Source organism: Patiria miniata, unplaced genomic scaffold (assembly GCF_015706575.1).
Source record: "Patiria miniata isolate m_02_andy unplaced genomic scaffold, ASM1570657v1 HiC_scaffold_17, whole genome shotgun sequence".
Taxonomy (NCBI): Eukaryota; Metazoa; Echinodermata; class Asteroidea; order Valvatida; family Asterinidae; genus Patiria; species Patiria miniata.
The window spans coordinates 7255173-7324682 of NW_024037055.1; the positions used below are offsets into that span (position 1 = coordinate 7255173).

Consider the following 69510-nt stretch of genomic DNA (forward strand, 5'->3'; position numbering starts at 1 on the left):
CTTGATATACTTGAAATCCTCCGCACTGCACCAGGATGTCACTGCCTCTGCCTCAGCCTATTGACAGTCATAGCCGGAGGATTTTGCAGGATTCAGGCAGTGGTCACCTCTCCATGGACCATATTCAAGAAATTATGGAGGAATTTGCAGGATTGTGGCTATATGCTATTTTCCCATGAGGCCAATTGGAGAATTTTGTAGGATTGACGCTACATCCCAGCAAAAAGGCCTAGGGAGTTAGGGTTAAAGTAGAGTTAAACCTTCACAACACACAAAATGGACCACATTGAACGGGATGGCTAGGGGATAAGGGAGAGAGAGTCAGAGACCGGGGAGAGGGAAGTAAGATCTGGGATACATACCAAGGAGAAAGAGAAAAAGGACTTGCACACACACACACAAACAAAGAGAGTGGGGAAATAAATAAAAACATTGTTTTTTACAGAATCGTAAGCCGTTGACTGTTGAGCAGATGTACGAGGACATTAGCCAGGACCACGTGAAGAAGACGGTGACAGTGGAGTCCCATCCCAACCTCCCACAGACCATGTGCTCAGTTCACCCATGCAGGTAGGTTGTGAAACTCACTGGCCACCCGAATGTGGCCGGTAATGTGGCCTGCAGAATTGTGGCCTGCAGAATTGTTGGCTAGCCAGTTGTGGCTCAAAGATATGGGCTTGCTAATGCCCATGCAGGTAACTTGTGAACCAGAGAGATACACTCCCTGGCCACCAGAATGTGGCCGGTAATGTGGCCGGTAATGTGGCCTACTGATTGCGGCCCACAGAAAATGTTGGCTTGCCAGTTGTGTCTCAAAGATGTGGGCTTGCTAATGCCCATGCAGTTAACTTGTGAACCAGAGAGATACACTCCCTGGCCACCAGAATGTGGCCGGTAATGTGGCCGGTAATGTGGCCTACTGATTGCGGCCCACAGAAAATGTTGGCTTGCCAGTTGTGTCTCAAAGATGTGGGCTTGCTAATGCCCATGCAGTTAACTTGTGAACCAGAGAGATACACTCCCTGGCCACCAGAATGTGGCCGGTAATGTGACCTGCAGATTGTGGCATGCAGAAAATTGTGGCCTGCCAGATGTGTGCTTGACAAAGGGGTGCAAGCATACCTTTGTTTGTCAGCTGTGATAACTACTGCGGCAATTTTGACTAGAAGCCAATAATTAAAACGTTTCCCTCAATTGTTCTCTCCGACAGACACGCTGACGTTATGAAGAAAATCATCCACACTGTTGCTGATGGAGGTGGTGAATTAGGCGTCCATTTGTATCCTTTGAAACTCAAATATGTCACTTTGAATATAAGATTTAACGATGGGGCTATTATTGTAATGTACACGCTCATCGTTTGTAAAATATTTCTCATAAGCTTAAGTACTGTCAACCTATTTAAGTCCATTCCAAGTGACATAGGCAGCCATATTGATAATAATAATGTGGTGCGAATGTAGCGCTTTATACCTTTCAAAGTGCTTTACAATTATTATCCCTGTTCATCAGGAATGAGACTATTTTTCTGCAGCAGCTCGAAATCAGCGCATTCTGGTCTCTACCTTCACAGGTACCCATTCATACTCCTGGGTGGAGAGAGGCAATCGTAGTAAAGTGTCTTGCCCGAGAATGCCAGCATCATGTTCCCCATTGACGTACCGTGGCATAAAAGTCGAACACTGTAACCATTGAACCACAGCGCCACATAAAGTCTTCAGTGATTAAATCGGTCGTGGCATGCAACAGACACATCACCTGAGAAAACTGTTAGTTTTGTTTTCATTTGTATGAAAAATCACCACGGTGATGTTTCCTTAACCTGAAATTCACAGATACCTTCTTATCTTTCTCAAGTTTGTCCAAGCTGTCATTCCAACTATAGAATATGACTACACTCGTCAGTTTACCATGTGATGTGCGCAGAGAGAAACCAACAAAGCAACCAAACACAAAAAATTGGCCTGTCTGTATACGGTATGCAATTATTAAAAAGAAAAGGAAACAAAGCATGAATGTCGTGTATCAAGTTCTAATCTGCTTGTAAAACTTTTAAGGAGTCATTGCAAAACTTGCACAGCTTGGAAGCACACAACGAAATTGTGCACAATTGAAGCAAAAATCCAGGGAAAATATTAAGAAGTTATCAGCAAGCAACGAAACCTCCGAAGATGAACTGTCAATATAATGTATGCAATTCAAAAACAAACAATCATAAAGCCTGAATGTTTTGTATCAAGTTACGTCCGCTCGTAAGCTTTTAATGGATCCAGTTGTTGTAGTAACTTGCATAACTTGAAGGCTCACACCAAAATTGTGCACAATTGAAGCAAAAATCCGGGGGGGAGGAATATTAAGCTAGTGCATTAATATTTGTGTCAGTTGACCTCTGCTCCTTTAAATTGTAGTCGTATTTGATGTAAAAAGAGTCAAATGAAACACTGCATTTTGAAAATCAGTCATAATAGGGCTGTCCCGAAAATGCCGACTATACCAAATATTCATAGGGCTGTTTGCTGATTTGAAATTTGAAGGGGAAAAAACAGCAAAACCCCAAAAAGTTCTCATGTACACACACATGACTGATGTTATTTTTATCATAAATGAAGCCACTTTTTGTTGTTGATGCAACTTGTTTGGCGAGGGTGGATCATTGTTCTCATTCTTTCAGCAAAGTTTAACCGGCGCGCTTTGCGTGCAACGCGGAACCTGTCGCATGTAAAACTTGATTGGTGAGATTCGTGTATTCCATTTTGAATAATTGAATAGTAATTTTTACGAAATTGGACAGCCCTAATTCATCAAAATAATATCCTGGTCAGAATTATTGACTTTGAACAACATGTAGTCATTATTATTATTATTATTATTTATCATTTCTGGTAATGAAACCAAGGATTCCTCAAAAGCGCCCTAGGCACTGTAGCTCGCTAGCCTGAAGAAACCTGTGGAGAGAAGACAATGAGAAGAAGTTACAGTTTTAGAGGCGGGAGGAAAAGTCCAGAAGAATATTCTGGGGAAAACCCACGGAATCAGGTAGGGACTGAAAACCCAATCTATATATTGGCCCAGGCAGGATTCGAACCCGGGTCACAGCGGTGGAAGGCGAGGAAAGTACCGCTACGCCAACCTGACTCGAACAACAATTGTCATTTCTTAAGACTCACAAAAATGTTTCTTTTTGACTAGGTTTAATACAAAGAACTTTGCATGTTTACAGCATTCAGGGGGCGATGGGTCTAGCTTAATGCATAATTCATTAAAAAAAATAAAGCATTGGAAAAGGTGTTTCAAATTTCTGATAGCAATTGGGTTGGTGAATCTGAGTGCAGGTAATGAAACATTTTGCCAAAGTTTTTCATATGTAAACGTGTATTGCAGAAATTTGCTCCATGTTGATAAAAATACGGCCAAAAAAAAGTCTCCCCTTAATACTTTTTTGTCTAACTCAAAAACTACTGGGCACATCTTGCTCAAATTACGACTGATCAGTGCAGAAATTCCTTAGCAATCTAGCCATACTCTTTGTTTGGCCCAAGTGGTACCGAAAAAAAGTTGCATTTTGTACACTTTAACCCTAAAAGGGCCGGAGGGGGGGGGGGTGGATTCCCCTCAACTGTTTCCGCGATAGCTGTAATGACTTTTTAGCCTCAAGCCTTGCGCATCTTTTGATACCAAAAACATAAAAATCGGACCACGGGTTGCTGCGCGGCGAAAATTTTCCGGCGCTACGCGCCATGGAAAGTGAATTTTCCCATATACGTCGTGTACACAGAGCAGAATTGCCATTCGTACATATGATTAGTTAATTAGCCACAATTCCAAAACCCTTTGGCCTATAGTCATGAAATTTCTTGGGTATGTTAATGAAGAGTTGCTCTATGTATGTACAGAGTTTTAAAATTTTTCGTCACTCGATGGCCGAGATCTTGGGGGGGGGGGGTGGAATCCGACCCCCCCGGCTGAGTGATGGTCAAAATAACCCGGCCCTTTAAGTGAGTGTGAACCACAACTTGCACGTATACAAAAGTGCAACTGTTTTCGGTATCATTTGTCCTAAATTGCATAAATTCGTACATGTTATCACTGTTTTGGACCAAGTAAAGAGTATGGCTGGATTGCTAAGGAATTTCTGTACTGGTTAGGCCTTATTTGAGCGAGAGGTGCCCATTAGTTTTTGAGTTAGACAAAAAAGTTATGGAAAGGGAGGACTTTCTTTTTTAGTTGAGTGTATGTGCACTGTATGTGCGAATTGGAAATTGTTACACAGGATGCCGTTCGCGCAATTTAGTATTCGTCATATTGTATAGGTGTGGCTTAATTATATGTGATTATAAACCATTATATGTTTATTATGTTTTTTTCCTGGCAAATACAAAACAGAAAAATACTGAATCATTCAAAACTTAACTGTCAAAATTAACTCCTTGGATAAAACTCTTTACTTTTGATATTTATTAGGAAATAATTGCAATGATATCATAAATCTCATTTATTTTATGGAATTTGAATTTACTGGTTCGCAAAGTTAAATCTTATCCTTGGTAAAAAATAACATTCTGAAATACTCTCCCCTTATTGAGTGGTTGTTTCATTATTAACCTTTGACCCTAAGCCTTTATCACCACATTTTAAACCATACAGAAAGTTACACTGAAGCTGTGAAAAAAATGTGGTTGTTCTCCCAAAATCTGTGCCGAGTGCATACTTTATGGCATTTGGCAACACTTTGGAATAACTAATTCATTCATTCATTCATATTATTTCCACTTAATCATTTTAAAGGGAAAAGGTTTAGACAATAATTTAAATAAACGGATAAGATTAAGCGGTGGGCTTCTCCAAAAAGCAAGCTTGTCAAGTGGAGAAGTCCATTATGTGTAGAAAAAAAATATATATTAATTACATTAGTTCCTTTAACTTAACTACACAATGAAATAAACTTTAAGTTGCACATACAGAGACAAGGGACCAACACAAACAGGACAAGACAAAACAAATCAAATCAAATCAAAATCTTATTAATCCTTCATTGGCTGGGTGGTTCAACATACAAAAAGTGGTGGCTGCAAAGATGTAAAATTTATGTACATTAATTTAGGTGGAATGCTTTTATGAAAATTAACAACGATAGCGTACCTGCTTATAGTGTTAACATAGATTAAAGAGAGTTATGATTTCACAGTTTTATCGCCAATTATTTGTACATATTTAAGAAGGACGGCTTCTTTTTAAAGTTCAAGTTGACGCTGGTTTTGTTTCTTTCTGTGAAGAAGCAACGAAGAATTGTGTCAATAAAATGCCACACGTAAAAAGCAATTAATCCAGAAAAAAAAATTGAGTTTGTTTTCGTGTTTTGTTTTGTTTCCGGAGTGATCAGTTATTAAAAGTACATATTTTTTTCTGTGGAGCCGAAACCTTGCTAGTCAAAGCAAACTTAGTTTCCCACTTGGCCCATGTCATAAAATATGGAGAATGATTAAAATTTGTACTTCAGATATTTAGATGATAAACATTTATGTAAATAAAATAATTATTAATTATTGCATCTGTTTCTGGTCTGATACGGTCTTCATAAATATAAGGCCCTTTATTTTGTAGAATGCATAATCTATCGATGTTGAAAAGATGGTCATTCGTTAAAACCCTAACTTTTATGTCCATTATTATGCCTGGCAAATTACGACATTATGGGAAACTGCACAATATTTCTGACTTATTTCTGGAGGTGTGCCAACCCCATGTAAAAGACTGTCAGTTTAGGGGTACTGTACCCATCCTGACAGACTCCAACTAAACATGCCGTTGGATTTGATAGGTTGAGTTCTGTTGGGGATCTAAAATTCCATTATGCATTAGGCCTATCGAATAACCTCCCACAAATCTGTCGAGGACTGGCTCCGCCCACCAACGTTATTCCAAAAGTTTGTTGACCTGAACGCGCAGTTAACGTGACCACGCACGCGCACGTAGGCTACGTCCGTACACAACCAGACCCGGGGTCGACAAACTTTACGAATGATAATAATAGTGCCGTTGCGGTTTCACTGTTTCGCGGGCACGTCATTTTCACCGAGAGCTTCAAATAGGTAACAGCGAATTATTCATTTCTGTAGTGGAATGCTAGATCATGGCTAGACTACTGTAATTTTGCAGATCTTTTTTAGAACTGGAGCTGTGAGTTTATACACGGTCACACGATAAATGATTTTTCGACGAACGTCGTTCATAGTGGACGTAGCTTTTCGTGTAAGGTGAGTGACTTAGTTATTTTGTTAATTTGGAGGAAGAAACCACGTGATTTAACTAAGGAGCTATAAACATGATAAAAATATCATTTAACCATGAAGGTCTACCTCCATGATTGGCCTATCCGTAACAAAAATGTCTCTCTATCATTGCATTTTTTTTTCGAACTTCGCCGGGCAGCACACACAGTTATTCTTCAAATAATGTGTATAGTTGTAACTTGTAATTAATTGTATGTTGCAGGATTGTACTTGTGTTATTATCAAAATATCAGCTATATTCTGCATGCATGTCACCATGGTCACATCCTCTGAAGTCTGAGATGAAATTTTCAGTTTTATTAAAATATTGATACATTGTTCAAACTTAAATTGATGTAACTTAATTAGACATTTTAGAATTATTTCAAATTCGAAAAGGCCTACATTCCATTCGCCTGATTTCGTATGAAATAATTAGATTCACTTTTATAGATTTAATTTATAGTTTGACCAATTTAAACCGTATCCTCAATTTTTATCATGATTTGTATTTTTTTGTATGTGGTGATATAGGCCTTTACATACATGTGCGTATAATTCATTTACCCTGTTTACATACATGTCACCTCGCGTGCGCCATGCAACAGAAATATATAATTACGAAAACACATATAGTCAATATATTTTCATTATGTTTTTTGGGGGGGATTTTTTGGCACTTTGTGAAAGCCGGATTTCGTTTCAAACTGGACGTATGCGCCGTAAATCCTTTGTATTTCCCATTGATGGGGCAAACAACCTGAGCCTGGCCCTTCTTCTTTTCAGCTTCACTACAAAACGTAAAAGTTTGTTCACCTTAATCCGGTTTCCTATCGTTGGGAGACGTACATTGCACCAATCTACATATTCATGAAGTGACGCGTTTCTGCCGTCTAGTTCATTCATAAATGTACCGCGCGCGGTACTGTGTGTCCGTAATTATGCTAATAAGGTCACAGTCAGGGCAACAAACTTTTACAGTGCGCCGGGGGTGGGCCGCGCCGATCTAGCTGCACTCAATCAATCATGATCGCGGCCTGTACCAGACTGCAGGAAATCGGGTGAACGAACTTCCTTATTATGGGCGTGGCGATGCTAAGAAAGGGGACGCCCGGGTCATAATTTAGGAGGCAACTCTGGGTTTTTTTTACGACTCCTTGAAGAAGTATCAGTCGCTTATCTATCAGAATTTCGCTCTTTTTTGATTGGCTAAAAATAGCGAACAGTACCGTATTTTTTCGTGCCCTTTGTTTTCTTTGAGGCCTTAATAATTTCCTTTTTTCTGAAATATCAATTAATATTATGGAAACAAATTTGATACTTTCCGTACAGTCCATCTTAAGGTGAAATGTACACGATTAAAAAAATGGGAAATCGATATCATCTACGTAGTTTTTTCTTTGACTTCCATAATTATGAACCATGTCTTTATTAATTCCCAAAAACTGTCTTGGGCCTTAACTGTACGGCCAGTCGGCCACTCCAAAATCTTGGGGAAACCCACGGAATCAGGTTGGCGTAGCGGTACTTTCCTCGCCTTCCACCGCTCTGATCCGGGCTGGAATCACGCCTGGGCCAATATCCGGGTTTTCAGTCCCTACCTGATTCCGTGGGTTTTCCCCAAAATATTCTTCTGGGCTTTTCCTCCTACCTCTAAAACTGTAATATCTTCTCATTGTCTACTCTCTACAGGTTTCCTCGGGCTTTCGGGCTACAGTGCCTATAGGGCACTTTTGAGGAATCCTTGGTTTCATTAAAGAAATAAAGAAATAAAAAAAATACCGTTTCCTTTGCGGTGTTATCCCTTTCCACGACACCGTTTATATATCCGCCCATATATACTAGTAGCCCCGGAGGGCCGAGGGCCGGCCACCGGGTCCGGGCGGTGAAAAGTTTAAACTAGTTCGACAAAACGGTGTCAGGAAAAGTTCGTATAGCCCTGTCATAGTCATGCCGTTCAAACAAGACAACCATAAAACGTTCACAATATGACGCAATACGAAACTGCACAATAGGTACAAACAAAGATATTATTTGCATTGAAAGATTAGCGATTTTGTTGTATGGTATTGCTACGCTTTTGTTACCGGGATATGGATGGTCCGTCGCTATCACCAAGTTCGTTGCGCAATAGGCTTGCGATGGCTTACGGTACTCGGCAAGTCTGTTAACCTCAAAAGGTCGTATCGATTGTATTTCATTTCCCGTATTCTAATCGATTGTGCAGCAGTTCATTAGTAGTACAGTTTAAAAGTTGATTCAAACGTTAATATTGATCACGGCTCATTATAATATGATCCGGATTCGCGCATAGTTCGTGAGGAAACCGTCATACTGTGAATTAAACTATTTTTGTGACGTCACACTATTGTGGAAATTTTCGATTGTTTTCAAGAATCTACAATTTACTGTAGATTTGTAACGAATTTACAGCAAACTGTAGGTAATTCTTCTAGACACTAGAAGATTTTAAGATTTTTTGTGTCAAGGAAAATCCAGAACTGTCGCTATATCAGACATGACATAAGTTGACTTATAATTGCTCTTGGCAGTGAACCTTACTATGCTGACGCCTTCCATTCGATGTACATTGACTTATTATGTACGCATGAGTCCTGTTTCGAATCTACACTAAAAACACAGAGAGTGGGGTGATGCATAGATCATGTGAATAAACCTTTGTTTTGTTGGGAAAAAATAGTTTTAAGTCAGAGAATAGACTCGGAACTGTAGATTCGTGCAAGAATGGGCTTGGCGACTCAGTTCCTCGGCCATTCTCCTTAACAGAATCTGTCACTGGTCAAGGAATCCTATATGACAACTAGAACCACACAGTTTAATCCCTGTAATAGTTCAGCGACCCTTTAAAGTTCAGTAACCTTGCGATAGTTGGACACAAGAGGGCGCAATTTAAAGTAAACCACAAGAGTCTCGGCACTAGAACCCCTTTAAAGCGTATATATATACAGGGACTTCGATGGGACGTTAGTTTACTCTTTGTAAAAGCATACCCAACTGTAATCACAGATATTAATTATGTCAACAAAAACAAGCTTAAGGTTAGGTGATCGGCAGTTTATATTTTACTTTTTTTAAATTAAAAAACTCGGTGTTACTGACAATTATACTAAATAGTTGTGTTTTCAATCTGTATTTTACCTCATGCAGAAACCTTTCCCGTTGTACATCGAGGGTGGTCCGAGTGATGACGAAATCGAACACCATGGACGGCGAGGGCGCTGTTGTTATTCCCAGAATGCCGACAGAAACGATCACGTGCAAAAGCTGCTCACGAATGCAGTCGGTATGTTCATTATAAATTGTATGGCAGTAATAAATAAGGTCGCTATCGGCCACCGTACGTTTATGAAATGAACATTTTATAAACTACAATCTTACCAGAACCATGCCTGCTTTAAATTGTTCTTATAACTAATGGTTCATAAAAAAGGGGGAAAACAATACATTAATTTGAATTCATTTCCAATTTCAGATTGAGTCACACAAAGCCAATTTCCGGAAAGCTATCAAGAATACGATCGTAAAATGTTGGAGCAATAAATGTAACCCTTTCAGAACACTTTTCTTTATCAGACAAATGCTATTACAAAGAGAAGCAACAAGTGCCAAGATTTGCGCCTCCATGAAAAGGTCAACATCTCCTTCGCTGGGTGTGGCTTCCTTGCCATCTACCATCTGGGCGTGGCCAAGGGTCTACTCAGGGACGGGCACCATGTGGTGTCAAAGGTCAACCGATGGGGCGGGGCCTCAGCGGGCGCCATAGCTGCCGCTGCTATGGTGTGTCTACCAAACAAACTAGGAGTGAGTAGTCCAGTATTTTAAACTGTTTGCTTCCATTGAGGTCCCGGAACCATTTTTGTTTTCCAACCCCGGGGCGCGCTCAAGAAAGAAAAGCACGTGTACCTGTAGTTTGACCAAAACATAAATAAATAAATAAATAACTACATGGAAGAAGCCGAGGACATCCAATGCAACGTATGACCTTATTAACACACATTGACCTTCTAGTATCGATTTGAATTACTAAACAGTAAATATCAAACACTGATATTCATGGTAGAATATCAGTAATCCCGAAAATATAATATTCTCAACCTAATAATTGTTTATTTTCGTTGATAAGGATTACTTATCAGTTATGTTTTTCACATTTCGGATCACTTTGATGTAGTTTCCATGGTCGCTGTATAATGTATAGGATTTGAACGTTTTCTTAAAATGGAGTTAAATTTGACCAGTTTTTAACTCAATGGTTGGAGTGATTTAATTTGGTGGATTTTTTTTTTCTGATGGGGGATCGCATAAAGATTTCGTAACGCCAAGAATTAAGATTTGATAAAATCAATGTATCTATATGCAAAAGCTGAAAAAGCTCAAGAACTAAATGTATACTATTTTTCTTTATTCTCCAGTGGCTTACGACTTTGAGTATTTATACTTTACTTTTCCTCCCAACAGGATGCGGTTCAGATGTTGCGAGACTTCGTAGACGTGATTCAGAAGAAGCCGTTAGGGGCGCTGACGCCGGGTTTCGACATGATGGGCCATCTACGCTCGGAGCTGCAGCACTATGTACCGGCTGGTTCGTACAGACTAGCCAGCCAGAAACTCTACGTGTCGGTGACCAGGGTTTCTGACGGCAAGAATGTCCTGCTGACGGATTTCAAGTCGGATGAGGAGCTCATTGATGTAAGTTTCAAAATGTACAATATTTGATATTAACGGTTCGTCTAACATTAATCTAGGCGCGACACAGGATTTTAAAACACAAAGCCCGAGAATCTTGATAGGAATTCAAGGCGAAGTCTACAATTATTTTGTCCACGTTATTTTGTTTACAACATCGGCCATACTTTTTGAGCGATTAAGGATCCGACGTTAAGAAACAATGCCATTGGTTACAACAGTGACAGTGTTAGGTTTATTGAAGCGTGGACGCTCCCAAACACACCACACTTGCCAAACAATATTTGGGAAAATTGTGCCTTTGATAATACACTCATAATATTTGTCACGCAGTCAGTGTATGTCATAAGAACGATATTTTACTTGGGCAATCGCAGACTTGTCCTTTGATACAATGAGTAGAATTGGAAAACTTCAGACATAACAATTAGATACCACTGCTTGTTATTTCACCTACATTTTTTGTTCGAAGGACGAATCTGCGATAGCCCTTTAATACAGCCAAATATCTTTTTCATAACATACTCTGTGTGCCAAATGCCATGGTTGATGTATCATCAAAGGCACAATTCCATCACCTATCTGTCGTACTAGATTTATACACTGCCCCATTTGAGATTGTGCCCATGCCACACGGGAAGGAAATAGGCCGTCTTAAAGACCAGAATTGGGAGTAAAAAGTGTATTTTTTTTTCAGTTTTGCGGTGTTTTTTTTTTGGGCAGGCTCTGCTGTGCAGTTGTTACATTCCAGTTTACTGCGGGTTCAGAATACCGACATTCCGAGGACAGGTGCGTACATAAATAATTTTTATTCATGTTTTCTTTTCATTCGTATTTAATGAAACAATTTCTGGCGATTTGAATTTAGCCTGCGGCTCACAGTCGCGACAGAACCGTACCAGGATTTATGAACGTTCCTTTTGTCTAAAAGTAAACCCTCAAAGGGAAACTATGTTGGAAATTTAAGAGATGACGACCTGAAGTCACAAATTCTGACGAGAACCTTGAAATTAAATTATTGAAACCTTGTTTTTGTTTTTTAGCTCTAGCATCATTTTTTTCAGCAACCCATTTCGTTCACTTTCGCTTTATCCCCCCCAAAAACGGAAAATTGCCGTAAATGTTTTCGACCCGTTATGGCGCATATTTAAAGATTTGGCGACATTTTGAATAGAGATTTGAAAAAAATGGTGTTAAAGCATTCCTTTGGCCGTCGTTGTGAAATGTTTTCTGTTTTCCTTTTTTTTTTTGGGGGGGGGGGGGGATAAGTGATAAACTGGCCCAAAACAGGAACATGTCCTTCTCAGTAGACTTGACGTCTAGCCTTATTACAATTGACCGATAGCGAGATATCAATGGAAGGTCAGTTACATTTCGATAAGTCCATTGCGATAACAATCATAAGACCTTCCTCGGCTATCTGGATATCTGAACCCGCCAAAAGTGATATGTTTACGAAGCCTTGTAATCCGAGTAATGCAAATAAAATGCTGGACAAGTACGGGATCAGTTGCCAGTTGTTGCGCAGGCTGGTTTTAACGAACTTTTCAAGTCAATATAGCCACTGAACTGGAGTGTAGGTTTATAATAATGTAAATATACCGCCAATCATCAGGCTTTATGGATTGACGAAGAATGTCAAGAATGCCCTTTAGGTGATAATCTGAAAGGGAAAGAAGTTTTGCTAGATCAGGTTCCCGAGACAAATCTCTGACACTCGATGTACGTCTTGAGACGTGGCTCTGTGAAGATTGTGCGCGGTAACTGCAATGGAGCCACGCCTCTAAAAAGGCTTGGGCATGTGAAAGCTACGTCTTAATGATAAAACACTAAAAGTTGGGCTGTGTCAAGAAACTGGCATGTTTGTCTTACGGCTATGGATACTTACTTCATCGTCTACGAAGGTCAAAACTAAAGTCGTAGCCGAAAGCCAATGCGAACACGGCCAACCAAAGACTAGAAATGGCGCCATAAAGTTTAAAATGGCGCCGTATGAGTCAAAGCTTAATTGGACATTAAAGGCTTCTTAATGATCCTAAAGCTAAAAATGAGGCCACGGCCAGCAGAGACGAAGCCGAGATTTGGTACATGCATGGCTTATCTTCCTATATTTTCTTTTCGATCCCAAAAGAAATACATCGACGGCGGTATGACGGTCAACATGCCCATCTACCCCGAGGGCCGGACGCTCTGCGTCTCGCCCTTCAGCGGTCACCTCCAGGACATCTGCCCGGCCGACAAGTCCTGGCTCAGCCTGAGCTACGTGGTGGCCGGACACAGCTTCCGTGTCTGCTCACAGAACGTCTGGCGGGCCATGGTGGCGCTCTTCGCTCCGAGTCACCTGACCCTGACCGAGTACCTCGAGCGCGGCTCGGAGGACGCGCTAACTTTCTTGCAAGAGAACGGACTTTTGGAAGAAGGAACCGCGAAAAGCTGAGGAGCTACTATTTATTGTAAATGGCAGCATGCCGACAGTTCCTACCAAAATTTTTGTGGCAAAAAGGAAAGTGACTGAAGTAACACCTTGAACAATAATCTCTTTGTATAACTCAGCGCAAAATGATACATGCGCTTCACGGCCAATATCCGGTCTGGCGGCTAGCCCTAACCGTAAAAGGGTCCCATCCCGGCCCTTGGGAACTTGAATCAATACAAAAGTCGTGGATGTTCAAAAGCCATGATTCTATCCCCCGGTACACATCAGCTCATGTACCGACATCCAGCATGTATAAACGCTCCGGGCCAGCAGGTGTATAGGGACCCGATACCGCACACTATGTGTAGTGTTACCCAAGTATAATGTTCAGTTTTCTAGGTTCGAAATGGAAAAGGGTACAGAGGGAATGTGACCTGTCAACAATCGAATCCTCTCAAGTATCACATCCAGCTTCTCCGGAATCAAAACTGAAACCACGATTCCTGTTGTTACAGAGTAGCATGGACCGCACGTACGTTAGATTATCAATTGGACTCGGATCATGACTCTTGGGGTTTGGATGTGTATTCATCTCGCTTCCATTCTGAACAGGAAATTTCAAAGTCAGCATTATCTAGAGTTTTAAGGGTGTCGATGTGAATTATTGTACAAAACATTTTTTGCACGTGTCTCGTTGTTTTCTTTGACCAAAAACTTAATAGACTGCACGTTTAAACGTATATTTTTGTATATATGGGATTTATTGCTTCATAAAGTTACCATTTATTTTGCAGATCCTTTAAAGATACTTTAACTATTTGGATATTGTGTTTCTTGTGCCTGCATGGGTAACAAATCATGGACCAATTAATGGTATTATATGAGTATCCATGTATGACTATATGTAATGTGATACCTCCCATTTATAGTATTATATCATTTCACTTGATAAAACTGTGCACTTGATCATTGAAAATGTCACATTAATTAAAAGGTCACAACACCTATAAGTACTTGTGTCTTCTTTCTCATTAATTGAACGTATATGTGTCTAATTGGTATCACCATACGTTTAGGGCCTATACTACTTCGGGTTAGGGTTGGAGATCCTGTGTGCACCAAACCACCCTTGCAAGCAAACTAGCAATATCGAGGTTATCTGCACTCAGTTGTGAGCGAATGACCAATCAAAGGTCAGTGAGTGAAGAAACGTCATGACACACGGCAGCCAATCAAATCACTCCGTTTACATCAAATGAGGTCAATGGGTCTCGAGTCTATAGAGAACCGTGCCAACAAAGTCTCGATGGCAAGGAAAATCCCAATCATAACTAGAGCTTATTTACGGAATGTTAAAGCCACGCGAGACTTGGCTTCAAGTAGATAGGGTGGATTTACCTCAAGTAGGCCATGTGGTATCCCAAAGGCAAGGTCGAGAAATAAACAGAAATGCGCGCACTGTTTACGTATGCCCACTTTCACGTTGATCCATGAAAAGAGAAAGAGACTTTTTCACCTAAGATTACTGTTTTCAAAATAAGAATAATCAGTAAAATCAAGTTTGCTAACTTAAGTAAGAAACTCTGAATCTTCAGTGAATGTATAATTTCTTTTCTATATCGATCCGATCGACTAGTTTGTAAATTCCACATGGGAACAAACTGAGCACCTGAACTGGACTAAACACAGTTACCATACGTCGGTTAGTCACGTGACGTATGACAGACAGCCCCACCGTGCATGACGTGTAGGACGTGTGTCTCGAAAGAAGTTATAATAACTGTTTTCATAGACCACCCTCATACACACCTCTCAAACTTGTGGATGCTACATGCCCTTCCTTCAAACGCATTCTGCCAAAACTTCAATTCTGTAACAAACAAAATATTCACTATTCGTCGTAAAACAAAACAAGTTCAGACTGCAACTGTTTTTAGTTGGATTTTGCCGTCTTTGAGGAAATCTAGACCTCCTGCAGACACACATCTTCGTGAGATGTTGATTGGAAAAGGCTTTGCCATAAAACTCCACTAAAGCTGTCGAGCTGAGGTTGCCCGCGTCGACTTTCCCCCGGAATTGCTCAATCGTTACCCGGCCTGGCTTCATACCGATAAACGCTTCGCTTGAACCCACCAAATGACATGGCTCTCCGAGGGAAGAAGCGCGAGTACTTGTTTGTTGTTTTTTTGATTTTGATGACGAGTTCGTCAAAAGCTGATATTCCAACAGTCGTGACCCATGTTGACGATGAAAAGGGAACATGTCACTATGAACTCAAGATTCCCGCTCAGTCATGCAAACAGTGCAAGGTACGTATGTTGACATTATCATTTGTCTTATACTCGCATTCTTAAAAACTATTTTTTTTCAATGGCACTACTATTCGAGTTTTTGTATTGTTTTCAAATAATGCATTACCTGTAATGTACTTGGGTGTGTTTCTTGCAATTTTAGAGCTTTTCTACCACTTAACAATTTCAATTACCGATTTTAATTACGCGTATTTATACCACTTCCCCCCCCCCCCAAAAAAAAAACCAACAACTTTGTTATGGCTTTGAAAGCTGGCAATTTGGGCCTATAGCTTAGTATATTTTGCGTACATGACTTGAAAGTTTCACTTTTGACGACACTGTTTTTTTAGTAGCGAAGTAACACAATTCCATTTCTGACCACGATGCTGAGTGTATGAGGGTAAAAAATATCGCAAGGCAAGGCAAAGCTTTCAAACCGATTCACGTAACTCAAGAAAGTCCTTCCCTGTCAGAAACTGTGTCAAGAACTTCCAGACGCCTTGCTATATCGGTTTCAAATTAGAGGAAAAGTTTGTTATTCCCTTTGGGTAAAGCAGCGTAATCATTGGTTCCATGTGGAAGTTATACCAAATTTTTGCCCCGGGCCCTGCCGGAAACAACTACAAAGATTCCAAAAAATTACACGGGTCCCGAAACTGCAAAACTTGCTCGGAACTTGATCTCGATTTCGGCGCTGGCGGCGGTTTTTGGACGCGTAACAAAGCCCGGGCCTGTTTCCAAAAATAAATGTGTCAATTGGACAATTTGGGATTGGCTACTCTGACGGTGCCGCTAGTCTTGCGAAGCCACTTATTAAACCGGGGCGACAGGTTGGTTTCAACCGATACGCTAGAGGGGTTGAAAGTGACCTTGACACTCTTGGCGACTACACGATTTCCATATTGTGACCATGGGTGGACAATAGATCATACATTTTTAACCTATGAAGATTGAATATCAGAGGCGAGATATAACCTGTGATCTCAAGGAAGTTTACTTTGGGTTTTAAGAGGCAATGCAGTGGTCTAACCTTATTTTGGGGGTAGCAGCCCCAAATCGAGGCCAGTGTGCCCTACTTCCGTCAGAATTGTAAGGCTAATTAGGCTATTGTCTGAAGTAATATCTTAATATAGGCCTACCCGAATAATGTCTGAGTAATATTCAAGATAATGACGTTCCATTAATGTAGTTCCCTTTCATATCTGGAAATGAGACAGAATGTGCACCCCCTGACACAATGGAAAAGTCATCATTCAACGAAACATGGATGCATGCATCGAGTGCACAATAATGTGAAATTAATAATAATTATATGGGGCAAATAATTTTCAGGACACCTCGATTTTTTTTAAATTGAAGTGAAACAAGTTGGTATACTACAAGAAGTGTTTTCGTTATAACAAAAATACTTCCTGTTATAATGGAAAGCACTTCTCGTTATAGCGACAACACTTCCGTTAGAACGAAAAGCATTTCTCGTAACAACCAAGACACTTCCCGGTATAACGAAAAACACTTCCCGTTATAATTAAAACACTTCCTGTTATAACGAAAATCGTTTCTCGTTGTAACAAAAAAAAACCAATTCCGGTTCAACGCATAGTACTCCTCTTTAAACCAAACATTGCCGTTATAAAAAAAAAAAACTCTCGTCTTAACTAAACACTTCCCATTGTTACGAAAAACTTCTCGTAATGACCAAAAAACACGTCCAGTTATAACGAAAGACGCTTCTCGTTATAACCAAAACAACTTCTCACTTTAGGTATTTGCACAATTTTTAAACTAATAATCCACTTTGAAATTGTTTTCAGTGTCAACCCGACAGTTTGGGTCATGTTGTTGATGAACTAGAAAGACGTCTTTTTGCTGTTGAAAAGCAGATCCAGCAAATAACGAGTAAGGGTATAACTTGTGTTCATTATTTGAAATGTTGTATAAAAGGGATTTAAAGTATTAAGAAATTGCGGAAGTCTGGAGGTGCTTACCTAGTTTTGGAAGCTTTCTGTTTTTGCATGTTTTTAATTATTTCTAAATATCGTACATTGTACATGACTATAACCAACATTACTGGCATGATAAGTTTTTTACTAGCAATGGTTATCTCTGCAGGTTTGGAGCCTCCCGATTTAGATATATCCGAATATTCGTCCACTACTCTCTCCTCTATCATCGAGAACGATGACCCCTATGCCTCACCCTTGTTCACCAATGAGGGCGCTTCGGTCGAAGAGCTCTTGTCCTCGAGCTCAGACCAGGACGATTTGGTGCCACTGCCGTCCAATCCGGAGACGCGTTCAGCTGCCACTGACCAGGGGAATGATCTGGGAACGCCCGGACAAGCTGAGATCAAGGAGGGTTTCCCCGCCATAAACCCACCTGGATTCAAGGGACAAATAGAGGCAGTTCCCGGGGACGAGGAAACCTCAACAGTCATAGGTCTGCAGTACTTTTATTTTCCTTCTATTGATATTTCTCTATGACTTGTAACACAGCAAATACGCCATGCCCAAGCTTCAGTCAACCTTATTGCCATTGTGACCCCCCCCCCTCTAAATTTCTTTGAGCGTTCATTGTGCATTGACCAAACCATGATGCTTTGCGAAGACTCTGTATATCCTAAGATTCTGTGAAAGGGATATGCGGTAACCGCTAGCTTATAACTCAGAATACAGCAAAGCTCGCATGAAGGGGAATGTCCCATCTTTAGGCCAAACAAAAAATAGTCGGTCTCTGGTCAGCGCGCACGTCGATTTTAATCATGCGCGTCAACCTTTTTTCCCTATCAAATTTTCCACGGAAGCTACAACAGCGCCCTCTATTGCTGCACCTCCTCACATGTTTGTACCAAGGAGCACCAAGGAATGGGGGGAAAAAACGCGTCGCCGCATCAATTCCGGAACTTCGGTCTGACCAGAGACCGAAAATTTTGTTTTGGCCTTAGACAAAAAAAAAACATTTTCATCGTCGATTTCTTTTCACCAGAACTAACAGCATTGGAGAAACCCTTGCCGTTGTATCCTAACCAAGTCACCGACTCTCCACCTGCCAAGGAGGAAACCCGGAGCAGGGATATGGAGCATTTCCCTGGCAAGCTTGAGGGAGATATCACCGGGACGACAGAAGCTGATGAAGGTACTCCACCAGTGAAAGGGACGGAGAAGCCAAGAGGTGCGAAGCTGGGTATACTGAGTGGGAGATCTGCTGGCGACTTGGACTCAGCTTCAAAGGCTTCAAGACCATCATCATCGGTCACCGATGTGCCGTTGTTTGGCGCTGGCGATGACAGTGACACTGTCGACCAGAAGAAGAAACCGCGTTGGAAGCTCCATGACAGACCTTCAGCGGTTCACCGACCGCCGGACAGCCGGTCCGCGCCCCGCGAGCTGCTGGGGCGTGCAGGTGCCAACTGCATGGACGGATGTAGCTGCATGAGGGTCTGGGGTTACTGGCAGGACGGTGTGTATGATATCAGTAACCCCCCAGGGTCGGGGAAGAAGGGGGAATCTGTGCCGGCTTACTGTGACATGAGCACGGATGGGGGCGCATGGACCGTCATCCAGAACAGACAGGTAATGCAAAGATGGAGAAATCAATGTCAAACTGCAAATCAATCGTAAGAGCATTAACACTTATTTGTATTTTAATACAGTTGATGGAATAACAACACATGTCCAGCATTAAAAGATAAGAAGCCACAGTTGTAATTTATAAGTCAATCAAATTTCGAGTCATCAGTTTTATAATGATCACAAGTCATGAGTTAAAACTAGGTCGGGTCGCAAGCAGCAGATGGAAAATGAACATGCAACTGTTCACTTATTGGCTAATATTGTGACTTAACTTGTAATTTATTGTCTAGCTATTTAGTGCAACTTTTTTCCAGGCTGCAATTAAAGTGACGACTGATGTGGAGACGGGCCATGTCATGTGCAACCATACGAATAAAGACTGGACAATACTTGTGAGTAACCCTTTTTATTTTCTTCCCCTGCAGGACGGTTCAAGGAACTTCTATCGTCAATGGTCAAGCTACGCCAACGGTTTCGGCCAGCTCGAGTCTGACTTCTGGCTAGGAAACAACCTACTGCACGGGCTGACTGCACGACTCCCCTACCAACTGCGAATCGGTAAAGAATTGTCTTCGATATTTTAGAATCGAATATTTGAATTATATGCACATTCCAGTCTACATGTCATGACAAATAATCACTGGAAGCAAAATGATGTTTTTATTTGATTTTTCCTCGACGTCAGAGTTCAGTGATTGGGATGATGAGCGTGGATACGCTGTGTACGATCGCTTCATGGTCGGCAGTGCAGACGACAAGTATCGGCTGGTACTTGGCGAGTACATCGCTGGTAACCGTGGGGACTCTCTCTCCTACCACAATAACAGTCTCTTCAGTACTCATGTAAGATCACCCACTTATACATTACAGTATAATTAAGAGATCCAGGGAAGAGGACGCCCCCACCGTTACCCCGAAGTTTAGTTTCCGTTATTCTTTGATTCTTCGTGCGGTATCACACACCAACTGAGCTGCCTATAATGCTAAACTTAAACATGTTTGCCAATGCCTGCAAAGGATTGTCGATTTCCCCCAAAGATACCACAGTTTAGTTCACATCACTCGAAAACTGAGGGAGTCATGCTAGCATCATAGAAATGTGTCACCCATCTCTAGGCCTACACCACCTGTACATGGGGCATATGATGCCTCGGGTGAAAGATACAAGGAATGACTGCAATGCACAGTGACGATTAAATTGAGGATGATTCCTATCAAAAATGCAAAGGGTAAAGGTCCCATATCCGTTACTAGCAGTAGGGGCAGTGGGATGTTAGAGGTTCACTGTGTGGTGGGCGCGCCATATGAGTGGCGGTGCCCAGCCCTCTCCTCTCGCCGTTCCCTGAATTATGAACGAATCAGGTACCCATTTTACTGTTGGGTCGTCAGAGTAAAGAAGAGTTAAGATTGTAATATTTTCCAACTCACAGGATCAAGACAACGATGCCTCTACCGAGGTGAACTGCGCCCAACTCCGCCAGGCGGGCTTCTGGTTCCTAGCCTGCAATCAGGCCAACCCTAACGGACGCTACATCTACAGAGAGGACGCTACCGGGCTACAAGGGGGTGTCATCACCTGGGGTTCGTGGGAAGGGCATGGATTTACCTACGCCCTCAAGACCTTCCGTATGATGATCAGGCCCGTACATTACGATAGGATTCTCTACTATTAGAATAAAAAGAGGTTAACCACGGCACATACGTTACTAAAAGTTTGAGCCGAATCGGTACTACAGGGCTCTTTTGCCAAAACTCGGCTTCGTTCCAGTGCGGTGTGAGCACTGGTTACTTAGGAGTGCATTGTGCGAGAAAGAACGTTGACATCACATCTGATTCTGACCTCATACTGCCATAATTTGACGCTAAACACGTACACTTGTTCAATCTTTTTATTGAAAGTGAAACAAAAGCATGTAAAATCAAAATTGCAGGGGAGACAACGTGACAAATATTTTAATCACAATTTGTTTCAGATTTACAGCTGGTGCTTATCAGTGGTTCGTCCCGAAAAAAATAAGACTTATAACGGATGATTAACAACTTATTTATGTACTGTTATTATTGTTACTGCTAAAATCGCGTAGGAAAATATTGTGTAGTACATGTATATTTTTAATTGAAATGTGTTTATCCCAAAATCAAAATAAATATGATTTTGTTTAAGTCAAATCGAACTTTCCTGTAATTTATTCTTTCAATGCTCTCGATCTAATAGTTAATACTATACCAAGCTAAAGTTTGGAAGCAAACGTCTCACTGCAGCTGATGACTTGCGGAGAAAAAATCCCAAAAATTAGTTGGAGTAGAATGATTTCAGTAAGCGATTGAGAAGAGAAAATTATTTTTGTCCCATCGGTAAAAATAAAGCCTGTTCGTGTAGTTGCAATTTCTGGCCACTGCATCCCGAAGCAAACCTTGGACAGCGAAGGCATGGAGAGCGAATGAATGGAAGACTGTTCGCTCGACCTGCCCACTCCACGGCACACCATACCGGCAGAAGTTGGCAAAATGCTCGCAGTTGCTGAGCATTAGGTGGAAGCGGACGCGGCACCGTGCCGCTCGCAGTTCTTCCCGGGCGCGTTCAACCACTTCTCCCCCGCCGAACGGCGTCCAGATCTGGTCCTTGGCGTTGTTGATGCGGACTCGGTATCGTCCCTGAAGCGCTCGGAGTGGCGTGTCCTCCACCACGTGTGGGGAGCGGAGGGACCGGGCGAATATGCTCGCCCGGGACCGGCGTTTGTTCTCCTTGTTCGGGTCCTTAGACGGCCGCCGACGGAAGTTGATGACCCGGAGACTACGGTCTACGTCTTGGCCCACGTAGATGCCCCAGTGTCGGAAATAGGGGCATTTGAATTCCAATAGGTCTCCTGGCTCAACTCTCGTCCTCAACTCTTCCACTCCATCCGGGCCACTGGGAAACCAGTCACTCTTTATTCCCTTGTTGGACATTTTCACGACACCCTTTCGCAAGAAGCTTGCTGTAAAAACAAAGAGCAGTGTTTTGACAATCACATAGGTCTGAAAAGCAGGAACCTAAGGAATTATTTAACTTGACAAAAAGTGATGACTAAATCTTTGATTGAGTCAACCATCTCAAGCTAGCTGATTTGGATAATTTTAACAAGCATCGTGACTGTTGGGATGATATCTTGCAAGGTCACGCACGACATTCATGATCACTTCTGAATGAACACCGACAAACTGACACACTTTAATAGAGGCATTGGGCTTGATAGCTCAGTTGGTAAAACACGCATACGATACTCCAACTGTTGCAGGTTCGACAACTCAAGACAACATTGAGTGATCGTGCCTTGTCTATGGCCTGCAGTTTCCCTTGACAAAACAGGGGAGGGGCAGCCAGACCTATATTCTAACGATTCATTATTGATAAGTCATTTACAGGAGGCATATGTCTATTACAAACTAAATGCTTTAAATTAAATATATATTAGGGCGGCTCTTACCTGCAATAACATTTCAACGTTTTTTTTTACTGTAGGTTTGATTCAACCAAATAATGCATAGACTGTCTGCAGTCAATGCACCGTACTGTAGGCTGTGTTGTTTGCCTATTGCACGGGTACGACTACAACGTGGCACTAGGCCCCTTCCTAAAATGTGACGGTTCGTTGCAACTAAATGGACCCCCTGAATTGGTAGTTGGAGTAACCGTCCTTGTAGGGATAAAAGCAGTATGTATAATGCAAAGCTGATCCGTGTACAGGTATATCAATCATCTATTCAGGGGCCATGCAACTCCTTTTGAGGCTTCAACAGAGCGTTCTGTCAATGCAATATCAGCAACCCTTTGATCCGATTGGTACATTTTTCACAAATATACGCTCGAGTAAACAAACCGAACAACATGTTGTGGCTGACCGAATATACATGTAAGCCTTCGGTTTTTCTTCTTAATTCCTAAATTATTGGCCAACACTGCCAACAGAGGGCGCTTACAATTATACATAACACGTGGATGTACATTTACCGTAGGCGAGAATAACGCGAATCCTCCAACGTTGGAGAAAATCTTGCAATTTTCACCTGCATCTACATGTACCATGTATATGGTAATTATCTGTGCTTGATTCAACTCCACACTTTACTTTCAACTCCATACTGAACTTTGCCTGGACCAAACACTGATAAAATCATATGACGCAATTGATATCGAAAGAATATAACGCCCTATGTGTCGAAATCTATTCGAAACATAATTATACTTAGGCCCTGGCCCATAAAACGAACACAATGTGTAATCATGATAATTTTGTAGGCTATATCAGGACGCACGCTTTAGAAAACCTACAAGAAAACAAGTCATATTGTACGTCTGCCCAAGGTTGATGTTTCTCATGCCAAACAAAATGAAAAAGTAATCTTATTGCGTATGTTTACATACAGTCATTTTTTTCTATTTTTTGCAAAAAAAGAATTGTTTGAAAAATGCTAGAAAGATGCCTCGAGGCCCCTTTACACATTCCCAATCGATTTCTGGACAGACGAGCAATTTAAGGAGAAATTCCGTCGAAAATTGAAATCAATGTAAAATCGCTTAAAACTTTTAACTTTTTTTTCTCCAAAAACAGGATGATTTTGGCCCAAATCTTCCAAATGCATGTTAGAGTATTAATTGATGTTCCTCTTGCTTCCAGATGAATTTCTGCCTCGTTTGGAGAAAAGTCAATTTTTGGCCAATTTTGACTAAAAAGGTAAGGTTAACCCCTTGTATTTTTTTCAATTTTGGCCAAAAAATGAAATGGCTTGAAAGTTGCTAGAAAGATGCCGTTAGGTCTCTAGAACGCATTTCCAATCGATTTCTGGACGGACGTGCTATTAACGGGGGATTCCGTCGAAAATGTAAGGGAAAAACGCTCAAAATATTGACTTCTTTTTCTCCAAAATTGAATGATTTTGGCCCAAATTTTCGAATTGTGCATGTTAGAGTATTGATTGATGTTCCTCTTGCTTCCAGATGAATTTCTGCCTTGTTTTGAGAAAAGTTAATTTTTTGGCCAATTTTGACTAAAAAAGTAAGGTTAACCCCTTGTATTTTTTTTCAATTTCGGCCGAAAAATGAAATCGCTTGAAAGTTGCTAGAAAGATGCATTAGGGGGCCCAGAACGCATTTCCAATCGATTTCTGGCCGGACGTGCTATTAAAGGGGGGATTCCGTCGAAAATGTAAGGGGAAAAAACGCTCAAAATATTGACTTCTTTTTTTCTCCAAAATTGATGATTTTGGCCAAAATTTTCAAATTGTGCATGTTCCAGTATTGAATAATGTTCCTCTTGCTTCCAGATGAATTGCTGCCTTGTTTTGAAAAAAGTAAATTTTTTTGCCAATTTTGACTAAAAAAGTAAGGTTAACCCCTTGTATTTTTTTTCAATTTCGGCCGAAAAATGAAATCGCTTGAAAGTTGTTAGAAAGATGCCTTAAGGTCCCTAGAACGCATTCCCAATCGATATCTGGACGGACGTACTATAAAATTGGAATTCCGTCGAAATTGTAAGGGGAAAACGCTCAAAATACCGACTTCTTTTTCTCCAAAATTGAATGATTTTTGCCCACATTTTCGAATTGTGCATGTTAGAGTATTGATTGATGTTCCTCTTGCTTCCAGATGAATTTCTACCTTGTTTTGAGAAAAGTCAATTTTTGGCCAATTTTGACTAAAAAAGTAAGGTTAACCCCCTTTTTTTTTTTTCAATTTTGGCCAAAACATGAAATCGCTTGAAAGTTGCTAGAAAGATGCCTTAAGGTCCCTAGAACGTATTCCCAATCGATTTCTGGACGGATGCGCTATTAAAGGGGGAATTCCGTCGAAAATGTAAGGGAAAAACGCTCAAAATACCGACTTCTTTTTCTCCAAAATTGAATGATTTTGGCCCAAATTTTCAAATTGTGCATGTTAGAGTATTGATTCATGTTCCTCTTGCTTCAAGATGAATGTCTGCCTCGTTATGAGAAAAGTCAATTTTTGGCCAATTTTGCCTAAAAAAGTAAGGTTAACCCCTTGTATTTTTTTTCGAATTTGGCAAAAAAAAAATTTTTTTTGAAAATTGCTAGAAAGATGCCTTAAGGGCCCTAGAACGGATTCCCAATCGATATCTTGACGGACGCGCTATTAAAGGGGGGATTCAGTCGAAAATGTAAGGGAAAAACGCTCAAAATATTGACTTCTTTTTTCTCCAAAATTGAATGATTTTGGCCCAAATTTTCAAATTTTGCATGTTAGAGTATTGATTCATGTTCCTCTTGCTTCAAGATGAATGTCTGCCTTTTTATGAGAAAAGTCAATTTTTGGCCAATTTTGACTAAAAAAGTAAGGTTAACCCCTTGTATTTTTTTTCGAATTTGGCCAAAAAATAGGTTTTTTTGAAAATTGCTAGAAAGATGCCTTAAGGGCCCTAGAACAGATTCCCAATCGATATCAAGACGGACGCGCTACTAAAGGGGGGATTCAGTCGAAAATGTAAGGCAAAAAGGCTCAAAATATTGACTTCTTTTTTTCTCCAAAATTGAATGATTTTGGCCCAAATTTTCAATTTGTGCATGTTAGAGTATTGATTGATCTTCCTCTTGCGTCAGATGAATTTCTACCTTGTTTTGAGAAAAGTCAATTTTTGGCCAATTTTGACTAAAAAAGTAAGGTTAACCCCTTGTATTTTTTTCAATTTTGGCCAAAAAATGAAATGACTTGAAAGTTGCTAGAAAGATGTCTTCATGGCCCTAGAACGCATTCTAAATCGATTTCTGGACGGATGCGCTATTAAAGGGGGAATTCCGTCGAAAATGTAAGGGAAAAACGCTCAAAATACCGACTTCATTTACTCCAAAATTGAATGATTTTGGCCCAAATTTTCAAATTGTGCATGGTAGAGTATTGATTCATGTTCCTCTTGCTTCCAGATGAATTTCTGCCTTGTTTTGAGAGAAGTCAATTTTTGGCCAATTTTGACTAAAAAAGTAAGGTTAACCCCTTGTATTTTTTTCAATTTTGGCCAAAAAATGAAATCGCTTGAAAGTTGCTAGAAAGATGCCTTCAGGTCCCTAGAACGTATTCCCAATCGATTTCTGGACGGACGTGCTATTAACGGGGGATTCCGTCGAAAATGTAAGGGAAAAACGCTCAAAATATTCACTTCTTTTTATCCAAAATTGAATGATTTTGGCCCAAATTTTCAAATTGTGCTTGGTAGAGTATTGATTGATGTTCCTCTTGCTTCCAGATGAATTTCTGCCTTGTTTAGAGAAAAGTCAGTTTTTTGCCAATTTTGACTAAAAAAGTAAGGTTAACCCCCTTGTATTTTTTTCAATTTTGGCCAAAAAATGAAATGGCTTGAAAGTTGCTAGAAAGATGCCTTCATGGCCCTAGAACGCATTCTAAATCGATTTCTGGACGGATGCGCTATTAAAGGGGGAATTCCGTCGAAAATGTAAGGGAAAAACGCTCAAAATACCGACTTCTTTTTCTCCAAAATTGAATGATTTTTGCCCAAATTTTCAAATTGTGCATGGTAGAGTATTGATTCATGTTCCTATTGCTTCCAGATGAATTTCTGCCTTGTTTTGAGAAAAGTCAATTTTTGGCCAATTTTGACTAAAAAAGTAAGGTTAACCCCTTGTATTTTTTTCAATTTTGGCCAAAAAATGGAATGGCTTGAAAGTTGCTAGAAAGATGCCTTCATGGCCCTAGAACGCATTCTAAATCGATTTCTGGACGGATGCGCTATTAAAGTGGGAATTCCATCGAAAATGTAAGGGAAAAACGCTAAAAATACCGACTTCTTTTTCTCCAAAATTGAATGATTTTGGCCCAAATTTTCAAATTGTGCATGGTAGAGTATTGATTCATGTTCCTCTTGCTTCCAGATGAATTTCTGCCTTGTTTTGAGAAAAGTCAATTTTTGGCCAATTTTGACTAAAAAAGTAAGGTTAACCCCTTGTATTTTTTTCAATTTTGGCCAAAAAATGAAATGGCTTGAAAGTTGCTAGAAAGATGCCTTCATGGCCCTAGAACGCATTCTAAATCGATTTCTGGACGGATGCGCTATTAAAGGGGGAATTCCGTCGAAAATGTAAGGGAAAAACGCTCAAAATACCGACTTCTTTTTCTCCAAAATTGAATGATTTTGGCCCAAATTTTCAAATTGTGCATGGTAGAGTATTGATTCATGTTCCTCTTGCTTCCAGATGAATTTCTGCCTTGTTTTGAGAGAAGTCAATTTTTGGCCAATTTTGACTAAAAAAGTAAGGTTAACCCCTTGTATTTTTTTCAATTTTGGCCAAAAAATGAAATCGCTTGAAAGTTGCTAGAAAGATGCCTTCAGGTCCCTAGAACGTATTCCCAATCGATTTCTGGACGGACGTGCTATTAACGGGGGATTCCGTCGAAAATGTAAGGGAAAAACGCTCAAAATATTCACTTCTTTTTATCCAAAATTGAATGATTTTGGCCCAAATTTTCAAATTGTGCTTGTTAGAGTATTGATTGATGTTCCTCTTGCTTCCAGATGAATTTCTGCCTTGTTTAGAGAAAAGTCAGTTTTTTGCCAATTTTGACTAAAAAAGTAAGGTTAACCCCCTTGTATTTTTTTCAATTTTGGCCAAAAAATGAAATGGCTTGAAAGTTGCTAGAAAGATGCCTTCATGGCCCTAGAACGCATTCTAAATCGATTTCTGGACGGATGCGCTATTAAAGGGGGAATTCCGTCGAAAATGTAAGGGAAAAACGCTCAAAATACCGACTTCTTTTTCTCCAAAATTGAATGATTTTTGCCCAAATTTTCAAATTGTGCATGGTAGAGTATTGATTCATGTTCCTATTGCTTCCAGATGAATTTCTGCCTTGTTTTGAGAAAAGTCAATTTTTGGCCAATTTTGACTAAAAAAGTAAGGTTAACCCCTTGTATTTTTTTCAATTTTGGCCAAAAAATGGAATGGCTTGAAAGTTGCTAGAAAGATGCCTTCATGGCCCTAGAACGCATTCTAAATCGATTTCTGGACGGATGCGCTATTAAAGTGGGAATTCCATCGAAAATGTAAGGGAAAAACGCTAAAAATACCGACTTCTTTTTCTCCAAAATTGAATGATTTTGGCCCAAATTTTCAAATTGTGCATGGTAGAGTATTGATTCATGTTCCTCTTGCTTCCAGATGAATTTCTGCCTTGTTTTGAGAAAAGTCAATTTTTGGCCAATTTTGACTAAAAAAGTAAGGTTAACCCCTTGTATTTTTTTCAATTTTGGCCAAAAAATGAAATGGCTTGAAAGTTGCTAGAAAGATGCCTTCATGGCCCTAGAACGCATTCTAAATCGATTTCTGGACGGATGCGCTATTAAAGGGGGAATTCCGTCGAAAATGTAAGGGAAAAACGCTCAAAATACCGACTTCTTTTTCTCCAAAATTGAATGATTTTGGCCCAAATTTTCAAATTGTGCATGGTAGAGTATTGATTCATGTTCCTATTGCTTCCAGATGAATTTCTGCCTTGTTTTGAGAAAAGTCAATTTTTGGCCAATTTTGACTAAAAAAGTAAGGTTAACCCCTTGTATTTTTTTCAATTGTGGCCAAAAAATGAAATCGCTTGAAAGTTGCTAGAAAGATGCCTTTAGGTCTCTAGAACGCATTCCCAATCGATTTCTGGACGGACGTGCTATAAACGGGGGATTCCGTCGAAAATGTAAGGGAAAAACGCTCAATATATTGACTTCTTTTTCTCCAAAATTGAAAGATTTTGGCCCAAATTTTCAAATTGTGCATGTTAGAGTATTGATTCATGTTCCTCTTGCTTCCAGATGAATTTCTGCCTTGTTTTGAGAAAAGTCAATTTTTGGCCAATTTTGACTAAAAAAGTAAGGTTAACCCCTTGTATTTTTTTTCGAATTTGGCCAAAAAAATAGTTTTTTTTGAAAATTGCTAGAAAGATGCCTTAAGGGCCCTAGAACGGATTCCCAATCGATATCTTGACGGATGCGCTATTAAAGGGGGAATTCCGTCGAAAATGTAAGGGAAAAACGCTCAAAATACCGACTTCTTTTTCTCCAAAATTGAATGATTTTGGCCCAAATTTTCAAATTGTGCATGGTAGAGTATTGATTCATGTTCCTCTTGCTTCCAGATGAATTTCTGCCTTGTTTTGAGAGAAGTCAATTTTTGGCCAATTTTGACTAAAAAAGTAAGGTTAACCCCTTGTATTTTTTTCAATTTTGGCCAAAAAATGAAATCGCTTGAAAGTTGCTAGAAAGATGCCTTCAGGTCCCTAGAACGTATTCCCAATCGATTTCTGGACGGACGTGCTATTAACGGGGGATTCCGTCGAAAATGTAAGGGAAAAACGCTCAAAATATTCACTTCTTTTTATCCAAAATTGAATGATTTTGGCCCAAATTTTCAAATTGTGCTTGTTAGAGTATTGATTGATGTTCCTCTTGCTTCCAGATGAATTTCTGCCTTGTTTAGAGAAAAGTCAGTTTTTTGCCAATTTTGACTAAAAAAGTAAGGTTAACCCCCTTGTATTTTTTTCAATTTTGGCCAAAAAATGAAATGGCTTGAAAGTTGCTAGAAAGATGCCTTCATGGCCCTAGAACGCATTCTAAATCGATTTCTGGACGGATGCGCTATTAAAGGGGGAATTCCGTCGAAAATGTAAGGGAAAAACGCTCAAAATACCGACTTCTTTTTCTCCAAAATTGAATGATTTTTGCCCAAATTTTCAAATTGTGCATGGTAGAGTATTGATTCATGTTCCTATTGCTTCCAGATGAATTTCTGCCTTGTTTTGAGAAAAGTCAATTTTTGGCCAATTTTGACTAAAAAAGTAAGGTTAACCCCTTGTATTTTTTTCAATTTTGGCCAAAAAATGGAATGGCTTGAAAGTTGCTAGAAAGATGCCTTCATGGCCCTAGAACGCATTCTAAATCGATTTCTGGACGGATGCGCTATTAAAGTGGGAATTCCATCGAAAATGTAAGGGAAAAACGCTAAAAATACCGACTTCTTTTTCTCCAAAATTGAATGATTTTGGCCCAAATTTTCAAATTGTGCATGGTAGAGTATTGATTCATGTTCCTCTTGCTTCCAGATGAATTTCTGCCTTGTTTTGAGAAAAGTCAATTTTTGGCCAATTTTGACTAAAAAAGTAAGGTTAACCCCTTGTATTTTTTTCAATTTTGGCCAAAAAATGAAATGGCTTGAAAGTTGCTAGAAAGATGCCTTCATGGCCCTAGAACGCATTCTAAATCGATTTCTGGACGGATGCGCTATTAAAGGGGGAATTCCGTCGAAAATGTAAGGGAAAAACGCTCAAAATACCGACTTCTTTTTCTCCAAAATTGAATGATTTTTGCCCAAATTTTCAAATTGTGCATGGTAGAGTATTGATTCATGTTCCTATTGCTTCCAGATGAATTTCTGCCTTGTTTTGAGAAAAGTCAATTTCTGGCCAATTTTGACTAAAAAAGTAAGGTTAACCCCTTGTATTTTTTTCAATTGTGGCCAAAAAATGAAATCGCTTGAAAGTTGCTAGAAAGATGCCTTTAGGTCTCTAGAACGCATTCCCAATCGATTTCTGGACGGACGTGCTATAAACGGGGGATTCCGTCGAAAATGTAAGGGAAAAACGCTCAATATATTGACTTCTTTTTCTCCAAAATTGAAAGATTTTGGCCCAAATTTTCAAATTGTGCATGTTAGAGTATTGATTGATGTTCCTCTTGCTTCCAGATGAATTTCTGCCTTGTTTTGAGAAAAGTCAATTTTTGGCCAATTTTGACTAAAAAAGTAAGGTTAACCCCTTGTATTTTTTTTCGAATTTGGCCAAAAAAATAGTTTTTTTTGAAAATTGCTAGAAAGATGCCTTAAGGGCCCTAGAACGGATTCCCAATCGATATCTTGACGGACGCGCTATTAAAGGGGGGATTCAGTCGAAAATGTAAGGGAAAAACGCTCAAAATATTGACTTCTTTTTTCTCCAAAATTGAATGATTTTGGCCCAAATTTTCAAATTTTGCATGTTAGAGTATTGATTCATGTTCCTCTTGCTTCAAGATGAATGTCTGCCTTTTTATGAGAAAAGTCAATTTTTGGCCAATTTTGACTAAAAAAGTAAGGTTAACCCCTTGTATTTTTTTTCGAATTTGGCCAAAAAAATAGTTTTTTTTGAAAATTGCTAGAAAGATGAAATCGCTTGAAAGTTGCTAGAAAGATGCCTTTAGGTCCCTAGAACGCATTCTAAATCGATTTCTGGACGGATGCGCTATTAAAGTGGGAATTCCGTCGAAAATGTAAGGGAAAACCGCTCAAAATATTGACTTCTTTTTCTCCAAAATTGAAAGATTTTGGCCCAAATTTTCAAATTGTGCATGTTAGAGTATCGATTGATGTTCCTCTTGCTTTCAGATGAATTTCTGCCTTGTTTTGAGAAAAGTCAATTTTTGGCCAATTTTGACTAAAAAAGTAAGGTTAACCCCTTGTATTTTTTTCAATTTTGGCCAAAAAATGAAATCGCTTGAAAGTTGTTAAGAGATGCCTTTGGGTCCCTAGAACGCATTCCCAATCGATTTCTGGACGGACGTGCTATTAAAGGGGGGATTCCGTCGAAAATGTAAGGAAAAAATGCTCAAAATATTGACTTCTTTTTCTCCAAAATTGATGATTTTGGCCCAAATTTTCAAATTGTGCATGTTAGAGTATTTATTGATGTTCCTCTTGCTTCCAGCTTAATTTCTGCCTTGTTTAGAGAAAAGTCAATTTTTGGCAAATTTTGACTAAAAAGTAAGGTAAACCCCTTGTATTTTTTTCAATTTTGGCCAACAAATGAAATCGCTTGAAAGGGCCCTAGAATGCATTCCAAATTGATTGCTGACAGATGCGCTATTAAAGGGGAAATTCCGTCGATTGTTTAAGGTAAAATCCGTCAAAAAAAATTAATTTCTTTTTCTTAAGCTTAGCCACTTGTGTAGGAAATTCAGAAAGTAGCATGTTTTATTGACAGACGGTGCTTCAATTTATCATAACACGTGGTTGTACACATTCAGTCAAACATTTGTTGGGTAACGCAAAATCATTCCAAGCTGATAAGAATCTGGCTTTCACTTCATTTCTGCTTATGCTTCCAAGATTGTCATTCCGTTATACTTCCAATGGCTGTTTACCGCTACTGATGAAGTAGTACTCGTTTAAATGGACTAATTATAACTTGCTACCATAAGGACAACCAGACTCTTCAAGGTTGGTATAAATTTAAGTCTTTGGATTTAAATCAACCAATTGCAAATGGGAAACACAAATATTTCTTTTAAAATTAACTTTAATCATACATATTACAGAACAAAATCTGAAAAACTTCTGTTAAAGATATCCTCTATTGATTTAAATAGTACGTCCAATTTTGTTTTGTTTGCTCAAATGAAAACAAATTCTAAGCGTAAATTAATGTACCTGTGATTTGTTTAAAACGTAAGTAAACTATGAGCTGTACTTTCAAAACCTTGAATGTTCTTCGTCTATTAAACTGTCCCGAGTCATTCATCAAGAACATTTATTGTAACTTAAATGTTAAGCAAACTGTACGAATGTGATGGCATTTCTCTTTCTGTAATGAATCACGATGCATGCAACGCTGACAACCAGGGCAACCAATAGCACGACCCCAACGACAGAGGAGGCGATGATGACAACGGGGGCGTTTTTGGTGTGGGGACTTTTTGTGGGGGCGCTCTTCGTGGGGGCACTCGTCGTTGGCATGGGGGCGCTCTTCGTGGGGGCACTCGTCGTTGGCATGGGGATGCTCTTCGTGGGGGCGCTCGTCGTTGGCATGGGGGCGCTCTTCGTGAGGGCACTCGTCGTTGGCATGGGGGCGCTCTTCGTGGAGGCGCTCATGGGCGTTGGGCCTGAGCCACAACGTTGCTCTGTGGAGAGTAAACAAACGTTAGTTTCATTGTCACTTAATTAAGGTGTGGCCTTACAAGTGTCAACCTTCGATAATACTTCACCTGGTCCGAATGTTCCCCCAGAGTAATCGGCGAACGGTTGCAGGTGCATGTCCCATAGATGCACCTGGGCGTCTCCCAAATCCACTGTCAGCTCGGCTGCGCATGTGTAGGCTTTGCCAAGTGGTACGTTGTTTTGGAGAAAGTTATGGGAGTAAACAGTCTCGGTAAGGGGATCTAAGTGAAAGAGGAATGTTAATATTTCATTAATATACTACTAATTCTTCCAGTGTTTGGCCTCCTGTCTTTTAATCCCCTTCTTAATTTGGTGTATACAAGGCATGGGCTTCGCCAGTGGGGGTTGTGGTTGTTTTAATTGTTGTTGGGAGAAGGGGGTGGGGGTAATTCCCCGCCATCAAGTGTCCATCAGTTCTAGACTCCTCCATCTTTTACATCGCCCTCTAATTTTCAATTGCTTTTTATCCCCTTGTTAGTCAGTTCTTCATGGCAAACCTTGTTTCTGAAAGAGTGATTGAATATAGAGGGCGCCGCCAAGAGGCTATACAGAAGAGGCAACCTTCCGCAACGCGGAATTGAATTTTGTTCAAAAGCACGGCAGTTTAAACAAATGTCCAACTTTCTTTTTGCAAACGTTAATGAGGGTTCCTAGTGCACCTTCGCAGTGCCATGCTGGGGTTGAATGGAAGGGTAACTGCCTGCCAGATTAAATGTTAAAACAGTGGCTGGCTTGAGAAAACACTAGGTGGCGCCTTTGTTGTGAATATATCATGCATTGAACATACATTGACTCCCTGGGCTATCAGGCCAGCTGGCAGCCACCTTCGTCATGGTGTAAGTGACGTCGGTACTGTTCCAAAAAAAGCCAAGCTGCAGTTTCCACAGATGGTTGGTTGGGTCTGGAAAAAAGTCTACGAGACGAGTCGGAAGGATACACGTGCCGTTTGGTAGGGAAGAAGGCTCGATGTTGACGACGTGATTCTGTTGGATCATATCAATTAATCCAAGATACAAAAAGGATGTAACGCTATTCCCTGTCTTGATACAAGGCTTGCCCAATGGTGACATTTGGGAGTTGCAGCTTGAAGTAGGGTTGTTAGGTCAGGGGTAGGGTTAGGTGTGGTTTAATAACGGCCCTGTTGGGCCAAGATAAAGGTAAAGCTAAAACCAAGTGACCCAATCCAAAAACTTGCGGGAATGTTTTGGTTGGTTTGAGGGAGTCTGTTGGAAACATCGGACATCTTGCACCATCAGTACCAGTACACAATAACAGGTACACCATAAACAACCAGTCAGAGGCAACCAAGACAATCACTCCCAATCCTAACACAGCCTTATTAAGGAGCAGCATCTCCAACTCTCTTCAGTCTCCTGACGATGACTAGAGCAGGCTAGTCGAAACGTTAAGATCACAGACAAGTTCTTTTAAAACTAAGCAGGACTGTTCTGATCAAAACTAAAAACTACTTAGCGAAGTTCTTTTAGAACTTAAAGCAGGACTGTTCTTATCAGAACAAAAACTACTTAGCGAAAGTTGATGATAAGCAGGACAAGTTCTTTTCAGAACTAAATATCTTCTAAGCAGTAGTCATTTCCACATGGTGTTACCGCAAACCGAAACGATACTTAGCAAATGTTGATAATAAACAGAACTTAATATCTACTGAGCGACAGTAGTCATTACCAAGTGGTGTTACCGCAAACTGAAAGGATACTATACTCCAACATGCAAAACCTAAAATCTTATTATATCATAAAATAACATCGATCTATACCTGCATATTTTTTTAAATGATACAATATCTTGGCAAATGATCATTTTGTCTATGCATTGACAAGATAAATGCCTACGTGAAATCCCTGTCCGTTGACAACATACTGAGCGGCTAAAGACAGCAGCATGCACGGGTTGCCAGAGCCATCCTTCACCGTCCAATTACCGGCAGGTGGAGGCGGGGGGACCTTACCACAATGTTGATCTGTGGAGAGTGTACAAAAATACAAAACCTGGTCATTAGTTTTAGAGCCAAGGTGTTGTCGTACAGTCACATCATCCTGTGAATATATTCACCAGCTGATGTGACTACCAACTTTCGAATACCAACTTTCTATACATTATTTAGATAGCGACGATCAGAACTGAAAGCCGGTTGGACAGCTAAATCCTAGTGATAGACCGACCGGCCGACTGATTGACTCACCAACCGACCAAATGACTGACTAACAAGCGACCAATTGAACGAATAGACTGGAAACAGTCTAATTCCAGGCATAAACAAACAGATAATCTATTTTATTTCTTTCTGGTAATAAAACTAAATATTCCTCAAAAATAGCCTAGGCAAGGTAACTCGAACGTCTTCAGAAAGCTGTAGAGAGAAGACAATGAGGAGAAATTACAGTTTTAGAGGCGGGATGAAAATCCCAATAGGATATTCTATAGGGAAAACCCATGGAATCGGGTAGGGACCAAAAACCCAATCCACATGTGGACCAGGGCAGGAATCGAACCAGGGCCATAACGGTGGAAGGCGAGGACAGTAACCACTGCGTCAGCCAGACTCCCCGTGAAACTCCCTATACAACAACCGTCGATATCGACTCGCTGTCTGACATAAAAGACGGCCTGAAATTCGATCAATAGCCGTATGAACCTAAGAGTAACCAGTAAAACCGGCGAGTAACCGACCGAGTGACCGACACACAAAACAATTGACATACTAAATGACTAACCAATAAGAATACTTGATCGACAGACCGACAAATAAATACTCACCTGGTCCGAATGTTCCCCCGGAGTCCCCGGCGAACGGTTGCAGGTGCATTTCCCATATGTGGACCTGGGCGTCACCCAAATCCAACGTCAGCTCATCTGCGCATGTGTAGGCTTTGCCAAGTGTTACGTTGTTTTCGAGAAAGTTATTGGAGAATACAGTCTCGGTGAATGGGTCTGAGTAAAAGAAGAATGTCAATATTTTAGCGCTGATACGTAGCGACCTATGCCACTATGTCTAGGTAAAACTTGCTTCTGATAAATTTATTAAATTTAGCCTAAGGACGAATTCACGATAGTATGGATTAGGGGTTGAAACAAACACATGCAAGTTTTTTTTTCGCAGCAAAACAAATGCAACCCATTTGTTCAAAGAGACGACAATATTTAACTTTTTTGTTGCGTTGGATATGAGGGTTCCGCATCGTTTTGGTAAGAACAGGTAAAAAAAAGCTGTCAGTTTAAATTATGGCTGCGTTGAGACAAACTCTTGATGGCGCCGTTTGCTGTAAAATAGCTGGCATTTAACATACATTTACTCATTGGCGAACCAGGCCAGCTCCCAGCCACCTTTGTCATGGCGTAGGTGTTGGTGGTCTTGTTCCGCGTGAAGCCAAGCTCCAGTTTCCACAGATTGTTGGTCGGGTCTGGAAAAAAGTCTACCAGACGAGTTGGAGAGGCACACGTGCCGTTTATAGAGGCCGAAGGCACAATGTTGACCACGTGATTCTGTTGATCCAAGGTACGAAAGGAGATAAGTTTATTCGTGGTAGTACTACGTGACTTGTTTAATGGTTGAAATTAGGGATGTGCAGCTTAAGGTAAGGTTGTTAGGTCAGGGGTGGGGTTAGAGTTGGAGTTAAGGTTACTGAAAGAGTCAAAATTAAGGTAATACTAAAAAGAAGTGTAGAGCAAGGGTTCAGACGAAGTGGTATATGTTACGGTTGGGGTAAGAGTCAGGTTTAGCCCATATTTCCCTAAGTATTATGAACATCGACATCATGAGGAAGGCAATTAACACTTTCAAGGGAATTTGTTAAAAGAAGCAGTACGTTGTGATAAATAACAGAAGTATATCGACAACAATATGCAGACCCTAATGACAAAATAAACACCTACGTGAAATCCCTGTCCGTTGACAACATACTGGGCGGCAAAAGACAGCAGCATGCACGGGTTGCCAGAGCCATCCTTGACCGTCCAATTACCGGCAGGAGGGGGCGTGGTCAAGGCTTCCCCACCATTCACTATACATAAGTAAAGGGGAGTGGAAGGAGACAGAAAACATTTGAGACGATTTGGATGTTAAGGAAGTTTGTAAACAAAAAAAGATTGTCAATTTACATTAACCGGCGTCACGGTTGTATGATTAGAATGTGTCGCAATTCTTGGTTAATTCGAATAACAGACCTGCGATATATTTAACAGGGAGTTGAAAAACACTTGCATATTAAACAGAAATAAGTCAGCAGCAATAATCGTGTTCTTATAAAACAAAATGTAAAGGATCTCAGGAGACTTTAATGATACTCACAATTGGAGATTGCCAACAGAAGCAACACTAGCACAACCGCTGAAGTCGCCATTTCGCTGACTGCCCATGTACAGCACTACAAGTCTGTTTATACGGTAGAGGCAAATTCGACCTTAGAACTATACGGGGCCGTTTGATAAAATGGACTGCCGTATGGCATTTATTGATGCTTGGTACAACCTATAATGTTCACTCGTTGTACAAAGTACCAACTTGACTTCTGAACTTGTCCTCGACGACCAAACGCTGATATAAAATCACATGATACGTGACGCACTTGCGAAATATACGGCAAAGATATAACAGTACTTTTCTTTTACGCCTCCTAGTAAATTAAACCCAACAGAAAAAAAAACTTATGAAAACATTTCCAAATGAAATTAGGTTGAGCTGTAGACGGTATAAAGCTTCTGAACTTTGCTTCGAATAAACACTGATATGATAAAGTCAAATGACGCTCTAAATATCGAAATAAAATTGTTCTTTACGACGAAACGGAGCAGTTTTCTTTTACGTATTTATAAAAGATTTACACTTGGTAAAACGCTAGTCATTTCCAAGTAACAATTAGGTTGACTTTCAGTTTCTGTTTTGGAGACGGTTGGAATTATTATCACGTGCACTTTATTTCAACAAAATTGGGTAATAACTGAGAAACAAATTTAAACCTTTACTTCCCTTAAAAATTACAAATAAATTGAGTCAGTCCAAAGAATTGAAACGCAGATGGTCCTCCTACATTTTTAACATTTCCCATCAAAATATTTTTTTCAAACGTTTAAGTGCTGTAGGCAAAATGAATAAAATATTAAAGGTGTATATGAACACATATGAAGATACATGCATGAAAAGTATTGCTCATTTTATAACCTATGAAAATAAGTCACTGGGTCATATCTTGTCTTGGATACTGTAATTTCATTGGTCCAGAATGGCCACGTGTCCATTCTATAAAAAACGACTGTTTACTTCATATGAATATATATGCATATGAATTACCTCATACACACGCATTACAAGTCTTGCTGACATAAAATCCTACATGAAGACAAGTCATTGTGTGTCTCTATACGGAACTGACATTTTCTCACGTCAATCAAATCGGAAAACTAATCATTTCAATGTTTTCACTTGCATTGCCGAGGAATTTGTGATAAAAATCGAAGTGTTAGTTACAGATTTGAAAAGACGAATACAAGGATTGATAATACAAAATATCCAAAACAAACAGTGATTTGATTCAACCCAAGATTATATAAAAGTTACTTTTCGTTTCGAAATATGTCTTAATTACTTGGAAAAGCAAAAATCGCAAACGGCCCCATTAGATAACAAACAGTCTTCTTAAAAAATACATCAAAAACTAGAAATTTTAACGGTATAATAAAGTTATTGACTAGCTCTGTATGCTTGTGTAAGCATGTCTTTTTCTGTACCGTATTACAACGATGAGTGCAACCGTGGCAACCAGGGCTAGGAATAACACGCCCCCAACGGCAGAGCAGACGATAACGACGATGGGGGCGCCCTCAGTGGGCTTGGGGACTGTGCCACAACGTTGCTCTGTGTGTGGAAAATTCAAAAGACAAAACCTGGTCATTAGTTTCATAATCTGGTCGGAACCTTGACGTAACTCCAGCCCAACCTTCTATATGCATGTCGATTGGAATTTATAGGCGGTTTAACCGGCGAGTATCCAGCAACCCAGTAACTTGACCGAAAGGACCGAGCGACCGACTTGTGAGCAGTCTAAGCACCAAACAGACAAACACAAGCTCGTTCCTGTGCCTGCTCGACATTCACCCGACAGATCGACAGACCGACAATTGATTGACTCACCTGGTCCGAATTTTCCCCCGGAGTCCTCAGCAAATGGTTGCAGGTGCATGTCCCACATGTAGAGCTCAGCGTCGCCCCAATTCACAGTCAGCTCATCTGCGCATGTGTAGGCTTTGCCAACGGTTACGTTGTTTTGGAGAAAGTTGACGGAAAAAATCGACGAAGTGCCTGCATCTGTAAGAAGAATGTCGACCTATTATTATTTATAACACATATACCTACTATTAATTCTTCCTCTGTTTGGCCTCGTGTCTGTTTATCAATTTATGGTGTATACAAAGCAAGGCCACTGCCGGGGTGGAGGAAGAGGAGGGGAGGGGGTAATTTTTTCGTATTGCAGTGGGGGAAAGTTGACACTTTTGCGCAAAACTGCAATCCTTTTGCTCAAAATTACGAAAGTGTTAAACTTTGTGTTTATTGCAGGCAAATAAGATTTGTGTGCCTGAACACGCTGAGTTTGTTTACAAGGCTTCCACGTACATTTGCGTTGTTGTATACTGTTCATGAAGAATGAACACGTGTATAAAAGTGCAAGGGAGCGGCCTGCACAGGGTGCCCACCCAAAAGTTAAAAAAGAGGCTGCATTGAGGCAAACGATTGGTGGCGCCCTTTTGTTATGAATAGCTTCCTTTAAACGTACCGTGACAGCTTGGGCATTCGGGCCAGCTTCCGGTCACCTCTGTCATAGCGTAAGTGGTGGCGGCCGTGTTGAGTTTGAAGCCAAGCTGCAGATACCAAAGATGGCTGGTCGAATCCGGGAAAATTTTCACGAGACGAGTTGGAGAGGCACAATCGCCTTGCGGGTAGGACGAGGGCACAATGTTGACCACGTGATTCTGTTGACAAATTTAATCCAAGATATAAAAACGGATTCCTGTAATTGTTTTTATTCCCTCATACTTGCTCAGGAAAATGGTTGAAATTTGGGGTAACAGCTTGAGGTAGGGTTATTCGTCAGGGGGGTTAGAGTTGGGTTGACGGTTACAAACAGGTCAAGGTAAAGGCAATTTCAAAACAGGTGTAAGGGCTGAGGTTAGGTTCAGAGTTCGCGTTAAGGTTGGGGTTAGGGTAAAAGATAAGGTAAAGTTAACGTTAGCCTCCATTCCTCGTTTCGTAAACATCACGTATTAATAGATACAGTAGTAAGTTATTGTGATAAATAATCATGCCTCTGGCTTCAATGTTATGTATGTTCTTTCCTTTTTGTACAATGATACTCGTAAAATTCTTACGGTAAATCCCTGTCCGTTGACAACATACTCGGCTGCAAAAGACAGTCGCATGCACGTGTGGCCAAATTTATCCTGAACTGTCCAATCACCGGCAGGAGGGGGCGTGGCCAAAGACCCACTAGCGTTCACTATACATATGTAAAAGATATAAGCGAAAGCCAAGAGAAAAGATTTCACATGTAATGTGATATGGTGTGAATCCTATAGCATCCTATGACTTCATACCAACGGACAACCGTTGCGATGGGCAGTCCAAACATTTAGGCATGTTTCGCTGGTTATTTTGCCCACATTATCCAGTCTATGTCACCAATTTTACTCCAATTGCGTTTCTGAAAGTTGACATCACGTGACCACGACATCCAATTTGTAAACAAATCTAACATCGTCTAGAGTTGATGGGAAAACGTGTTGGCCTACTTGTGAACAATATGATTGTATATTTACCATTTACCATATCATTTGGAATGAATTTGCTGCAGTTTGAGGGTTAATTTGAGTAACATTTCACCAACTTGGAATAGGAATACGAACCAAAGTGTAGACCTGTGATATTAGGACCAATGCCAAATAAATAACAGCAATAATGGCGTTCTTCTTTAATAATCGAAACATCACATCTATTTATTTTCCTAAACGAAATCAGGTCAAACAAAGTAAATTACAGTGCGATTTCATCTTTACTTCAAATATGAATGTTGGTTTAATATGTAAAAAACACCTAAGGGACTGAAATGGTACTTACAAGTGGAGATTGTCAAAAGAAGCAGAACCAGTGCTACCGCCGAGGTGCCCATTTTCGTGACTGTCCATGCACAGCACTATACAAGTCCTTTAAACGTATATGTTTTGCAGCGGAGAATTGACTTTAAAACTACAGAACTCGTTTATAATGTTGACTTTTCTTTTGGTTAGATCGTCCCATAACGCGGCGTGTCTGGTACAATAGATAATCATGGTGCGCTCGTGGTAAGTACCAACTTGACTTTTGAACTTATTTTTTTAACAAAATACTGATAAAATCCCATGACGCACTTGATTTCGACTCATAGTACTGACGGTCTACAGTAAACTTGGCTCTGGTTTTCTTTTACGCATTCATGAATAAAAAAAAAAACACCTGTCATTTGCTTTCTTGTTGCAAACACTCTCATGACAAATAATGTTTACAATTAAAGCCTTTAAGCAGATTTACTTTTAAAGTTTTAACAACTTCTTATTTTTATGTATCCTAACAAACACAATGAAATACGTATAGATCATTGTACCTATTCGCATATTTGCTTAGTGCAATCACATCCATGCCCAACTATATGGCTCGTATTTACCTGACTCAAAAGTTTACAAGTAATCTCAACACACTTTTTGAAACTTTATGTTTGGTAAAAAGTTGGACACTTATTTGCCTAATATTTTTACAGTGTAGAAAAAAAACACACACGTACACAACTATAATTTCCCAGAATCAGCTACGTTGACTTTCAGTTTTTGTTTTAGGGACTGTCGTAAATATCAAACTCACGTGCACTTTATTCATCATCAATTGGTTAAAGGGAATATACAACATTTTCAAACTTCAAAAAACAAAACTATCAAGTTATTATGAAATACCTTACAGGACTGTAAATGAATGACAGTGTCAAGTGTCCTGTAAAATCATGGCATGCACCTGGTGTGCTGTCATTTTCAAGAAAATTGGTATGTTTGTATCAATTTCCAACGCTGGGTCGGCTGAACGTCTGTAAATTGCTATGTTTCATCTTAATGGGGTCAGGGAACCAGACTACAGGAACATAATTGTTTTATTGGTTTTCCAGCATCTACGAACACAAAACTTCAAACAATTAACTAGTGTAACAATATTTGCTGTAATAGATAACCCCCCAAAATCCATCCATTTCTGAAAATCACAGCAAAAGCAAATGCTGTACATTCCCTTTAATACCTAATAAAATGATTCAACTCATTTATAATACATTAGCATTTGTTTTTCGAAATAAGTCACAATATATTGCAATATCTTAGAGCAACGTTTTATAGAAAAGGTGAAAAAAGGTGGCTTGTGTCCTTCTGTGAAGCGAAGATATTTGGTATATAATTATTGTCAATACTCAAAACTACACAAGCCATTTGGTATTTTTGACGATTTTAAAGGGTTCATGAAGTGGCTTTTTCTTTGGAACATATTTTGTGTAACTTTTTACTTCTCTTAAATGTATGAAAACAATATTTGACATCCTTTTTTTGGTTAATATATTGAAAAGTACTTCTTTGAATTTTTATAACTGAGGGCCCTGTTGCTGTGATGTCACTTCAGGAAGACACTGTTCAGCTTAGGGGTTTTCTGTTCAATTGTTGACCCCCAAAATTTTCTTATTGAAAATATTTGTGAAAAAAGTCTGCTCATTGGCTCACTGCATTTCAAAATTCTGTCAACTTTTAGTGCCGAAATAGCTGTAACATTGAGATGTCTGCCTGAAATGACATCACACTTTTGCCATACACATTAGCATAAAAAACCCAAAACGCACCAAAATTCCCCTTGAAAATACCGCAGCAAAACGAAAATTGAAAATAGAGTTAAATAGGACACAAAGGTGCATTTCCAAGGATTGTATTACAAAAATTGCATCGCAGGGAACCTTTTATAAGATTTTTTGTACACTTTACAGGCATGAAATGGAGCCTAACTACCGGAGGTGGAGGGTTGGGCAAAGCTATCATACTGTGGGTATTCTCCCCCGGCTCCTTGGACATGTAAGTGGGCATAGGCGGCGTTCCTTCTCTTGCGTCTTAGCAGACAGACGCCCATGACCAGGAAGACAAAGAAGACGCCAACACCAATCAGAGAACAGACCACGATGATCCAGACGTTGGAACCACAGGATTGCTCTGTCCAGGAAAAAAAATTATAATATATTTTTGAAAAGTTGGACAAACTTTAAAGGCATGTGTATTGTGGCCATACCAAGCTCATGGAGCTGTCAGTTGGCAGAAGGTCATATGTCAATCGATAATTTTTGTTGTGTTACGTTCAGTCAATCGGTTGAAAAATATCTAGGCCTAGCTACACTCTAAAAAGTCCCGGGTTAGAAAGTAGCTGGTGGTAGCGTACTGCTCGCATGTCACGGGGACGAGGTTGTGATGTTTACCTGGGCCGTAGACCGCAGCCGAGTACTCCGCGAAAGGTTGCAGGTGCATGTTCCAAAAGTAGACAGTCCCGTCTCCATCCGGTAGGTCTATCGTCAACTTATCGGGACAGTAATAGGATTGGCCACTCGCAACGGCGCTGCTCAAGAAATTCGTGGAAGTCTTCTGATCCGAATACGGGACTGCGAAGGAGAAAAATGTATGTATACGAATTATGTACGATGTTGGGTACACAAAAAATTAGTGACCTTGAGTCCTCGATCAGGTGGTTCTTTATAGACCTTTATCGTGCTGCATGCCACCATTTCAGTCATGTTCCCTGTATCCAATAACAGTACTGAATGATAATGTTTTTGTGTGCAAAAAGGAACCAGACTATTTTTCCTTCCACTTCACTTTGATTACGTTGATTTGAATGGGAAGATTCAAATGGCCGCATCATTGATAATGGTCTTACACTTGTGGTTGCTTTCTATCGGGTTTATGGCCCAGAAAAAAAAATACCTGTACACATTTAAAACGAAAAAAGGTTACTCACAAACTTACTGTTTTGGGTGTAGTCAAACCATTCGGCAAACACTGACGTCATGGTGTACACCTGCTTATATGGGTCCATGTAAAATGTCAGCTGAATCTGAGGAAACTGTGATCCACCGGCTGTGGCAAATTTGGCAACACGATATGGGGAGTTGCATGAGCTTGATGCTACGAACGAAGGAATGATGTCAATAACCTTTTTCTGGAAGAAAATAAAAATTTGTATTCGATTTTGCTGGACCCGAAGAGCAAGTCTATTGTCCTCTGGCTGATTGACTGATTCACTCACCCGGATCCAGCTTGCATATTTAGGGTGTTGGTGGTGGGGGTGGATGATCGACTGATCGACCGAACGACATCAACCGACCGACCGAACGAACGACGAAGTCATTGATGTCCTAAACTGACTGAGGTGCTTTCAAACTTTCCGGCTTGCTCGATGAGGCATGTTTAGTTTTATATTTTACCGAAGAAATCTAGAGTTTCAAATCTACCTCGAATTACAGTACAATATAAAAGCTTCTGTAAAGAAACAGAAGTTAAAGTGGGAACACGGTGCAGGAATGACCAGTTTGAGAAATGGGAAAAAGACCCAAGAGTTATCGTTTATTTTATCGGCATCTCCTCACCTCAAATCCAGTTTTCTCGTGTACGTCAATCTGCCCTGAGAACGACAACAGCATGCAGATGTTTTCTTGGTTGTCATACACTGTCCAGTCACCAGCGGGAGGGGGCGTGTCCGCTGATACTACATTAGTGACATCTCCAAAAACTGCAAAAGATAACGAACAGTGATACATCAAAAACAAGGGAAGGCGCAAACAAATTCTCTTCAATCGATTCAGAACCGCTATTGACTGGATGTCTATGTTAACAGGTAATCCTTTATGATGGCACTGCCCGGCTGTCTTCACAGTTCGTCACTCAGATAGGTACAGAGTCTCAGAGAGGACACTAGACTAGCCCTCTGGGACCAGCAACAAAAAAACACTTGTATACTTGTATTGTTAAAAGGACAAATCTGCGATGGCACTATAGCCAAATATCTTTCTCATGACATACTCTGACTATGCATGATATGTGAGCCAAATGCCATGATCGTATCATCAAAGGCACAGTCCCATCACCTATCTGCAGTTCTAATAGGTCAATGAGGAAGAACTAAACTAATTAAACTCAAGAGTATAATAGTACTAGGCATAACACAGGCCCTGGGCAAATGCCTTCACTATAAAAATCTGTTCCGGTCTGAATTTCATTACAACCTATCAAAACAAGTGGTGCTCAGAAAAAAATAGAGAAACTTACCGCAGACAAGCAGAAGAAAGGTAAATGACGCCGAGGAGCCCTCCATTTTGGCTACGACACAACGAAAGTCTCAACCATAAAATCAACCATCGGCTTTAGTGGTTCAATAAAAATCGTTGGGTCTCATTGACGCTGAAAGCTCGTGACTCTGATACGTGCATGCGTCGCTGTGACTACATTTAAACCACTGTAGAAATAGTGACGTTCTTTGACCCTTGGGTTTTCAAGTGTTTGCAACTCTGATTTTTATTTCAGTTTGGCGAGTGTTCGCGGAGTCTCGAAGTGAAGCAGACGAAGGTCAATTGCTGTTTGGCACCGGGGTGATAATATTTGGGTCTATACCAAGCAAAAGACGCCTTGCACGGTGCGCCCTCACCGATGGCACTGTTATTTAATTCATTAACGATGAAAGTACAAACTGTTTACTCATAAATTCAGTTTATTTTTCCACAGGCAATGAACAACAACAACAACAGTTTCAAAAATGCACATTGTGTCCCATTTATCATTATTTTCAATTTTCGTTTTGTCATTTTCAAGGGTATTTCACTTTTGCTTATGACTATGAAAATTCGCATTTAAACTCAAACGGCACCAAAATACAGTTGAAAATTGCAAAAAAGAACATTAAAATATGGTTAAATATGACACGAAGGTGTATTTGCTAAGATTGAAGATAAGAAAAAAATACATTGCACGGACCCTTTAAGAGTGTTTCTCGTTGGACACTTTACTGGCATGAAAAGGAGCCTAACTACCAGAAGAGGAGGAGGAGGAGGAGGAGGAGGGTTGGGCATCAAAGCTATCATAGGCGGCGTTCCTTGTCTTGCGTCTTAGCAGCCAGACACCAATGACCAGGAAGACTAAGAAGATGCCAACACCAATCAGAGAACAGACCACGGTGATCCAGGCGTTGGACTCACATGGTTGCTCTGTCCATGAAAAAACAATTAAAGCAATACTATTTTGAAAATTTGGAAAAGCTTTAAAGGATACGTTCTGTGGCCAAGCTCATGGAGCTGTTAGGCAGAAGGTCATGCCAATTGCTATTTTGATGTGTTTTGTTCAGCCGAATAGGCTGAGAAATATCCAGTTACAAGCAATAAATATAACATGGCGTTCTAGTCGGTAAAGCTGTTTTTGTTAGGTTCCAAAAAGAACGAAGGGAAACTCAACGTTTCGGACAGTATACTCTGCCTGACGTTTGGACACTTGGTCGTCAGTCTGCTAAAGACGGGCAGAGCGCACTGTCCGAAGCGTTGAGTTTTCCTCGATTCTTTTCAAAACAACACAAGCTAAAAAAAAAAATGTAAAAAGATCTTTGTCACATGGTGCTAGCGTAAACCATTATCTTATTGCCATCTTCAACATGCTCACCTTCAAATCTTATTAACCTATTTTTGATCAGCAATTTTTTAATGCCTCGTAAACTCAGCTCCTTCAAATTTGCTAAAGCATTCAGGGTTCGCCTCTTTCGGATGCAGAGAACTACACCATTTTTTTTTCATTTGTCCATATTCAAAACCTCTGGATACCTGATCAACTATCTATGAGTAACGCAGTAGCTATGGTGGCGCGCTGATCGCATGTCACGGGGACGAGGTTGTGATGTTTACCTGGGCCGTAGACTGGGCCAAAGGACTCCGCGAAAGGTTGCAGGTGCATGTTCCAAAAGTAGAGAGTTCCATCTCCTTCCGGTAGGTCTATCGTCAACTTATCGGGACAGAAATAGGAGTGGCCACCCGGCACGGTGCTGCTTAAGAAATTCGTGGAAGTCTTCTGATCCGAATACGGAACTGCAAAGGGGAAAAATGTATTTGTACAATTATGCACGATGTTGGGTACAAAGAAAAATAGTGACCTTTATCACGCTGCCGCCATTTCAGTCATGTTACCTGTACCCAATAACAGTACTGAATGATAATGGCTCTTGTGCAAAAAGGAACCAGACTATTTTTCATTTCAGCCTTGCTTTGGTTTATACAATGATTTGAATGGAAACAATCCAAATGGCCGCAACATGATAATGGTCTGTTGAACTCGATCTCTTATCGGATCACCAATGTGGATGCTCAGATTAGGTTTATGGCCCAGAAAAACAGATACCTGTAAACACTCAAAACGAAAAAAAACAAGGTTACTCACAAACTTACCCTTTTGGATGTCGTCAAACCATTCGGCAAACACTGTCGTCATGGTGTATACCTTCTCGAATGGGTTCATGTAAAATGTCAGCTGAATCTGGGGATGCTCTGATGCTCGGATGCTCTGATTCTCGAATTTGACATTACGATATAGGGAATCGCATGAGCTGGATGCCACGAACGAAGGCATGATGTCAATGACCTTTTTCTGGAAGACATGAAGAAGGAAATTTGTATTTGATTTTGGTGGACCAGAAGAGCAAGTATATTGTCCTCTGGCTGATTGACTCACCCGGATCCACCCCGATCGACCAACCGACCCAAGTCCAAGAGACACCAACGGAACGGACGACAAATCTCGGCCGTATAGCCGTCTTCACACTTACCCGGCCTCGCTGCAACCTGGTATGTACCACTTGGTACTTGTTCAACTGAACAAATCAACAGTTCCTTACAAATAAACAGACAGTATGGCTTGGAAAACTGAAGTATTGTAGAGTTTCAAATATTGTTTAAGTCTGTATACTATTATAATACCAGTACATTTCATACTATTTGAATGGCTGTACAATAATAAAGCGTTAAGTAAACATAACAAAAGTCCGAGCGGGAAAACGATGCAGGAATGACCAGTTTGAGAAATAAGACAAAAAGACCCAAGATTTATCGTTTATTTTTATCGGCATCTCCTCACCTCAACTCCAGTTTTCTCGTGTACGTCAATCTGCGCTGAGAATGCCAACAGCATGCATATGTTTTCTTTGTCGTCATACACTGTCCAGTCACCAGCGGGAGGGGGCGTGTCCGCTGATACTACATTAGTGACATCTCCAAAAACTGCAAAAGATAAAGAACAGTTAAACAGGAATAAAATCAAAAACATGAGAAGGTGCAAACAAATATCTTCAATCGATTCAGAACCGCTCTTGACTGGATGCCTGAGTTAAGGGGTAATCCTATACGATTGCACTGCCAGGCTGTCTTCAAAAGTGACAGTTGGTCACTCCGATAGGTACAGAGTTTTAGAGAGGACACTAAACTAGCCTGCTGACACCAGCAACAAAAAAGGAAATCTTAGTGGTGCCTTTGATGATTCAAGCATGGCAATTGGCACAAAGTCAGAGTATTTTTTGCTTTAATTAGGGCCATCGCAGGTTTGTCCTTTGAAAAAAAAAAACGTAGGTAGAATAACAAGCAATTGTTCAAAATTTTCAAATGACCGCCGGCACTGCTTGTTATTGCCAACTATCTTTCTCAAGTCTGACCGTGTGCCAAATGGGAAATGCCATGCTTGTCATTAAAGGCACAACCCCATCACCTATCTGCCTCAGTATGAGGAGGATCTGAACTAAACTAATTCAGGCCCCGGGCATGTACCTTCACGATACAATTCTTTTCAAACAAAAGGTGCTCAGAAACAAAAGAGATACTTACCGTAGAGAAGCAGAAGTAAAGCAAATGACGCTGAGGAACCCTCCATTTTGGCTACGACACAACGAAAGTCCCAACCCTATATTGGTTTTAGTGGTTCAATACAAATCGTCGGGTTCCATTGGTAGTGAGAAGTAAAGCCTACACCCTAAAACTTAGCTCGTGACTCTGATACGTGCATGCATCGCTAGTGGCGTCTTTGACCCTTTCGTTGTCAAGTGTTTGCAAATCCTATGGGCAAAACCATGCCAAACGCTAGTTGACAGCGCGCGCGTAACCGTGCGACGCGCGTTACCGCGCGACGCACGTTCAATGCATGGCGGATACGCGCTTAGTACAGTACGTACATCATAGGGCTATATTCAATGTAATATAGTTCTGTGGTACATTTACATATTACTAGCTAGTGCAGTGTCCGTCTAAATGTGCACGTTCGGGAAACGCATATTGCTTTGCCGCTGGTATAGGTTGCATACTTGCAGAGTTTTTGAGAACTGCCATACATTTTTAAGTTAAGAAAGCCGTTTTACTCACAATCCGGGTTGCAAAAGTTAAGCACGTTATTGTTTTTTATTTAGAAATCATTAAAGTACACGAGGGATTTTCTTTTACAATCGAAAAGTATCTTCATGGATTTTTTTTAAAACTAGAATAGCTAGTTCAACTGTGTGAAAAATCCTTACACCGAGAGGGTATACCATCAATCTATTTCGCTATTTATTGTGCAGCCGATTTAATTTCCCGCGCAGTGTTATTTAACGTATGCCTGGTCAAGCATTAATTGGAATTCATTTATGTGTTCACAGAAGTAACATATGAGGATGTTTGATTGAATGATTGAATAGTCATGATGATTGAACTAAACCATGTCTGGTGCAATCTTTTGAAGTATACCAACTTTTGTAAAAAATCCTATAGGGCCTATACAAATAATGGCTTCAAACAATCGTTCATTTTTTGCTCAACATTTGCAACAATCGCATCATATAACCAACCAATAGAACTGATAAAATGAGAAAGAGCTGTAAGAAATACGAAAAAGACATTACAAAGCAATGAAAGGGATACATCATTGGCCTTTACCGTAATTTTCAGAGGGGTTAATATAGTACATCAAATATTGTTTAACTGAGCAGACATTGAAGTTTTGTGTTCGAAAATGCTTGAAAAACCAAGAAAAACAGAAGTGTTTAAGTTGTCTGGTTCCCTGACTCCACTAAAGATACAATGGATCAATATATAGATGTCGGAAAATTGTAAGGTAAGGGAACCAGTCTAGCTGGCCTTCACACGTTCATGAACATGTAACCAATAGCAAACACATTTTAGACTGGAAAAAAAATTGTAAATTTGGAGCAGTAGTTGGAAAATAGTTAGGTTTTTCCAACGGTGGAAATGTATACAAAATACTATTTTCTTGAAAATGACTTCACACCAGGTGCCATAATTTTACAGGATGCCTTATACTGCCATTTACCAACATCCTAGTAAGGTATTTCTTAAAAATTGGTAGTTCTATTTTTCAATGATTGCAAATGTTGTATTCCCTTTAAGACAAAGAACCAACAAAAAAGTCAAATGATTAACATGACACGTGCTGTGTCCCCTTACTGTCCGAACAACATGCCTTGAAGATTATTTGGATTGATGTTATTTTGGTAAGACTGATATCTTTTTGACATTTCATTTGCATATTTCAATTAGGCTTTGTGTACGTTACAACAAACACATTAAAGACCAATTTGCTGATAATTACCCTCGCCTCCGGCTCGGGTAATTATCAGCACCCAGACTCTAAGTGGTCTTAAACAGAGTGATAAAAACCTCCGGATCACACATTTATTCCCTTATTAAAACTGAATGCAGAATATGTGAATTTAAATTACAACAAATGATTTTCTGCGAATTGGATTGCACATTCGTAATAATCGGCATCGCATCCGTCGAACTGAAAGCCTAATCACGAATTTTCAATCCTTTAAATGAATTTGAATGATGTAAAATGAAATCGAATGCTAGTTAATGCGAAAATGAAACGAGAATATATATATCGTTCTCAAAATCACCGCCAAATTGAATTATGTTTTACAAATTCAGATGCACATTTTCCAAAATTGTCCGAAAAAACCTATAATAATAAGAGATAGCCGAAAAACGCCTGAAGGCGCTATTACAAAGAAAAAACATACATTTAATTTTCAAAACAAATTACAGTAGAACCTTAATACAAAGACAATTTTTAAACGCCGTAAAAATCTATAAAGCTTAAATAGAATAATCACAGGCGCTGGTCTGGGGGGGGGGGCCAGATCTGACTCCATTTTTTGTCACAGAAATATGTTGAAAATAATGTGAACCCCCCCCCCCCCCCCGGTCTGACACCCAACAAAATTATGACAATTATACTAGTAATAATATCCGCCTTCGCAAAACATTCGGATAGAGCCAGCCGGGGTATGTGGGTATTTGACACTATTCTGTAATATAGTGTTTAGGATAGTCGGATTTGAGCAGCACCCCCTATTGGAAGTATGGTACGAGCCCCCTCCCACCCCTACTATTGACTTTAAAGAGGCCAAGTGTCCGGAGAAAAACCCTGTCTACATTTCAGCAGTGATTTGCTGATGACCCCTCCCCCTTTGCACAAATTCCTGGATCCGCCCCTGAATCGAGTACTCATGAAATAAAACATGATAAATAAAAGGTCTTGGCCAGCCGGCCAGACAATACAATACAAAAAACCAAAAAATATACAAATTCACTGCATTAAAGTACTGTTTAAATAGAAGAATCTTTACACGACTTTTTAACAAATCACACACATTTGAAACAATGTGTTTTACATTTATGGGCACAATCTTGCAGGCTTTGCCAGTACTAATGAGAACATGTTTCCATACACGCAGTCAATGGAAAACAATTGAATCCTTGAAAACACGTGCATTTTTGCATAGATTATCTTGATTAAAATGCTGTCGGATGAAATGTTAATATCAACAATGATATCATATTAAAAGCGTTCGCGTTCCGCCTCCTTTTAATACAATGACAATGAGATAGAAGTTTCTTTTTCATTCCGTGTTTAATGAATTATTTAATAAGGGACTAAAGCTGTTAACACATTTTGAACGATGGGGTACAAATTATTTCAAAAGCACCAACGTTCACAAAGTTAACCCGCCACCTACGCCGGAGGGTTGCTTAGGAGGAGAGTTTTTTCGCCGTCGTTCTCGTCGTCCCCAGCGCGAGGCCTCCTGCGTGTGTAACGCCTGTACACCACGTAAGCTAGGACAGCAACAAACAGAGCCCCGCCGATGACTGATGCGACAGTGATAATTACCGTCATCTTACTAGTAGAACACACCTGAACTGTTTGCGCAACAAAAAAGAAGGCAGAATGCACTTACTTATTTTTCTACTCTATACTTAACGACTAGAAAGCATTTCTTAAAAAATCAAAACAAAAATGGATATATAGGGGAGTCAGGTTGGCGTAGCGGTACTTTCCTCGCTTTCCACCGCTGTGACCCGGGTTCGAATCCCGCCTGGGCCAATATGTGGATTGGGTATTCAGTCCCTATCTGATTCCGTGGGTTTTCCCCAGAATATTCTTCTGGGCTTTTTCTCCCACCTCTAAAACTGCATAACTTCTTCTCATTGTCTTCTTTCCACAGGTTTCTTCAGGCTTGCGAGCTACATACAGTGCCTAGGGCTCTTTTGAGGAATCCTTGATTCATTACCAGAAATGAATATTATACAAATATTGAATGCTTCGAGTGGTGTAGTAAAACTAGCCTCCCGGCTCGGGTAATTATCAGCACCCAGACTCTAAGTGGTCTTAAACAGAGTGATAAAAACCTCCAGAGCACACATTTATTCCCTTAATAGTAATAATAATAATAATAGAACATCATATCGCAGCATCGACTCCATGGGCGCGTGCGCGTTCCTTCACTAACGCGCAAGGCATGATGGGAAACAACATGGCGCAGAAAGACCGTACCTATGGGGAACGAGGTTGCAATTGGTCATCATACAAAAAGACACAATATTGTTCGAAATGTGATTCGACTCCCCTGGAGGTGTTTTCCGAGATGTTTTCCTACCTTGTCCATCGGAGTCTTCAGCGAAGGGGTCCAGTCGACTACTCCACAGGAACACTCTGCCGTACCCTCCCTTCAAGTCAAACTCCAGGTCATCGTCGCATTGGTAGGCGTGTCTATAAATCACTGCATTATGAAGGAGATTATCCCCCTGTGTGAAGTCTCCCTCCATATCTTTTGAATAAAAATAAACAAGTTATCAATCGCCATTATTTTTTAATTGTGTCTTCACACAATTAAGATTCGAGTGGAATAGAATATGCGGCGCACTTCAGTACTCTACACACCGGCACAGCTGCGTTCTGCGCCACATCGCACGTCAATCAACATATAATTGTTTGCGAGATGGACATTCCATAGAAAAGCTAGAGGGTGTTTCGGGGGGGGGGAAACATGAAGTACATTTGTTGACCAAAATCGTTGGAAATTTATAATTTTTGACTTGTTTTGATTTTTGACCGAAAAGGTATTTTTGAATGGTAATGCCTGGCCGGTATTAAACACTATGTTTGTTGAAGACCAATGATGGAGTCTGAACACTGATAATATCCCTCTTCTTCAGCTAGGGTAAGTATCAGCATCCAGACTGCAACCGGTCTTAAACATAGTGTTGAAAACCCACCAAGGCACACATTTTATTCCCTTATTAGTTATTGTTGGTAAAAATCGTAGGAAATAAAAGGTATAGTATTTAAAAATAGGACTAAATGTGGTTAGCCGGTACAGGCCAAATACACATTTTATTAATTCCCTTAGTAAAATTACGTCATTAACTTAAGATGTAAGTAACATGTTGCAGTTGTTTTTTTACCTTCATCGGTCGGGTCGTACCAGATCGCCATGACATGGGTCATGCTATAGTCAACAAAACTACGGGAGAAAAAACTCAGTTGTAGCTGCGGTACACGAGTCTTTGTAGAATTCGGAGGCGCCAGAGTGAATTGGCGGAATGGCGTGGTGCAGATACCACTAGCTTGATACGATGGGAGAATATCGTACGTCTTCTGAAAATACACAATTAGAGACACACAGACCGTTTACTTAAACTTGAAGGTAAAGCCCATTCGGTATTTCAACCGCACACCACAGGACTGCATTTTGACGACTTTCGGGGATGGGCTACACAAGCCACTATGTGCTTTAAAACATAACAGGGTCAACATCGAAGAAAATATCACAATGTTCTAAGAATATATGTTTAGTATTTTATTTTCTGACTTTATGAACCTATCTTTCCATCATTGTTTAAAAGGTAGCATTCTGCTCGACGTCCTGGGGGCGAGGTTAGCTAGATTAAAGTTTAAATTTGAAAAAAAAAAATTGAAACGTCATCAGTGAATGAAGATGGAGGCAAGGTAATACTCTGTCGGTTATTTGTCAGAGAAAAAAATATCGATGGTATGAAAGTTTTTGGAAGAAAAATGTATTTGCTTACATGACGATTCCCGCTCTCGTGAAGGACTTGTATCTGCGCAGATAGGGACATCCTCATGCACACTTGCCCGTCTCCATCCCGAATAGTCCACTCACCTCGCGGGGGTGGAGCGCTGGTTGCTTCAGCCCCCGCTGCAAGAATGGTACAGACCTAGTCTTATTGATCTGGTTCTCTCGTCCCTAGCCCTATCAGGGGTGCACACCGGTAAAAAGGCCTTCAATCCATCCGCCGAGCTCATCAATAAAAGTTATACCCTCAAAATATTCTACATTAGAGAGTTCTGAGAGCCATACAATTGAAGAAATATGGCAATAGACCTCTGAGCATATTGGATGCAATTGGACTCGAAAGTGGCGCTTTTTTGTCATGTTGTGGAGGGATCGTTTTTCAAGATGGCTACTTTTCCGCTTTGGGGGAAAAAAGGGGTCGTCTTCTTTGGGTGAGAATATCTTGAAAAGTCAATGGTCAACCACCAAAAAAATGAAAACAACATGAAAGATGACATGTTGATCATCATTTTTCTCTGCAGCTTAAATACCTGTGAGAGTTCTGAGTATTTTAAAAAGAATCTTGAAGTATGGGTATTTAGCGCTAGTGTCTATGGGAAATTACCCTACTGCCCTATTCAAAGAGCAACAGTGACTCCCTATAATTATCTCTTCTTTTGTGAAGGGCACGCAGGCATCGCAAAGAGTTGTGGGTAGATAACTTGCCATAAACAATGTATATGCGGGTTTTTTTGTTTGTTTGTTTTGTTTTGTTTTGTTTTGTTTTGTTTTTGTTTTTTTTTGCACCCGGGTGGTAACTACAGAGTTATTAAGCTGCTGGAGGACCTGCTGGAGGCACTATTTTTTTCAAGGGGGAGCTGAGGGCAATGTGTAATTATATTGTTTAATGTGTGCAATTCCGTCAAGATTTCCAATGGGGGGGGGGGACACTGGAGGGGGGGTACGGACCTCCGCTGGGGGGGGGGGTGTGCCCCCTAATTGCGCCCCCCCCCTGCAGTTACACCACTGCACGGAAATGCTGACCCAGGTCACTGATTAATCAAAGTGTATCCACTGCTCAGAGAAGTTTTAGGTAGCTAGCTTTCGAGATGGATGGCTAGTCATATCCACGACCAAAATTTAGCAATTATTTTAGATTCTTGCAACACACTTTAATCAACACAAAATATGGCAAATAGAAACACTCAAGCAGTACTTTATGCCACCATTTCTGTACTCCATTTAAAATTTTATGATGAGCATCCAACACTTGCCAAATAATCCTGTGACATTTGGAAATCTCGAGCCTTCTAAGCCTCTCACAGAGCTAAACGCGCAACACGTACATTAGCCAATGCATGCAAAACCTATATGAAGTAATTCACCACAAAACGTAAAAAGTATCACACCTGTTTTAGTCAACAACGCTACTGCCTGGTATGTTTATGCATATCTACTGAAAAAGTGAAAGTTACGATAATAACTTACATGAAAAGATAAACATAAATCCGAGAACGAAAGACGACTTCATGATGATGGAAAGAAATAAACAAAACAATTTGCTACCAACTTCCTGGAACCCTATATTTATATCAATCGACGCATAGGGAAATCCCACTACGACGAGTTTAGCGTCGATCTGCGCACTTCCGCGTTTGATTTTATAATCTTTTATTGTTGTTGTGAATAGCCTCTGCAAACAATTCTATGTATAAACGGGACTAACTATAAGTAGTTAAATTTGTGTAAGTAATAGTACACTTTAAAATGAAAAGATATAGGAAAATGTTCCAATTATTTGGGGATTTTTTTACGAAACAATGGACATGTACCTGGTTTTAAAAACTCGCCTATTGCTTTTACGTTCCCTTTTAGTATTTTGGTCAATTTCTTTCTTTCTTTTTTTTTACACAAACTTTGAATGTTTTTAATTTGCCGCGCTGATATTTTAATTTAATTTAATACAGTGACGATAATAATTGTTTACTTAAAGAACAGCATAAAATATTGAAATTGTGATTTATTGTTAGTTTTTTTTAAAGTTGTTTGTATTTTTGTTTTTAATTAATTATTTAAATGTTTATGTTTAAATATTGAATTAATTGTTATCGTCTGTCTTTAAATTTGGATAATTTCAGTGGATATGACTCTGTTAAAAGTTTATGTTCACATTTAGTATGAATCTATTTAATTTTAGTTTTACCATAACTTCCTCTGTTATCAAAATACTGGCCTGTGAAAACATTAACAAAAGGACAATCCTAAAGAGAATGAATGAATAACTGAAGAAATCAAAGGACCAAACATATCCAATCAATAGTTCTCAGAATATATTCCAAAGTAAGGTATTTTCCAAACTTAATTATTTCCTGTGGTGAGTGACATATGGTGATATTCAGATGTATACTCCATTTAACCCCCCCCCCCCCCCCGCCAAAAAAAAAAAAAATTCAAGGCAAATAACGTGGTTTTCATTGAATGGACAATGACATGTGCGTGGTTCCACAAATCAGAGCTCTATGCACAAAATGAGTTGACAAGGTTTTCTTGTTGTTGGTGTTATTAAAGGGAATGTACAACATTTGCTTTTGCTGCAATTTTCAGAAATAAATGGATTTGGAGGATTAGTATGTTATAGCAAATATTGTTACACTGACTTGTTTCAAGTTTTGGGTTCGTAGATGCTGGAAAAACCAAGAAAACCATCATATTCTTGTATTCTGGTTCCCTGACCCCACTTAAGATGGGGAATTGTAAGATCAGAGAATCAGTCTAGCAGGCTTGTAGTCTCCACAGGTGTGTAATCAATTGCAAAGAAAGTGCAGACGAACTAAATATGAAAAATTAGGAGCACTTTTTGAAAAAAAGTCAGTTTTCTCCAACGCTGGTCGGCCGATCAGCGTTGGAAAAATACAGTTTTTCTTGAAAATGTCAGCACACCAAGAGCCACAACTTTACAGGATGCTTTAGACTGTTATTCCCTAACAGTCCAGTAAAAGATTTCGTGATAATTTGATCATTTCGGGTTTTTTTGTGTTTGCAAATGTTGTATCTTCCCTTTAAAATCTCCTCAGATCAAGACACCTGGGTAAATAAATGTAATAAATAAATACATAGATAAATAAATAAATAAATCAGCAATAGCATTTAATAGTTTTCATAAGCCAATATAATCCCATATACTGAGCTGTAACATACAAGTATAAACTCCATTTGGCTTTGGAAGGAAACGAAGAGTGTGTTCGCACCAAACACCAGTGATTGTGACTGTTAGTGGCTTTTAATGAGGACAGATTGCATGTACTCCTGTGCATTGTGATGAATGGAACTAACGATGTGCACCCATCCGAAGGGTTCACGGCCAGGCTGTGTTGAATAGTTTGTACGAATCTACAAGTATTCGCAAAGTGCAGCGATCTTGTTTGCATAAACAACTGTTCTTTTAAGAAAAAGTTAAGTCGGAGAATATCGGAACTGTAGATTCGTGAACACGAAACTACAGGGCGAGTAAAAACAAAACCGAAGCCCAAATGGGTATTTGAATGAAGTTTTGCCTGTACGTAGCACTTTCAAAATCTAGGATATGAAAGCCCAATCAATGAGTTTTCTTTCAGTACAAAAAATCATTCAAATCACTCATGTACTTTTCAAGTTCCGAAATTTTGAACACAAACACCATTTTTAAAGTTCTGTCCACCGATCGCAAGAAAGGGAAGTGTTGTTTCAGCAAAACAAAAACGATTCTATAATAGGGGTGCATGTGAATTGTTTCCGTTTTGCTGAAATTGTACACTTCCTCACCTATATTAAATGCACTTTTACGACTGAGTTACATGACTATACAAACTCATACATTTTGGAGTATCCTTTAATGGTAAGGCAGTCAAGAGATAATATCAAATAAAACACATTTCACATGCAAGAAGAGACTGTTGTCTTTATTTCATAACATATATTTAGGCCTACAAGACTTTTCTTGTTTGCATGTGAAATGTGTTCGTGTGTGTATGCTGCCTGCAGCTGGGCCAATTTCATAGAGCTGCTTAAGCACAAATTTTGCTTAAGCAAAAGAAAACGTTGCTTATTATAATCAGGCAACCTCGTTCCCATGGGTACGAGATCTTGCTACGCCATGTTTTTCCCATCATGCCTTGCGCGATCTCAACTTTAGTAAAGGAACGCGCACGCGCCCATGGAGTCGACGCTGATATTCAGGATACCGGCGAAATCGCCATGCAATGTACATTGCTTGTGACTGGTATTTAGCTGTTGTCTACTTAGCATAACAATCGCATGCAGTTTTGGTGGGTAACCAGTGATTGTATAAAGCAAAGTTTTTTTGTGCCTAGGCAAATTTTGTGCTTAAGCGGCTCTATGAAATTGGGCCCAGGCTGCAGGTTCGTGGTCTCCCTCTCTCCACTAATTTACCAGCACAAGATAATGCCGCAAAAAGTGTGAATTTAGATTTTATGGAGCTCTTACGTCTCTTTTCATGGCTTTAAAAGTTTCAATCAAATTTTTCCACAGGCAATAAACAACATTAACAGCATGAAAAAAATTAGTCTCACATGAATATTTGTTTACATATGGCCGCTGATTTGTCCGGTCCTGGTTTTTCTGGGACACACTGTGCTTAAAACTGATATAGTGCCGCTCAAAATAAGTCGTCACTGACGTAGGTTGTTTTTGACGCCTCGGATAATGGACCGATCCAGTAAGCAACGCCCCATGATATTCTGACCAATTACAGCCGTGATTTATGTCCGACATGCGTGCACAAAAGTCCGACATGCGTGCACGCGCGTATGATGCGCGCGGCAGGAAAATGCAGTGTGGCATTGGAGAGGAGCACGTGTTAATTTGCCCAGTGCGCAGTGGGAGGGGCTTACTGGATCGGTCCATTATGCAAAGAGGTGTTGCGTTGACACTGCATACGGCAACATGAAATCGGAATTATGAAGTACTGCAAGCAGTGCAAGATTTGGCCTAATCTTCTACCGAAGCGAAAGCGAGCAGGCCAACGAATTCCTAGTACAAACCGATATATGAAAAAAAAAACATACTCTTAACTCAAGTGGAACACGTCGTGTAATTCTTTGTGTATTTTTCAAGAAAATAAATACGATAAACAGGTTCAAAGTCACGTTGGACACGCACCACAGTAAACAAACTTACACTTTGTCGCACAATGCATTACTATAAAACACACGACAGTTCGCGGATCAGCGTTGTTCACTACACTGTTGCAGGTTGTTGTGGGTTTGTGCTTGTAATTATTTTGCCTCCATATTGCTGAGGTCGGTAAAGCAAAATGTCCGTAATCTTCCTCCTTCTGGTTTGTGGTGAGTATTTGTTTTAAATCACATGAGGTGATTCCTCTCTCAAACGAGAAGTTTCTTTGTTCATTCATTGAGGAGAGTTCTTCTAATGTTGTACCGAGTGTGCTCAGTGTGGAACTTGCGAAGTTTTTTTTTAAAGAAACAAAATAGGAGTTTGATTACAACACAACGCATTTTACAGAGACTGACGGAATAACGCCGTTTGCGAGTAAGCCACGCCCCTAGCCTTAGAGACAACATTATGGAGTTTTTGTACACTACGTTTTGTCTCAGATTTTGCGCGTTCGGCCGCGTCCATTTGTAGATCATGTAATTGGACAATATTTCACTGGCTGCGTTGACACGATTCTAACGCAACTCTAGTACCGCGATCCAACTGTAACCATTTGGAACGTCTGTTTCAGTGATCAAGACAGTGACGTCACAGCCCACAACTATGGCGCCCCCTTCCGGTGACTGGACACTCAAGGACTCGGCTGGAAATGTTTGCATGCGAATGTCTTTTGCTGCGCAGTACACCGTGTTAACTGAATCTACGGTAAAAAGTTACGAATTATGAAAGGCATTTTAAATCCTCCCAAAATGCAATTGTGTCCCATTTAATCTTATTTTCAATTTTCGTTTTGCCATTTTTAAGGGTGTTTTGGTGCCAGTTTACGTGTTCATGCTAATGTAAATTTCCATATTCATGAGCAAAAGTGTAATGTCATTTCAGGCAGAAACCTCAATAGGGCCTATTACTATTAGCGCCAAAAGTTTCCAGAAGTTTGGATATTTTTTTCCGTCATAAGTTTTCTTTGCTTTGGTAATTCTTCATTGTGTCACGGTTGCAATGAGCAAACCTTTCTCACAAAATTAATGTTTCCAATTTAGGTTTAGTCAATTTCTCAAGTTATTGTCACAGAAACATCCTATCGTTTTGTAAGAAGGGGTTAATCTATTTCAATACCCACATGACCGCACGGAAAAATACACCTAAGTTGCAAAGAGTTAAGTTTAAATGCCTGTACCGCTTCCGGTCGTTTCCCTATCTTGACTAATTTAGTAAACAATCAATCAGTCAACGTTCTCCCATGTGATGTTTCAATGCTGCCGTATAATTCCGGTTCAGACACCGTCGAAAATACCAGTAGTTTACTTGTACAGTACCAGCGTCTCGTTTCCTTCCAGCCCGTGCACGTTCACATCGACCCTTCAACAGCTGTGGTTACCAGCGATTGCGCCTCCCCGTTCCGAGCGTTTAATATTGACACCAAATACGGCAGTCCTTTTAACGACGACTGGAAGTTGCACCTGTACTTCATGAGGACTTCTCAGAAGTACAACATGACACGCATATACGTCGAGTGGAACTCAGAAGACAGTGGTGAGTATCTGTTAATAAGTAAATAAATGTGTGCTAGTTTGGCTGGTTTTAAACACTGTTTAATAAGACCGGTTGGACTGGATCTTGTTGCATGAGCCGAAGGCGAGGGCTGGCGAGGGTAACTATCAGCGTCCATAGTCACACCGGTCTAAACCAGAGTGTTTATTACTGGACCAGTCTTATTTCCCATTCATAAATGATTTTACTTCATGTTTTTCGAAACGCCCCTAGCTATAACGGGATATTCGTGCGCGCGTCGCGCGTATTGCGCGTTGTTGCGCAGAACGCAGCTGTGCCGGTGTGGTGTGAATATGGAATACTGACTCACTGGTAGTATTGCGCATGCCTACGTGGGCATTGTGAACGTTCAACCAATAGAACATTTCATGTGACACTGGAGCCACCCGGTCGGCCGTTTAAAACACCGGCCACGTGAGGCTGTCGACCAATAGCAATGGATAGAACTGTACCAGGTATTTATGAACGTGTAACTAAATCAAAACACCGCGCCCTATAAATCCGCAAAATCTTGTCCCAAATACGATACTTACCTGCCAAGCCAATATTATTTGGTGGAAGAATTGAGCCCAAAGAGCCGGGCGGAATTAGCCAAACTTTGTTCTCAAACCCTCGCCACATAGACCTTTTTGCCCATTGCGCCTTCGACTTTTTCGGTATTACAAATTTCACAGTAGTGGGACCTAAAGATCCCTGCGAAGCTTCAAATTACCGAAAGATATACATGTACATGTACATGATGAAATAACAAATAATGATCGTGACAAATTGTCTGAATGAAACGAAACTGGTTTCCCAGACTATCCAAATGAAAAAACGTCACAGATATCTTACATTTGCGATCGTAACGTACTTCAAGGTGGTAAACGGTCGACTAAGAAGCCAGTAATGCGTAAACGGTAGGCCTACCCCTTAGTTTTCAAAGCTAATTATGATCGACATCCTTTCGGCAGGTGCTCAGGGAACGGAAGGTATAATGGATAACTACCTGGACATGTCCGTAGACTTGGGCAAGGCCTACACCTGCTCCCGGCCTTTCCATGTCAACATCAATAATAAAGCGTCGGTGGAAATACTGGACATGGATCTCCAACCCTTTGCGGAGTACAGTAGCGGAGACTTCGGACCAAGTAAGCACAGGATTTGACTCGGATTTTTATATTTACTCAATAACAAACTACAGTTGAATACCTTTATAACAAGGTCCTTGGGACTTTAAGAATTACCTTGTTATAACAGGTACCTTTTATTAACATTAACGGAAAACAAAGAAAAACAAAGAAAAACAAGGACTTGGGACCTAAAATTGTGCTGGTTATAAGCAGGACCTTGTTTTAACAGTGCTCTTCTTATCAGGATTCCACTGTACTATTATCGTCCGACCTCATTGAATTGAAATCGAATCAAATCTACACTCCTGAACTTTCAGGATTAGCCTCTAAAAATGTACCATCCGTTTCATGCGAGAAATTACACCCCGGAGAAGTAGCCTTGGTCGTGGAGTAATCACCATCATTTTGTAGAGCAGATTACGGATCAAGATTCATCCATTTTTTTGCAGGAACACAAGTTCAAAGTCTTTAACAAACCCCCTTGAGTAGGGTCATAATCGGTCGGCATGGCGATATCTTGTATATGTATAGGCCTTTCTTTTGTTTGTAAACATTGGCGCCATTTTGTATGGGCTGCCGTAAGCGCATAAATTGAAGCCGTGGTTGGCAACATATTATTCCAAAGAGGTCCTCATAACGCCATCAACACATTGTAAAAAGGCATGTGTAGGAATTATTTTGTAGCTTTGTTGAAAATATATTATTTTCAAGTATCAATTAATATTTTGGTGATCTGTAATAACTCTTCTTCATTTTTGCAGTGTTGGACCTTCCATGGTTTTGCAGGCCGTGGTTGGCAAAAAATGCAGTTTGCCAACCAAGTGCAGAAAGATTTATATCTACTGCGCGCGTCAGCGACCTTCAATGCGTTTCCTGTCACTGCCGTATTTGTATGTTTTATCCCCAGGTGAAAACTGCGTGAGACCCCCACCGACTGGCAACAACGCTTTAGTCATCGCCCTCTCTAGCGTTGGTGGCGTCCTTCTCATCACCTTTGTGGTCGTGGTCATCGTCGCCCTTGTCTACCTGTCGCGCCGACGACGTTACCAAACTATTCAATAAAAGTCGAAACAAGACAAGCTCCTATAGAGTTGGCATGCAACCAACTTGACTTTTATTCCAAAAAAATATCGGTCGGAATTCACTTCCCCTTTGTAAAACCTTGTGAATATTATACACGAGAATAAAGATGTAAAAATGTAATAAGAAAACATTATCTGCACTGCAGCTTCAACAGAAGAATCCTGAGTTAACAAGCCAATTGCATAATTATGACGTTAAACCTTTTAGACAATACATGTACATTCATTTTGACATGATAAAAAGCATTTTTCTTCCTATGAACAATAGTACCCTCTGTTAATATTAAAAAAGGAAAAATACACATCACGGTTGCCTCTAAATCTAATTTTTTTTTTCTGAACATAATATTTGTGCATATTTGAATACATTGTACTGTCTCGGTTAAGCCATCCCTGGGTTCAAGTTTAGAGGTAGACGGGTTTATCAATGTCTTCGGGTTCGTTGCCGTCTGTCAGGTGGTATTTCTCATCAGCGATCTGCAGGAGTTTGGCTGTCTCCGCCTTGCCGGTCTCTTGTACCATCTTGCTAAAGATGCCATCTTCCTTCTGGAGCAGAACATAAGGCTCGTCAAACTCAATCAGCCGACCTGCGTCAAGCACCTGAAAAAAAAACCACAACTTTATCACTTCAGGAAGTAAAAGTCTTTTCACCACATTATTGTATTATTGTTTTAAGATTTGTTTCCCTCCTGATCAGAGGTCGATTATTAAATCTTACCATAACCTTAAATCTTACCATAACCTTAAATCTTACCATACCCTTAAATCTTACCATACCCTTAAATCTTACCATACCCTTAAATCTTACCATAACCTTAAATCTCACCATAACCTTAAATCTTACCGTACCCTTAAATCGTACCATACGTACGGTAAGATTTAAGGGTATGGTGAGATTTAAGGGTATGCATACCCTTATCTTTAATACCATAACCTTAAATCTCACCATAACCTTAAATCTTACCATAACCTTAAATCTTACCATAACTTTGTCGGAGTCCATGATTGTGTTGAGACGATGAGCTATGGTCAGGACTGTGCAGTGCTTGAACCGCTGTCTAATAGTCGCCTGAATCAAACGGTCAGTTCTGAAACAGCAGCAAAATAATGAAACTAAAACTTAAGCGGTACCGTACATATGCGTCAATACCAGAGGACTTAGCTCTTCGACTCTAAATTTATCTTACAGCAGGTGGAAAATGGAAACACAGTTATAAAATAGTCTTTCCTAAATTTTCTCAGGATTGGAGTAAAGCGAAAACGGGTTACTCACTGCGTATCTGATATGGTTTTCTGATATGATTGTCTGCACGAAAAATTAAAATGGTTGAAACAGGTGGATAAATACACTTGATTCAATTTGAACGGAGGTAGGTGTTGCCAGAGCATTCCTAAAGCATGACCACTCACCTGATGTCTACGTTGGCTGTGGCTTCATCCACTATGAGGATCTTGTTCTTGCGCAGGATAGCCCTAGCCAGGCACAGTAGCTGCCTCTGACCCACGCTGAAATTGGTGCCTCCCTCTGTCAAGAGTGCCTCCAACTTGTCCGGCAACTCCTCAATCGCTGGCTTCAACTCAACCTTGTGGTACACCAATAAAAAAAGGGCACACGTGGGAGCTAATGGGGAGGGCATTCGTGCATGATTCGGGACGGTGTATACGGGTATCTGATCCACTAGACTAGTAGTTGGTTCTTGATTCCTAAGATATCCCACCATCCAAAGATATTTGTTGCAAGATTTTTTTCACTGATTGTAATCCCCATTCCGTGATTAACCACCAACGATCAAAACCTCGGAAGTTAGGGATGTAGGTTCACAGTTTTGCCTATAAGTACCAATGTTTATTTGACTATCACTTACTCAAAAAAATAGATACCAAGCAAAAGCCTAACCAGTGCGGGGAGACGAAAATGGCACATCTGCGTTTTCAGAATTTTTTTCTCTCATAAATCTCAGAAACATTCATGTACCTAAACAAACAGAATATACAGTCGACTCTCGTTAGTACAAACTCTGTTAATAAAAAATTCTGGTTATAACAAACATAAAGCCTTGGTCCCGACTGTGCATTTATGTGCACAATAAATGGGACTGATGTTCCTCTTAATACAACATTCTGATATAACAAACGATTTGGCTAGGTCCGAACGAGTTTGTTATAACAAGACTCGACAGCAAAACACACCTCTTCAATAGCCCTCCATATATCAGAATCCGAGTGTGCACTGAAAGGATCCAGGTTCTTGCGAAGTGATCCGCTGAAGAGAACTGGGTCCTTCGAGCAAAGGAAACCAAGGAGATTTTTAAAATTGGTTCTACAATATCACAAACTATTTTCAAAAGCAGACACAGATAGACATGTCTTTGACATGAGTATATGAGAACTAATTACGTTGAATGTGATCCACAAAATGTAAAAAACACATGACGTGATTGAGATGATTCTTTTTCTTGTGTTAAAGAGAATGTACTTCATTGGCTTTTGCTGTAATTTTCAGAAATGAAATATTTGAGGGGTTAGTATAATAGATCAAATATTGTTACACTAATACGTTTGAAGTTTTATGTTCGAAAATGCTGGCAAACCAAGAAAAACAAAAACGTTCAAATAGTTTGGTTCCCTGACTCCACTTAAGATGTAATGGATCAATTTATAGATGCCGGAAATTGTAAGGTAAGGGAACCAGTCTAGCTGGCCTGCACCCGTTCATGAACATGTGACCAATAGCAAACAAAATTTGGACTGGAAAAAATGGTAAATTTGGAGCAGTAGTTGAAAAACAGTTAAGTTTTTCCAACGGTGGTCGGCCGACCACCGTTGGAAATTTATACAAAAATACCACTTTTCTTGAAAATGACTTCACACCAGGTGCCATAATTTTACAGGATGCTTTAGACTGTCATTTACCAACATCCTAGTAAGGTATTTCGTAACAAATTGGTAAGTTTGTTTTTCGATGTTTGCAAAGGCTGTATGTTCCCTTTAATGGGAGTATGTATTTTCTTTGTTTAAAGTCAGGTGACTGTTATTACCTGTGGGATGAATGAGACTTTCTTGCGGAGGTCGTGGAGTCCTATCAGGGCCGTGTTGATACCGTCTATCATGATGGTACCTGTGGGTTCGGCCAGTCTCATCAAGACTGTCATCAGTGAGCTCTTACCGGCCCCCGTCCTGCCCACGATGCCTACCTGAAAGCCACAATCATGATGTAAAAAGATCATTTTTACTCTCCATGAAAATGTTTACCCGATCTAGCTTCAGTACCAAGTGCTGTGGCCTCGTGGTTAAGGTCATTGGATTCGTGGTCTGCGGGTAATTCTGCAGGTTGTGGGTTCAAGTCCAGCCTGCGGTTATGGTGTGTGTGCCATTGAGCAAGGCACTTTGTGACTCATTGCTTCTCTCCACCCAGGAGTAAATGGGTACCTGTGAGGGCAGAGATGGTTATTGTGATTGAATTAGCTTGCTTGCCCCCAACAGGCTGCATCGAGCTGTATACTCCCCAGGGAGCTAAGATGGTATTTGGAATGTTTCATGGGCCCAATGAGCAGGGGTAATAATGATGTAGGGCCTTGAGCACCAGTCCTGGTGGATACGTGCACTAAATAAATACCCACTAATATTACCATACAAACGGCCTGATGGGAGATCCCCAGTCTACCTAACAGACAATTAACTTAACCTCCTTTAAATCTCATGCTGTAACAGGTGCAATCCTCCTTGAACAAAAGTTGATTATTACTGAGCTCTTCAATCGCATTGGAGAGTATACATTTGGACTCTTCTTCAATTCCTTGGCTGAAACCTGCGGCTAAATTGCTGCAAAAAGTAACAACTTAACGAGTAAAGTGAAAATTTCATTGACATATATTTTACCTTTTCTTTTGGACTGATGGCACAGCTAATGTCTTGAAGTACCAGTGGCCCATCTTCGCTGTATCTCAGGGAGGCATCTTGGAGCGTAATGCCGCCCTCTTGGGGCCAGTCAGGAGGCGGCTTGTGATCGGTCTCCAACGGAGCCTCCGGTTTGATATCGATGTACTCGCAAACACGCTCCACTGATGTCATCTGAATGTACATACAATGGCAGAGTGTCACTGGTCATACAAACAACCTTCTGTACTGTTCACACCTGATGCGACGCCAAAATAGGAAGTTCTAAAGCTCAGATGTTGTTGAGTCTTGGATGCTGTGGAGACTGTTATTACATCAAATCATCAAATTAATTGTTGGTCACCAAATCCAGCTAGTAGCTAATCACCACGTCTCTAACATAGATAGCTGATCACCTTGATAGTTGACCCCAAACATCCGACTTTAATGATAACGGAGTCTTGTATAGCGCACGTATCTACCAACAAATAGGTACTCAAGGCGCTGGAAATTATGTCTATTATTAAAGAAAGGTAAATAAAGTATATGAGAAATATGAGACCCATTATGTAGCACCTTATAAGGGTTGACAAGGTGCTGCGGCGCATATTGCAGCCACTGCCAGAAACACCGGGGCAAACCCCTTCTCTTAGCGATAAGTGTTACTGGGCTCTTTAACATGCATTACACAACACACGGGACCTACGGCTTAACGTCCCATCCCAGGATGAAGCAATAATGGTAAAGTGCCTGGCTCAAGAGCACAAGCACCATGTTCCCACGGTCAGGATTCGAACTCGTGTACCACCGCACACAGATCAAACACTGTACCATTGGACCACAGCACATAGCCATTGGACCACAGCACATAACCATTGGACCACACCACCCCAACTTTAAGTCGTGTCCAAATGCACGAGACACCAATTGTTACTAAAGCTTTGTGGTTTTGGCAAGGATACACAGTGAAGAAAAAGCCAAAGCCACGACAATGCCGTTGGCCGGAGGGATTTAACTGTCAAGAACTCACCTGGTTTTCTAACTCTGCGCTCTGTCGAACCGCCCACTGGAACGTCCCCATGAGAGTCATGGAATAGGTCAGGGAGAGACCGACAATCCCAGAGTTGAGATCAAGAACTACGGAGGGAAAAATCGAATATGCTCCTAGAACTTCTCCAATAAAATTGAATTGCACTCGCATTTGGTTACTTCCCCCACACCGACTCTCTACACTCTTGGGCGAATACCTCCAAAAAATTGGTCAATTATTACCCGAATCAACCACAATTGAAGAGGTGTAATTACATGCTAATGTTGGGCACATAACATTACCAAAGTGTATTTTTTTAAACTAGTTTTGTACTCATAGTATGAAATGGTTTAACGATAAGGCCAGTTCATCCATAAAACTTAGCTGTTGTGAACTCTTGTTTAGGCCTACTAATCAGAGTTTAAACCAGTCAATATAAGGCCCCAAAAAAAAGGCTACGGTTTCTGGTATGCGCGCGCGTTGCCCTAGCCATGCGCGTCGGCAAAATGAAAAAGTTTTTTTTTTAAATAAAAGATGATGTCTCAAAACCGCCAAACTCACTGGTTTGACTGGAATCCTGCTGCTGCACAATTTTAACGTGTTTTTAGATGGGGTTATGATCGAGAATAAGCTTTACTTGGCCTCTCTGGACTCCCAAAAATTGGCACTAAGTTTAGTCGGGCACCATTTGCAGTCATCAGCCGACATTTGAAGCAAAAAACAGGTAAAAAAAAATGGGCAAGCTCCATACCAGAAACCGGAGACTTTTTTGGGGGGGCCTAAGCATGAAATAGGCCCCCATATAGTGCACAGGTGAAATGACTGACTTACGATCTGCGGCCAAGATGCAGGCGAAACTGACTCCGGCGATAAATAACACACTGAAGAAATCCATCTGCACACCGAACCACCGAGACGTGGCCTGGAAGCAGAACCAGGCCCTGGTGTGGCCGTCCAGGTACCCTTCAAAGTCCGCCGTGAATCGCTGCTGAACCTTGAAG

At 40.3% G+C, this 69510-nt stretch overlaps 9 protein-coding genes across 10 annotated transcripts in view; 3 read left to right on the forward strand and 6 right to left on the reverse strand.

The window, feature by feature from the left end:
* Window positions 1-2535, forward strand: part of LOC119723684 (ubiquitin-like-conjugating enzyme ATG3) — a 7813-nt gene extending 5278 nt beyond the window's left edge. For both annotated transcript variants that reach the window (XM_038194476.1, XM_038194474.1), the window contains 3 exons: window positions 446-570; window positions 1211-1279; window positions 1836-2535. In XM_038194476.1, coding sequence (XP_038050404.1) covers window positions 446-570; window positions 1211-1279; window positions 1836-1917 — 276 coding nt within the window. In that variant the 3' untranslated portion in view covers window positions 1918-2535. The remainder of the gene's footprint in view (window positions 1-445; window positions 571-1210; window positions 1280-1835) is intronic.
* A 3504-nt stretch (window positions 2536-6039) lies between these two features.
* Window positions 6040-14402, forward strand: LOC119723685 (patatin-like phospholipase domain-containing protein 4). The gene is made up of 6 exons (XM_038194477.1): window positions 6040-6254; window positions 9438-9573; window positions 9864-10091; window positions 10749-10979; window positions 11700-11765; window positions 13108-14402. Exons 1-6 carry the CDS (start codon window positions 6205-6207, stop codon window positions 13411-13413), a joined length of 1017 nt encoding a protein of 338 aa, XP_038050405.1. The 5' UTR covers window positions 6040-6204; the 3' UTR covers window positions 13414-14402.
* A 97-nt stretch (window positions 14403-14499) lies between these two features.
* Window positions 14500-21308, forward strand: LOC119723686 (fibrinogen C domain-containing protein 1-like). The gene is made up of 7 exons (XM_038194478.1): window positions 14500-15701; window positions 17501-17585; window positions 17799-18125; window positions 18672-19258; window positions 19684-19816; window positions 19944-20101; window positions 20689-21308. The coding sequence occupies exons 1-7, from the start codon at window positions 15534-15536 to the stop codon at window positions 20929-20931; spliced, it is 1701 nt and encodes a 566-aa protein (XP_038050406.1). The 5' UTR covers window positions 14500-15533; the 3' UTR covers window positions 20932-21308.
* Window positions 21309-22929, reverse strand: LOC119723687 (phospholipase A and acyltransferase 3-like). Its single transcript, XM_038194479.1, has 2 exons — window positions 22726-22929; window positions 21309-22236 (listed from the first exon to the last, which is right to left on the reverse strand). The coding sequence occupies exon 2, from the start codon at window positions 22205-22207 to the stop codon at window positions 21572-21574; it is 636 nt and encodes a 211-aa protein (XP_038050407.1). The 5' UTR covers window positions 22208-22236; window positions 22726-22929; the 3' UTR covers window positions 21309-21571.
* A 9294-nt stretch (window positions 22930-32223) lies between these two features.
* Window positions 32224-39864, reverse strand: LOC119724003. The gene is made up of 9 exons (XM_038194925.1): window positions 39840-39864; window positions 39360-39533; window positions 37106-37233; window positions 36520-36715; window positions 35990-36163; window positions 35065-35192; window positions 33999-34194; window positions 33259-33432; window positions 32224-33174 (listed from the first exon to the last, which is right to left on the reverse strand). The coding sequence occupies exons 1-9, from the start codon at window positions 39862-39864 to the stop codon at window positions 32822-32824; spliced, it is 1548 nt and encodes a 515-aa protein (XP_038050853.1). The 3' UTR covers window positions 32224-32821.
* A 3261-nt stretch (window positions 39865-43125) lies between these two features.
* LOC119723688 lies at window positions 43126-45915 on the reverse strand. Its single transcript, XM_038194480.1, has 5 exons — window positions 45587-45915; window positions 44908-45050; window positions 44288-44480; window positions 43744-43923; window positions 43126-43483 (listed from the first exon to the last, which is right to left on the reverse strand). The coding sequence occupies exons 1-5, from the start codon at window positions 45630-45632 to the stop codon at window positions 43278-43280; spliced, it is 768 nt and encodes a 255-aa protein (XP_038050408.1). The 5' UTR covers window positions 45633-45915; the 3' UTR covers window positions 43126-43277.
* Window positions 45916-46007: 92 nt separating this feature from the next.
* LOC119723689 lies at window positions 46008-49410 on the reverse strand. The gene is made up of 5 exons (XM_038194481.1): window positions 49165-49410; window positions 48425-48567; window positions 47740-47938; window positions 47203-47382; window positions 46008-46518 (listed from the first exon to the last, which is right to left on the reverse strand). The coding sequence occupies exons 1-5, from the start codon at window positions 49208-49210 to the stop codon at window positions 46337-46339; spliced, it is 750 nt and encodes a 249-aa protein (XP_038050409.1). The 5' UTR covers window positions 49211-49410; the 3' UTR covers window positions 46008-46336.
* Window positions 49411-51813: 2403 nt separating this feature from the next.
* On the reverse strand, window positions 51814-56390 carry LOC119723284. Its single transcript, XM_038193838.1, has 5 exons — window positions 56175-56390; window positions 54700-54830; window positions 54076-54268; window positions 53268-53438; window positions 51814-52530 (listed from the first exon to the last, which is right to left on the reverse strand). The coding sequence occupies exons 1-5, from the start codon at window positions 56215-56217 to the stop codon at window positions 52346-52348; spliced, it is 723 nt and encodes a 240-aa protein (XP_038049766.1). The 5' UTR covers window positions 56218-56390; the 3' UTR covers window positions 51814-52345.
* Window positions 56391-63721: 7331 nt separating this feature from the next.
* Window positions 63722-69510, reverse strand: part of LOC119723690 (multidrug resistance-associated protein 4-like) — a 23095-nt gene continuing 17306 nt past the window's right edge. Inside the window, exons 20-27 of the mRNA XM_038194482.1 lie at window positions 69341-69510; window positions 68510-68616; window positions 67483-67674; window positions 66642-66797; window positions 65794-65883; window positions 65014-65186; window positions 64586-64691; window positions 63722-64203 (exon numbers count right to left, since the gene is read on the reverse strand). The exon at window positions 69341-69510 is cut by the window's right edge and continues 61 nt beyond it. Of these exons, the coding sequence (XP_038050410.1) occupies window positions 64009-64203; window positions 64586-64691; window positions 65014-65186; window positions 65794-65883; window positions 66642-66797; window positions 67483-67674; window positions 68510-68616; window positions 69341-69510 (1189 nt within the window). The 3' untranslated portion in view covers window positions 63722-64008. The remainder of the gene's footprint in view (window positions 64204-64585; window positions 64692-65013; window positions 65187-65793; window positions 65884-66641; window positions 66798-67482; window positions 67675-68509; window positions 68617-69340) is intronic.

Coding starts and splice junctions, on each gene's coding strand:
- LOC119723685 (XM_038194477.1), top strand. CDS start 6,205: ATGATTTTTCGACGAACGTCGTTCATAGTGGACGTAGCTTTTCGTGTA. Junction 6,255..9,437: donor GACGTAGCTTTTCGTGTAAG/GTGAGTGACTTA, acceptor TACCTCATGCAG/AAACCTTTCCCGTTGTACAT. Junction 10,092..10,748: donor GTCTACCAAACAAACTAGGA/GTGAGTAGTCCA, acceptor TCCTCCCAACAG/GATGCGGTTCAGATGTTGCG.
- LOC119723686 (XM_038194478.1), top strand. CDS start 15,534: ATGGCTCTCCGAGGGAAGAAGCGCGAGTACTTGTTTGTTGTTTTTTTG. Junction 15,702..17,500: donor AGTCATGCAAACAGTGCAAG/GTACGTATGTTG, acceptor AATTGTTTTCAG/TGTCAACCCGACAGTTTGGG. Junction 19,817..19,943: donor CCCCTACCAACTGCGAATCG/GTAAAGAATTGT, acceptor CCTCGACGTCAG/AGTTCAGTGATTGGGATGAT.
- LOC119723687 (XM_038194479.1), bottom strand. CDS start 22,207: ATGTCCAACAAGGGAATAAAGAGTGACTGGTTTCCCAGTGGCCCGGAT.
- LOC119724003 (XM_038194925.1), bottom strand. CDS start 39,864: ATGAACAGTATACAACAACGCAAAT. Junction 36,716..37,105: donor TCAACGGACAGGGATTTCAC/GTAGGTGTTTAT, acceptor TTGGATCAACAG/AATCACGTGGTCAACATTGT. Junction 35,193..35,989: donor CGGGGGAACATTCGGACCAG/GTGAGTATTTAT, acceptor CACTCTCCACAG/ATCAACATTGTGGTAAGGTC.
- LOC119723688 (XM_038194480.1), bottom strand. CDS start 45,632: ATGGAGGGCTCCTCGGCGTCATTTACCTTTCTTCTGCTTGTCTGCG. Junction 45,051..45,586: donor CTTTCTTCTGCTTGTCTGCG/GTAAGTTTCTCT, acceptor TATCTTTTGCAG/TTTTTGGAGATGTCACTAAT. Junction 43,484..43,743: donor GGCTGCGGTCTACGGCCCAG/GTAAACATCACA, acceptor TTTCCTGGACAG/AGCAATCCTGTGGTTCCAAC.
- LOC119723689 (XM_038194481.1), bottom strand. CDS start 49,210: ATGGAGGGTTCCTCAGCGTCATTTGCTTTACTTCTGCTTCTCTACG. Junction 47,939..48,424: donor ACGAGAAAACTGGAGTTGAG/GTGAGGAGATGC, acceptor CATGTCTTCCAG/AAAAAGGTCATTGACATCAT. Junction 47,383..47,739: donor GTTTGACGACATCCAAAAGG/GTAAGTTTGTGA, acceptor TCCCCTTTGCAG/TTCCGTATTCGGATCAGAAG.
- LOC119723284 (XM_038193838.1), bottom strand. CDS start 56,217: ATGAAGTCGTCTTTCGTTCTCGGATTTATGTTTATCTTTTCAT. Junction 54,831..56,174: donor ATTTATGTTTATCTTTTCAT/GTAAGTTATTAT, acceptor CCATTCTTGCAG/CGGGGGCTGAAGCAACCAGC. Junction 53,439..54,075: donor GTACGACCCGACCGATGAAG/GTAAAAAAACAA, acceptor TTTATTCAAAAG/ATATGGAGGGAGACTTCACA.